This window comes from Onychostoma macrolepis, chromosome 19 (assembly GCF_012432095.1).
Source record: "Onychostoma macrolepis isolate SWU-2019 chromosome 19, ASM1243209v1, whole genome shotgun sequence".
Lineage (NCBI taxonomy): Eukaryota > Metazoa > Chordata > Actinopteri > Cypriniformes > Cyprinidae > Onychostoma > Onychostoma macrolepis.
This window is the reverse complement of record NC_081173.1, coordinates 914272-986360: the sequence shown is the minus strand read 5'-3', so window position 1 is coordinate 986360 and position 72089 is coordinate 914272. Positions and strand designations below refer to the sequence as shown.

Sequence of the window (72089 nt, the reverse complement as noted above, 5' to 3'; positions counted from 1 at the left end):
CCAAAGAACTTTTTTATTATCATCGTGTGTCTTTTTTTTAAATTTTGATTGACCCCTCTGTAGGTTGTTGTGTATGAAGTGACCTCAGAGTAGAGTTAAACAAGATGGCCTTGTAGGACATACAGGAATTAAATATTTGATATTTATTTGATATATTTTTTTTGAATATTTGATGAACCATCTGACTAGTAAGTAAAACCTCAAACATTCAAAAGTTTATGGCGCTTTGGAGATGTTCTTCGACAGGAGATCCGCTCCGCTCCAGCTCTGCATAGAAGAAGAATATTTCACATAGCCAACAAAATGTAGTATACAATGTCAGGATTAATAGAAATAAACTACAGCAGAGGTGAAATGCAATAATAATAATAATAATAATATACAAACAATCTTAAGATACAGGGATTAAAGCAAAAAAAATATCTTTTCACTGAAATTTTTTCCTTGGCCAAACCCCATTCCACAGCCATACCTGTCCAGAGACAATCCTTCCTATACGCAGAATACGCAAGCTGCGTAGGGCCCCCGAAACACCAGGGGGCCCTTGCTCTCAAAGATGTTTTAATTTTAGTTTCATTTTTGGCCAGCGGTTATGAAAACTTGAATGACCATTTCTTTTAATGCGGTGCGCTGTCACCCTCTCTACGTAAAAATCAGTCAAAGCTTGTAACGTGAATGTTGTACAGTCTCTTACTCGAGACAAAAAAAAAAAAAAAAAAGCGAGTTGAAAGCATATCGAGCCGCGGAAGAGATACTGTTTCTTTTTTTTTTTTTTGTTATCAACATTATTATTTTTTTTTTTTTTTTGGATATGTATAAAAAATAAATAAAAAATAAATAAAAATAAAAAACAACAACAGACACATACTCAATATCTCAAAGTCCAATCAAAGGGAGGGAAAGAGGGAAAGGCAAGAGAAACACAAAAGTCACTCCTTTATACAGTCACGTATATCAAAAAGAAAGCACTGCCAAGCATCGATGGTAGAAGGCTTGGCCCCATTGATTCGTGCTGTTGTACATTCACAAGCCACTATGTGCAGGAGACTACGGATCCAATATGTTTTTCCACACATGTGCGGTGTAAACCAGTTTTGTATTATTGTCCTCTTCGCAGCTGTAAAACCAGCAAACATCATTCTCTTTTGCATTGAGGTTATACAGAGATCAGAATCATCATTAAGAAGACACAAACTTGGATTAACAGACCAATCCATTTGCAATAAGGATGATAAAACCAGGTTTACATGTGTCCATAGACTGATGACGACAGGACATTCCCAAAACATATGCAGAAAAGTACCTGACGATGTAGTATTACATATATGGCAGTTGAGATTCGGTTGTAGTTTCATTTTAAATCTTTTGTAAGGAGTTATGTATGCTCTATGAATGACTTTGAAGTGAATAAGACGATGAGCCAGATTTTTAGATGTTAAACTGAGATTAGACCACACTCTCTCCCAGTCGACAGATAAATTAAGGTCAGATAATTCCCTATTCCAAATAGTTTGAATAGAAAGAGGTTTTGTAACGCAATCAATAATCTTAGTATATATTAAAGAAACAGACGGCCGACCAACAGATGGTGCAATCCAATCTTGCATGGGCATCTCCCATCTCCTCTCATCCTAAGGAACTCCATACGCTTTGAGAGCAGAACGTAACTGAAGAAAGACAAAATATGCGGATGCTGGTAGACAAAATTTGGTTCTTAATGTCTGAAATGAACATAGGCCCTGGTTATCATATATAATCACCGCATGTGTTTACACCTAAAGAGGACCAAGAGGGTTGGACAAATGGACGATTTCCGCATACAAAATTAAAATTGTGCCATAAAGGTGTACTATTACAAAATTTGAAGGTTCCTCCTATCCGACGTTCCACCGTTTTCCAGATTTTAATAGAGTTGGCCACAACCGGACCAAATTTATATTTATCCCTTTTTTTTCCTGTGCCAGTAAATAACATATCTTGGAGTCTATTTGGTTTAACCTTGTCAGCTTCAATCACTCTCCAAGAAACTGTAGATTGAGGATCAACCCAATTATGAAGAGCCTTAAGCTGGAACGACCAATAATACAGTTCAAAATTTGGTACAGCCAGTCCTCCTGCGCTATTAGGATGTTGTAATGTGGTAAGCTTAATTCTGGGGCATTTATCATTCCAGATAAATTTAGAAATTATGGAGTTAATCTCCTTAAAATAACCTGGAGGGGAGAAAGTGGTAGCATAGAGAAAAAAAAATTAAATCGAGGTAACAAATTCATCTTAACAGTGGAAATTCTTCCTTGAAGAGAGACTTTAAGATTCTTCCATCTTTGAATGTCATTTTTGACTTTATATATGGTAGAGACAATTTTAATAATATCTTAGTTAAAAACATTCATAAGATTGCCAATGCCCAAATAGATGAAAGATTCCTTAATAGGGATAAATGAGGGAATAGAAGAATTGACTTTAACATTGTTAATTGGCATTAAAGCAGATTTGCTCCAATTTATTTTATATCCTGATAAGCTACTAAAATTATCAAATTCCTTAATTACACTAGAGACTGAAACATCAAAGTGGTCTAAATATAGAATAATATCATCAGCGTATAACGAAATACTATGATTATGATCATGAATCTTAATCGATACTTCAGATTTCCTGATGGCTTGTGCTAAGGGTTCAAGAGATAGACAAAACAATAAGGGTGAAAGCGGACATCCCTGCCTTGTTCCCCGCTGCAAAGGGAACGGGGGGGGGAAATAATATTACCAGTTATGACTGATGCTGCAGGTGAGTGGTATAATGTCTTAATCATAGAAATGAAGTGTTCGCCGAAGCATTGCAGAACTGCCCACATATAATTCCACTCTAGCCTGTCAAAGGCTTTTTCTGCATCAAGTGAAAAGACCGCACAAGGGGTCGGGTGGGAGTCTGCAAAGTCCAGAATATGAAGGAGTCGACGATATTGCCAGATGCATTGCGCCTTGATGAAACCAGTTTGGTCCTCCTTGATCAGACTATGAATTACCTTCTCCATACGAAAAGCAAAAACTTTAGCATAGATTTTAAGATCACATGGGATAAGCGAAATCGGTCTGTAGCTGGAACAATCTAATGGGTCTTTCCCTTTTTTAAGAAGTAATGAAATCAGTGATGTTTTTTGATCTCTATGAAAACCCCATGTTCAATCGCAAAATTAAATGAATTAAGCATAAGTGTCCCTACCAAATCCCAAATTTCTAAATATAATTCCGGGGGGAGACCATCTAGACCTGGCGATTTGCCCTTTTGAAGGCTTTTTAGAGAGACGTGAAGCTCCTCCAAACTTAATGGGGCCTCCAAAGATTCTTTATCCATCTGTGAGATCCGAGGCAGTTCCAATTTATCTAAATACTGCTTACAAATTGGTTCATCAAAATCTGTTTCGGCTTTATACAGATTCATGTAAAAACCTTTAAATATGTCATTAATTGCCGCAGGATTCATGGTGACATGATCATCCGATGATTTTATTGCGCTAATATATGCCTTAGACTCGCATTCTTTCAACCTAAGGGCCAATAAATGACTAGGTCTCTCTGATTCAAAATAATATTTTTGCCTAGTCCTATGTAAAATAAATTCCGCCTTTGAGTGTGAAAGTAAATCATATTCTTCTTTTAAAGAGGACAACTGTGTAGCCTGTTGCTCAGTAAAATGTTGTTTTTGTAGGTTTTGCAATGATTGTATTTTATTTTCTAATTGTGTAAATTGGTAAGTTTTCGCTTTGGCAAGAGTAGAAGAAAAAGATATACAGAATCCTCGTATGGCACATTTAGTCAATTCCCACATTATTTGAGGATCCACATCAGAGGGCATATTGATTTCAAGAAATTCCTTAATATATTCTTTTAATGAAGTAATGAAAGTCTGATTACTTAATGATATGTTAAAGCGCCATCTAGGGGCTTTGGCTTTAACATCGGAAAGAGGAACACTGCACAACACAGCAGAATGATCAGATAATAAAATTGGTAATATAGAGATGGACGAATTCGACGAAATTAAAGATGGGCTGAGAAATATGTAGTCTATCCTAGAGAAAGTCTTATGTCTATTAGAAAAAAAAGTGAAGTCCTTAGCTTTAGTATTCTGAATTCTCCAAAGATCGATTAAGTTGAGCTCCGTGATAAATTTATTCAGTAATTTAGAAGATGGATTGGCTGTTGTATCAAATTGAGATTTATCTAAAGCAGGATTTGTGACAGCATTAAAATCCCCACCCACAACTAATGGGCAGTCAGTCTGCTCAAGTAATGTTTTGGAAATCTGTGTAAGGAACGCACTGTCTGTCTCATTCGGACCGTAAACAGAGACCAATGCTAACCTATTATTATATATTTTGCATCGGATAAACACAAATCTACCCTTCTCATCACTACCAAGGTGTTCAATTGTTAAATTTAACTTTCGATTAACAAGGATAAGCACCCCTTAGTTTTATTTTGAGCGCAGGAAAAAGCCACTAATTTATAATATTTATTCTGAAAACGTGCCACATCAGCTTGTTTTAAATCGTCTCTTGAATTAGGGCACAGGAAATAGACTTACGGTGTAAATATTCTAACACACGGGTTCGTTTAACAGCGGAATTTAAACCATTCACATTCAGTGATAAAATATTTAGAGTGTGCATTGAATATTCACAATCCCTAAATTGTATTCAATAAGTGAAAAACCAAAGCACTTCCATTCTGTAAATAGCATGTAAACGCTGACGTGCATTTTAGATACCAAACCTCCTAGATGAAAAATCCTTTAGAAATAAGGTAAAATAAATAACAGTATAAATGTCTGTTGTAAAAATACAAACAACATAAAAACCTGAACAACCAACAACTATAACGAGGAACAACTCAGACCGCACATTACCGAGAACATAGGTCTGACTGAGCAACAAAAATAGTGATGGTTCGTGACCGATCCACTCCAACGCAAGACATGTCTCCCGAAAGGCCCACACAGCCAAAAATATTTTTAATTAAACCTACTCTCAATTAGTCCTCCAAAAAGAGAGAGAGAGAGAGAGAAAAAAAAGGAGAGTCAGTCTTACCAGCAACGAGATCGTTGTACCGGATATATAGGGACAATATCTCGGTAGTAGAGAGGAGAGAAGAAAAAGCAAAAATAGACTTAGCAAGCGTCCATGTCCATCCTACCATCATCCCCTACTGGGCAGCTAGAACCATGTCCATCCCGCCATAAAGTTCCTCTCGCTGGACCGGAGAGACAGCGGCCGCTGTTCCCCGTCGCCGCCCGCAGAGCCGCGGCATACGTCTTCTGCTGAGACAGGGAGCTGATAAAATCCCCGCTTTCTGAGGGGAATCGCTTTTCTGTTCCCCTTTGTGCCGTGGTTTAACCACCGCCGGATAGATGAGGAAGGGCTGGAGGCCAAGCGCTGTCATCTTCTTCAAAACCGGACCAAATGCCTTTCTCCTGATCGCTGTAGCTGGACTAAAGTCGGGAAAAATAGTAGTGTAACATTGTTCTGTGCGCATTTCACCGGATAGGCCTGCCGAGCACCCTTCAGGATATCTGATCTGTCATGCCATCTCAGTACACGGAAGATAAGAGTGCGCGGCCGATCGGAGCCTCTCCCTCCGTCATACACGCAGTGCGCCCGGTCAATCTCAATGTCACGGCCCTCAAGAAAGGAATCCACTTGGGAAGATGAACTCTGAGGAAACCAGCCGCGTCGGATCCCTCAGCCCCTCTGGCAGCCCCACCAGTCGACGTTGTTCCTCCTGCACCTGTCCTCCATATCCGTCATCTTCTCGGTGAGTCGCTCCAGCTGATTTCTTACGTCCGTGACTGCCCTCCTATCCTCACGTGCATCTGCTTGCACAGAATCAACGCGTCACGTGTCTGCTTCGCCGCTGTAGTTATGGCCTCAAACTCCTCTCTTAGCTCTTTAACAGACTTGTTGGTCGCTTGTATGTCCTCACGCAGTTCACGCAATGCTGGAATCAGTACAGAGTCCATCGCATCTCTTACTGCCGAATTCACAACCGAATTCAAAGTGTTTTGCTGTTGTTTAAATGCTAGTTCAATACGGCTAGCGATAGCATCGTCGAGGTCTTCTCTGGAGATGGCGGAATCTCAGAATTTTTTCTTCATTGGCGATTGCTCAATCTCTCTTTTCCGATCCCCTTTGTCTGCCTTAGCACTCATGATGGGTCCAATGCAGAGTGGTTCAAATTTTACTGACAGGATCTTACAATATGTGGCAAAGTGAGCAGAGCGAAAGACTAAGCTTGCATCGCCGTCGAAGGGTCACGTGATCCCCGAGATACTGTTTCTTGAGAGCTTTCCGTGAGCGTGATTCGTGACAGAGTGAAACACGGACAAATGCATTTCATCCATTCTTTCACCCCAACAAACAACCCCCACCCCACCCCGTTTTGAGTAGGGACCCCAGAAGTCTAGGATCGGCACTGCCTGTCACACACCCAGTTTAAGAGCCGTGTTTTTCTTCTTGTAATTAGGAGCACCTTCTAATCAATAATAAAAAAACTAATTCTGATCAAAAATTTGCCTTCTTAATACGAGGTGACATTTGACTCAATGTGATTTACAGGGGCATTTTCTTTTTACCTTTGTAAATGCATTTTTCTAATTTTATTAAACATATGCAGTGTTTCCTCTAGGATATTTTCCAGCTGTGGTGGCAGGACTATTTCCCATGGAGCACACCCCCTCCCCACCCACGAAATACCTGCACTCAGAATTGAATTTATATTAACTAAAAAAAGTAAATAATAAAGTAAGAACAAATAAATTAATTACAATCAATAGCACAAACAAAAACAACAACAAGATACAAATTAAAATTATCAGTACTTAATATTTTTCAGTTAGGTCTAACTATAATCTATTCAACTGTAAAATAACACTGGATAGTCTTCACTGTAGACAGCAGCAGGATTATTTAGACTGCTGTCTCTTTAATACCTCATGCATGGATCTAATATGTTACACATGGCTCTATGCTTACTTTTCTTTTTAGGAGCGCTTGTCCTCCTAATTTAAAACAATTAGGAGCACCTTCTGATCAATAATCAAAAATTCTGATCAAAAATTTGCCTTCTTAATACGAGGTGACATTTGACTCAATGTGATTTACAGGGGTATTTTCTTTTTACCTTTCCAATGGTATCATTTTCATCTTTGTCAAATTCAAAAATTTATGGTTATAAGCTTTATAAAATTTCTATTTAAAACAATATAATAAGAAGTAGAATAAGACAAATAAGTTACCAATCATATGAGGCTCAGAGGTGGCATGAGTGCAATTAAATTCATAGATTCATGTGGACATTAATGTTTTAAATATAAAATTTTGAATACAGAAATATATCTTATCACGATCTGTGGGCGCACAGAAAATGAGAGCGCACGAGTGAGTGAGTTCTCAAGACTTAAAAGCACGTGCAAATGATACATTCCATCGGAACCTGCGGGAATGAGTAGAATTATTATTAATAGCCGAAATCAAATTCTGCTCTGTGTTCTCTGCTAATAACCCGACTGCGAATGATGCGAGTGGCGTTACTATGTTGTCAGTGAGAAGCTGCAGACGTGGCGGGGATGATTTTTGGTGTGCGGCAGAACAACAATGCGCTACATGTTTCTTTTCCCCTCATTTTTTCCAATTAACGGAAATCCGTCGTAGTGACAAAGAACTTTAATCCCTGAAGATAGCAGAATTCATATTTTTAGGTTTTACAGATGCATGATGATATAGTTGAAATATATTGTGAAAAATTCATATAAAGTTATTTAATAAATTTCTCAGATCACCTGTGTTTCCTGCATCTCTGTCAGTCAGTTTTATTTATATAGCGCTTTTAACAATACAGATTGTGTCAAAGCACTTAACAGCATCAAATTGGAGGATAGAGTGTCAGTAATGTATAATGATAAGATTAAACACTCAATTTTCAGTTAAAGGCATTTCATTATTGAATTCAGAGATGTCATTGTCTAGCTCAGTTTAGTTTAAATAATTTCTAGCGATTATCGCCGATTTGATTGCACAGATACTAAGTCAGCAGCTCCCATTACAAATTTACTTGTAACTTCCCCTGTTTTAGGTATTTTTTTCTGATGCTCCTGAAATCACAGTACAATTTAGCAATATTTGTTTGCAATGAAAGTTCAAAACCTGTTTGAAATAGTTTCAGCCCATTAGTTCATGTAAGTGACGTCACCGATTGACCCCACAGTGCAGACTTTTAGGTTAATTAGCTTATAATGACTTCCATTTATCTATTGACAAAGTATCAGCAAAACATTTACAAAACTATCAAAGCCGCTCATCTACACATAAAAGGTGCTTAAAAGCTCAAACGCTCAGAGCTCAAATCTATAAGTTAGACCCTTTTTGCGCCGACGTCATGATTACGTCACCGCGCTAGCTGGAGGCAAATCAAAAGGGGAAAACTGGAGGCGGCCCATTCAAACCAGCGCAGATTCGGCTACATAAGGAGCTTAAAATATCATCTTGTTGTGATGTTGGGTGCAAGAATCGATGTAGTACAGGCTCCAATTTTAAATTTTAACGCATACCTGCTGCCACTCCCAGACAAAAAACCGACGACAGCTGTGGTTAAACGAGATAAAATGAGCGGACTGGACAGAAACTATAGTCAGAAATGCTCGCGTTTGCAGCACACATTTCTTATCAGAAAAGGTTAAATAAAGTATTGTCTTTTGTTGTTATGGATTATGGTTTGTGTTACGTGTCTAAAGATTTCTTATGCATCTCACAACTATGAAATAATGTCTGTGTGCATGTGTGTAAAACAACAAACTGACGATGTATATGCTTAATCATCTGTAATATACATTGTTGTGATTGATGGCTGGACTTTCTAAGAACTTAGTAAGAAAGAATAATCAAATACCGAAAGTTCAAAATTAATTTCTGGAATTTTTATTTCTAAAAACTATTCACATCTTCCTTTAAATATACTGCATGTAAAGTATTGTAAATTTAACTCTTTACTACTCATTAGGTTTCTCTAACGAGTCACTCAATCGGAGGTAACGTTAATCCTGTCAGATCGTCTATCCATGAGCATAGGGTCGGCCAATCTGACTTTGTCCGTTAAAGTTAACTTATTTAAATAACAATAATGGTCCTGCACAGTGAGTGACCTTACATATGCAGGTAAAATCGGATTTTTCCAGCCATTGTTAAAAAAAAACAAGGTAAACAAACTTCATAGCTAGCGTTAGTGAAGCGGTCAGTGGAATCTTTCTGCCTCCAGCTAAGCCCCACCCACAGAAAAAAATGTCACAATGTTTACTAACAAAAAAAGGGTCTATAGAGAATGAGAATGTGACGTAACGCCGCGTAGAGTTCTGGGAAACTGCTTTGTTTATCCGCCATATTTGCAGGACAGCGCTGCGTTTCCGCTATTGAGTTTAGGGCAGTATTTGATTTTTTTTGTCGTGATTGTGAAAAATGTCACCATTGTATGTCATTCATGCTGCATCGAGAATTGCAATAGTAACTCAGATCATCATTCTGAGAGAAAACTGGATAAAACAGTATGTTTTTTCGCCTTTTTTCTATGTGTAAACACAAAGGAAGCAGGTCGCACAGAAGACGCCTAATAGTAAATCTGTTAATGTCACTGATAAACCCACTCAATAAAAGAACCACATTTCTGTGTGTTTTTGAAAGATTTGATTTTGTTGGTTTAATAATTAACGCTACCTTCTTTGCAAGTATGACTCGCTTGTGAATTAGCAGAACTTGAACAGGGGACTTTCTAAACTGCTTAAAGTGGCTTAATGTACCAAGACAGTGATAAAGACAAAATTGTAAAGCATATACTATATGCAGATACGCATATAAGCTCAGATGTGAATGCAACACGTTTATTTACGTTAAGCATGTTCCTCTCATAAGAACAAATGCACCGAGACGTGATAGTAAAAGAAAACATTCTGTACACACCTTACTAATAAATCATAATATGTGCAGAAAAACAGATGAGCCCCAAAATATGAACATTAAATATCACTGTCTTAATCCATAAGCGCTTTCTACATTACGGTTTTCTGAGGGAAACGCTTAACGTTTACATTTACATTTAGTCATTTTGCAGACGCTTTTATCCAAAGCGACTTACAATTGGGGAATACATAAAGCGATTCATCTTGAAGAGGCAATCAGACAGACGAAGTGCTTGCAACACCAAGTCTCAGGCATTGTTCAAATAAGTACAAACTACCAAAGGAAGGAATAAGTAAAGAGAAAGATTTGTTTTTTTTGTTGTTTTTTTTAAGTTTAGGATGAAGTCAAGTTGAATATTAGATCCCTTTCTACAAAAGCACTTTATGTAAATGATATGTTCACTGACCATAAACTAGATGTGCTTTGTTTGACAGAAACCTGGCTGAAACCAGATGATTACATTACTTTAAACGAGTCTACACCCCAAGATTACTGTTACAAACATGAACCGTGTTCAAAAGGTAAAGGGGGAGGTGTTGCTACAATTTATAGCAATATTTTCAGTATTACTTAGAGGTTGGGTTTCAAGTATAATTTGTTCAAAGTAATGGTGCTTCATATAACGTTATCTAAAGAAACAAGTGTTAATGATAAATCCCCTGTGATGTTTGTACTGGCTACTGTATACAGGCCACCAGGGCACCATAAAGACTTTATTAAATAATTTTCTGATCTTCTATCGGAGTTAGTGCTGGCTGCAGATAAAGTCCTAATCGTTGGTGATTTTAATGTCCATGTTGATAATGAAGAAGATTTGTTGGGATCAGCATTTATAGACATTCTAAACTCTATTGGTATTAAACAACACGTGTCAGAACCTACTCATTGTCGAAATCATACTCTAGATTTAATTCTGTCACATGGAATTGATGTCAGTGGCGTTTAAATTTTGCAGCAGAGCGATGATATCTCAGATCATTATCTAGTCTCCTGTATATTCCATATAGCTAAAGCTGTAAAGCTAACTCCTTGTTACAAATATGGTAGAACCATTACCTCTACCACAAAAGACTGCTTTATAAATAATCTTCCTGACTTATCTCAGTTCCTCAGCATATCCAATAGCTCAGAACAACTTGATGATGTAACAGGAACTATGGACTCTCTCTTTTCTAGCACTTTAGATGCGGTTGCTCCTTTACGCTTAAGGAAGATTAAGGATAAGACTCCAACACCGTGATATAATGAGCACACTCATGCCCTAAAGAGAGCAGCCCGGAAAATGGAGCGCAGCTGGAGGAAAACTAAACTAGAGGACACACGGTGTTAGCTTTCACTGTTATACTGATGATACTCAGCTCAATTGAGAAACTAACGGAATGCATAGTTGACATAAACTGGATGACGAGTAATTTCTTACTGCTAAATTCTGAAAAAACAGAGGTGTTAATTATCGGACCAAAAAACCCCACATGTAATAACTTAGAACATTATCTAACACTTGACGGCTGCTCTGTCAATTCTTCTTCATCAGTCAAGAACCTAGCTGTTTGATAGCAATCTTTCATTTGAAAGCCATGTTTCTAGCATCTGTACAACTGCGTTTTTCACTCTCAAAAACATATCTAAATTGCGACCTATGCTCTCAACATGAAATGTAGAAATGCTAATTCTTGCGTTTATGACCTCAAGGTTAGACTATTGTAATGCTTTATTGGGTGGTTGTTCTGCACGCTTGATCAACAAACTACAGTTGGTCCAAAATCCGGTGGCGCGGCTTTGCTGCTGACCCTGTGCTCACCTCCTGTATTTTGTTTGTGATTTAAAGTCTTATTTATTTAAACTTATTCATTGCCGTTATGAATTTTGCACTATTATGGATATTATTCTACTTCATGGCACTCGCACCTGGGTACATTGCTGGCCAAACCAAAAAGACGCTCTCATCTACACGCGTGAGGATTTGTTGTCTTTTCATTCTGCTGCCAGGTCCTCATCTATAAATCTTTCAGAGGGTTGTTATGCTATCAGGCGGCGTGACAGATGTCCGGAGAGACTAAAGAAAGAGCGGAAAAAGCGTGGTTCAAGAGGAGGTCTAAGACATCGACTCTGGAAACGTCGGAGCAGATTTCCCTTGCCCGTCATTACCCTGTCAAATGCAACCTGATCTCACAGAATTCCGTGTAATGACCACGGACTTAATTAACCCCCGAATCTGTGGTGGCATCACGGAATCGCCGAAAATTCCGTGATGGGCTCACAGAAGTGATACCAATGTAAATCAGTGACAGGCATCAGCCGTGCTCCACGCACGGATCCACTGGTTCAACACTTTAAATAGGAAACCCTTAGCATCAATATGCCGACGCGATAAAGGGAAATTTATCGTCATCATTATTGTTCAGAACTGGGTAGGTTTAGGGTAGGGGTGGGGTCAGGTACTCCAGTGAAAGTATAAATTTATATACAAAATATAACTGCATCGGAGTCACTCTTTGTACGTGGTCCGATGCAGCGCTGGTGTTGAACCAGTGGATCCGTGCATGGACCACGGCTGATGCCTTCCGTGAACATTACACGGAATTTTGTGAGATCAGGTTGGTCAAATGTGCGTTCGGTAAGCAATAAACTTGATGAACTTAAGATAAGAGCAAGAAATGACCGTGAATTCAGACAAAGCAACCTTGTTTGCCTCACGGAAACCTGGCTTAAAGATCGTCATATAACCCCGTGTTTAACAGGGTATACAACAATACGAGCGGACAGAGACGAGCGCAGCTCATTTAAATCCATAGGAGGAGGGCTGTGCGTGTTTGTCGATAACAGCTGGGCCACACAGTACTGTGTACGGGAAAAAGTATGCACGCCGGACTTTTTTCGATTTTAACGATCTCCTTTAGACCATTATTTATCTCCCGCGGGAGTTTGGCCAGATGTTATATTCACTTATGTACCCGGACCGAATGTTGGTGCTGCTGGGGAGAGAATAGCGGAAAGTTTTAACGATGCGCTTGCCCGATCTGCAGACCAACCTGTTTTAATTATTGGGGATTTTAATTCTTGTGACTTATCTGAATACCTGCCTACACTTCAACAGTATGTGGACTGCACTGCCCTACCCGCATAATTCGAACTATTGATCGCTGCTATGGAAATATCACCAATGCTTATAAAGCGGTTTGTAGACCTCCCCTCGGGAAATCTGACCACAATGTAATACATCTCTTGCCCAAGTATAGGGCTGCTGTGAAGAGAGCGAAGCCTGTTATCAAGCAGATACATGTGTGGTCTGACAGGTGTAAAGAGTGACTAAAGGATTGTTTTGAAGAGACTAATTGGGACATTGTTTTTCAGTCATGTCAGGACGCCGATGATCTCACAGACACTATTACGTCGTATATCAAATTTTGTGAAGATTCTGTATCTGAAACTAAAACTGTGACATTTTTTCCTAATAACAAGCCTTGGGTATCTAGACAGCTGAAAATGTGTCTTAATGAAAGGAAGGTTGCTTTTTGCTCAGGAAATACAGAATTACTGTGTGTGAAAAGGAGACAGTTGAGGGGGCAAATTCTCAAAGCAAAATTTGACTTTAAAACGAAAATTGAGAGTAATTTTTTAACAGGTAGTGTCAGACAGGCTTGGAAGGGACTAAACACACTACTGGGCAGGTCAGATTATAGTTTGGTCAGAAATTGTCAAACCTTTATTAATGATTTGAATAATTGTTATTGTAGATTCGATACAGTGGAAGGTCAGACAGAATGCGATGAGATATGTAAAAATCTTAGTGTAGAGGAATCTATAGTTATTAAGGAGACAGATGTTATTGCAAGTCTTAGAAAACTAAAGTCAAATAAGACCACTGGCCCGGATGGTCTTAAAGCTCGTCTTCTTAAAGACTGTGCTCCTCAATTAAAGGGAGTTTTTACAAGGCTATTTAAATTTCTCTTGGACAAAAGTGCAGTGCCAAAACTATGGAAATACTCAGTGATTCAACCTGTGGCTAAAAAACCAGGTGCAAGTATGCCAAATGATTATCGACCTATTGCAATAACTTCTATATTATGCAAAACTATGGAGCGAGTTTTAGCTAATCATTTAACTTCAAGTGTGGCCTCTAAGTAAGATCCATTTCAGTTTGCATATAAGAGAAATAGAGGCACAGATGATGCTGTACTGACTCTTCTTAATACAGTCACTAAACATCTTACAAATCCTAAAGGATACGCTACACTGTAAAAAAGCCAACTTTCAAAAAGTCCTCCTAATAAACATAAAACAGTAAAATGAACTATGATATTTTCATTGGAAGTGTTCATGCATTATACTAAGTTGATTCAACAAATTCGTTGCTTAAATGTTAAAAACATGCAATATTTTGTTGGTCTAACTAAGAAGTTTAAGTTTTCATTGATTCTAACATTTCTTGTTAGCGCGTGCGCAGTTTGAACCTTGAACGCATGCGCACTTTGATACTTCAGCTACTTCGGCTGTATGACGCAGATTTCAAAAAGTTGATGCTGACGAGGGGTGATATCGTGCCTGGTATGTAGTAATAATATTTTATAATCGATCAATTTTATTTGCCATGTATAATGAATGTGGTCTTCTCAAACTTACGGCCTAATCTATTTCGCAGCGTGTTTCTGATGTTGTGCACATTGAGTTCTTTTCAAAGCTGATGTGAAGGAGGAGTGGTGTCGTGCCAGATAAATCCAGCTTTTCTTTAAAATCACTGGTACGTAGTTATGTTTTATAATCGACTGTATTTTATTTACCATGTAAAAAATGCATTGACTGTGTAGACATCTTCCTATATTATATGGGTTTGGATTAACGTGGGTTAGAGTAAAAGATGACAGAATCATTTTTGGGTGTACTGTACCTTCACCTCCTAAAGCAGAAAGAACAAATGCAGACTTTATAAACAAAATATATGTTTGTTTGTTTTTTTAAGGTGAGTGACATTACCAAACATCGTAAAACAACGGCTCTTGAGGGATTGCTACTTTTCCTGCTTGAGAAGTCAGCAAGTTTGCTCAAGATATGCCTGGTAAATTACCATTTTCATACCCTATTTCCAAATCCATTTGTAAACTATATATATTTTACATGTATTCAGTTTATTTACACAACAAACAATAATAATAATAATAATAGGGGTGTAGATGCGTGTATTCGTACAGAACGGTTCACGGGCAAATTCAAATGGAAGGGCAGGCACGTGCCCTGCTCACCCAAAAGTCCCCACTCCAAGGACTCTACCTTTTGAAGGGAGCAGGACATAGGGATTATCACTTCCATTTGGAATTTTCCCAGTGAACCATTCTGTACGAATACACGTACCGTTGCACCTCTAAATAATAATAGTAATAATAATTCCTTGCCGCTGTCGCCTCTGGCTTGCTCAGTTGGGGACACTTCATTTCTAGCGATTATCGCCGAGTTGATTGCACAGATACTATTTAAACTAAACTGAGCTAGACAATGACATCTCTGAATTCAATAATGAAATGCCTTTAACTGAAAATTGAGTGTTTTATCTTATCATTATACATTACTGACTCTATCCTCCAATTTGATACTGTTAAGTGCTTTGACACAATCTGTATTGTTAAAAGCGCTATATAAATAAATTTGACTTTACTAGTAAATTTTCTGCCACAATTACTGTAGTGCAAAATATTCTGGTTCAAATGCTGTGTGACATACAGAACAGGAATAAATCAACACTTAACATTTGTACAACAAAATACATAAACTATAACAAATAAAACTTGAACAAGTTTAAGTTCTCAAACATAATTTTTAAACTCCTAATATTTAACATTGTTTCAAATACTGGAATGTGCAACTAACAAATCCAGTTCCTCCCAAAACTGTATGATGGAATATTAAAGAATATTTTATGCAGTAACAGCAATTTATAGGGTTAGGAACACTCCACTTAGCTGTAGTGATCTCTTCAGCAATGGCAAACACCCTGTCTGCTTCTATACATTGTAACCGCTCCCCTTCTCTTTAAAAGAATGAGCCACTACAATATATTTTGAGAGAGGGGCCCACCAACCTTTCTTCATAAGTGTACCTTAAAACACGAATATGTTGACACAATGACCAAATCAATACACAGAGTGAGATTAAACCAATTATTATTGTGTGCTAGAATTTGGCATAAACCAATCACAACAGTCTCGGTTGCTTTGTGAAATGTAAGTATGTGGGTTTGCAAGCATACAAACAGGAGTGGAAACTCTGGTTGAAAGTTAAACCTGTAGCATAGTCCAATGGGGAACATGAATGTCACTGAATGTCTGTAGTACTTATCATTGAAGACATGGTAGACGATGATATCGAAGAAGATGGCGATGATTCTGATGAAGACGACAAAGCTCAATGTGCATCTAACAAACTCCACCATATAGTCCCAGAACCACTCTAGTCCCCGAGTGAGGAAACTCAAACCATCCACGACAGCAACAGAAGAAATATCCTAGAAATATCTCCCAGGTACAGACAGCGTGGCCTTCAGTAGCAAGAATAACCACCGGTACAAAAGAGTCCCTCTAGAACGCAAACACATACTGAGAACCAGTGTGCTAACAAACATTCGTCAAAGAAAATAACCAAATAAGCAAAGAAACACAAATAAACTTACAAAGTTAAACACTTACATTGCTTGAGCTTTAAACATCGACGTTTCTCAACAGGGACTCTAAACATTGAAGGTAGCAAGAGAAGCCATGCTTCCTCCCAACCAAACAATGTAACTCACTCTACTACCACACCTGGGCTTAATATAGAGGAGGGGAGCGCCCTAGAGCCCCCAGAGGGCTGTAGTAAAACTGCACCCTAAATAAATCCATAGTATCAGCACTATGGGCTGTTACATACCCCCCTGCTCAATGGAAGATTTGTCAATCTGTGACAAATCTGAAGATTCTGTACATGGTAGGTATCAACGTTAGACGGATCAGACTCAAGGGAAACAGAGTAATTAACAGGACCTAAGCGTTTGACAACTTTTGCGGGACCTTTCCATTTTGCGGAAAGTTTGGCCATAAAGCCAGCATCTGCTCTGGATAAAGGATGAGTCCGTACCCAAACTACATCTCCAACATGAAACTGTACTGGTTTGTGGCGCTGGTCGTAGTACCGTTTCTGCTTGGCTTGGGCTCGCTCCACATTCTCCTTTACCAGACTGACGAGGTCCTTTTGTCGGTCAAGTAAGGAATAGAAAGGGCTGTCAGGGTCAGGTGGTTGCTGAAGAGCTCTTTCCATAGGTCCTTTGAGTTTGCGCCCAAGAGCGACTTCTGCCGGGGTAAATCCTGTGCTCTCATGCCAGGCAGAATTAATGGCGAATCTGAATTCTGCTAACCATTTGTCCCACTGCCGATGTTGTTCTCCTACATAGGATGCTATCATGGTTTTAAGATTACGATTTACCCGCTCAGTCAAATTTGTCTGAGGATGGTACGCAGTAGTCAACTTTTGAACAACTCCCCACTGTTTGCACATTAAGCTGATAAGGTGAGAGGTAAATTGAGTCCCTCGATATGACAATAGATAGTCCCCCATCTGGTAAAGATCTCTTCTACAAGAATTCTAGCTATCTGAGGTGTTTTAGCCTTTCTTAAAGGAATCAATTCCACCCATTTGGAGCAATAGTCAACGGTGACAAGGAGGTGTTCATTCTGTCTGGCACTTTTGGGGAAAGGACCCATGAGATCAACTCCTATCATGTACCCAGGTTCGACTACAGGAGTAGTCTGCAAATGACCAGACAGCTTTGTCACAGAAGGTTTGTATTTCTGACAAATGTGGCATTCCTTACAATATTTCCACACATCAGATCTTATACTAGGCCAGTACACTGTGTCTAGAAGTCTGAGAAAAGTTTTTAGTTTTCCCAGGTGCCCTCTGAGTGGATTGTCGTGGGCATAATTCAGAAAGGCCTCCCGATGAACAGATAGAATTATCAGTTGGTATTTCTGTCCTTTCTGACCATCAGGCACACTGCGAAACACAAAACCATTCTTCACAATGTACTGAATTCGTGAAGCATCTGGTACAGTCTGATTCTCAGCTTTGGCCATCAGCTCTTGAACTTCACTGTCATTACTTTGTGATATTGCAATTCGAGTGAGGTCTACTGGCATGCTGACTTGTGATGCAGTGGTCTTGGAAGCGTTAACAATGAAGATCGTATCAGGCAGAGCATTGTGATTTTGAGTTCTGGATAATACGTCCGGTACCATGTTACATTGTACCTTCCTGTATTTTACAGTGAAATGGAATCCATGTAACCGTATTGTCCAACGAATGAGGCGAGAAGGCGGCTTTGGGTGTTGGAAGGCCCATGTCAGGGCAGCATGGTCAGTGATGACTTCGAAGGGCCGACCTTCAAGGTATGGCCGCCATTTTTCAACAGCCCAGACTACGGCCAAACACTCCTTCTCAGATACTGAATATGCTTTCTCGGCTCCTCCGAGCAACCGGGATGCATAAACAATCACATGCTCCTCTCCTGAGGATTCCTGAGTAAGAACAGCTCCCAGGCCTAGGTCACTTGCTTCAGTTTGCACTCAAAAACTCTTGCTAAAATCGGGTGCTATTAAAACAGGAGCTTGTACCAGATCTTGCTTGATTGTGTCAAATGCACACTGACACTGCTCTGAAGCAGAAAAACTCGACGTGGATTTGGACAAAGCGTGCAGTGGTGCGGCTTTCTCTGAAAAGTGAGATATAAAATGGTGGTACCAACCCGCCAATCCTAAGAACCTTTGTACGTCCTTGATGGATTGAGGGACAGGGAATGATTTCACTGCATCGACTTTAGCTGGATCTGTCTTTACACCTTCATCTGAGACTATATGTCCAAGGAATGTAAGTGATCTCTGAATAAAATTGCATTTCTTCAGATTAAGCGTGAGTCCAGCCTTATGGACACATGTGAATACTCGGTAGAGGTGTTGAAGATGTTCTCCCATGGTCTTAGAGTAAATGACAATGTCATCAATATATACCATGGAACACTTGCCCCTCACTTCTCGGAGAGCATGTTCCATTAGCCTTTGAAAAGACGCAGAGGCATTTTTTAGGCCGAAGGGAAGACAAAGGAATTCATATAGCCCTGTGGATGTTACAAAGGCTGTCTTTTGAATGCTGTCGGACTCCATTTCCAGCTGCCAGTAACCACTTTTTAGGTCCAATGTACTAAAAATAGTGGCACCATGTAGTGACTCCAAGATATCCTGTATCTGGGGCATGGGGTAAACATCTAGGTGAGTCTTAGCATTCAATCCACGATAGTCAATACACAGCCTAGATCCGCCATCCTTCTTTTGTACCACCACTACCGGAGAAGCCCAAGGAGATGTAGATGTCGAATGATCCCTTTGTTTAGCAGATCCTGTATCTGCTCTTCAATGAACTGCTGCTTTTCAATAGAGACCTTATACACACGCTTCCTTACCGGTACTTCATCAGTGGTAATGATGCGGTGTTTAACAAGGTTAGTGCGACCAATTTCTTGAGTACACACAGTAGGCCAGCTCAACATTAAACTCTCCAACTTTTCTTTTGTTTGTTGATCTGTGTCTGCTGCCGAAGAAAGTTGGTGTATGCACTGAAGAGTTTCGTCGCTGCAGGCAGGTGAAGAAATGGCAAGGTAAAAATGCATGGTGGGATTGATATTATGATGAAGAAAGGGGAAGGTTTTTACTTTCATAGACCCTGCAATGGGCAGGCTATACTGGGCATTGTGAAAGTCTAGCACCATTCCGGTCTTCAACAGAAAATCCATTCCCAGTATGATGGGTACTGTCAGATCAGCATCCCTCATTATATAAAATGCCAGGTCTACAATCTGTCCTTGCACTTCTCACTTCCACGTCACCTTTCCAATGGCGGTCTGCTTTTGTCCATTGGCCAGTAGAAAGGATTGTTCTTCACTGGGTTGGTACTGCTCTTGGGGCCACAACTTGTTCCAAAAAGATTTCTGGATCAGCGAGTAAGTGCTACCTGTGTCAACCATGGCAATGGCATACCTGTCCTGTAGAATTATCGGCAGGATGATATTTCTATAGTCTTGTTGCACAGAATTTTGGAAAGATTGCACTACTCGATGGCTTGCTTGTGGTGGTTTTCGCTGAGGATCGTGAACTGAGGAGACTTTCCTCTTCTGTTCCTCCACATTGGCCTGACTCCAATATCTTTTGGACTCATCAAAATCTCTCTCTATTTGGGTTCCAACCCGTACTAATTCTCCCACATCTTTGATGGTCCCACGTAGTAAACTAGCAAGCCGGGGATTACAATTTCTAAGAATGGCTTGGACCATTTCCTTCTCAGTCATTCCTTTTCTCCACTGCAAACATAATGCTCGATAGTGAAATGCAAAATCTCTGATACTTTCTTTGGCACCTTGTTTCCTCTCTAACAGTTTTCTTGCTGCAACATCATCATAGTCCTCACTTAAAAATGAGTGCAGAAAACTCTTTAAACTGTCTCCAGTTGTACACCTTCCTTCGTTCTGCCATCCACCAATCCTTTGCGGTGCCCTTGAGGACAGCAGTGAGTGAGGCGAGGATTTCATCGTCGCTAAGGGGTCGGACAGCAAAATATTCTTCGCAATGTTCAATAAATACCACAGGATCATCCTCTTGGGTATTACCAAAGGTGGGGAAATCTAATTTCACTGGGGGATTATACTGTACTGCGGATTGGCTGCTTTGCATAGGTAAATAAAGAAATGCAACTTACAGTGTACAGTCCAGCTGTTTAGAGTGGGGAAAGGAAATTGTAGAATTAAGGACGGGGGCAATCGAGGTGGATGCAGATGGCAACAAGGATTGGAATCTGTGCTCCAATTGACGATCCCTTCGCTTCAAGCAATCTACAACAGATTGGCCCAGCTCCTGAACCAGTAGTTCCACTTGACTATTTACTTTCTCACACTCACGTTGTATCTGATATGACATTCTTTCCTCTACCTTTTTGCATCGTCTCTCAAATTCACCATAAGAAACGTTTGTACTCACTCTCTGGCCAAAGTTAGCTAGTTGATCTTCAATACCAGCAAACCGATCTGTCAGACGTTCAAGTCAAGTCACCTTTATTTATATAGCGCTTTTAACAATACAGATTGTGTCAAAGCACTTAACAGTATCAAATTAGAGGATAGAGTGTCAGTAATGTATAAAAAGATTAAACACTAAATTTTCAAGTTTCAGTTAAAGGCATTTCATTATTTAATTCAGAGATGTCATTGTCTAGCTCAGTTTAGTTTAAATATTATCTGTGCAATCAAATCGGCGATAATCGCTAGAAATTAAGTGTCCCCAACTGAGCAAGCCAGAGGCGACAGCGGCAAGGAACCAAAACTCCCTCTGTGACAGAATGGAGAAAAAAAACCTTGGGAGAAACCAGGCTCAGTCGGGGGGCCAGTTCTCCTCTGACCAGACGAAACCCGCAGTTCAAAAGTTTATATTTCTATTTTAATTTTGTTGCAATTTCTAACAATAGTAGTATTATGTAGTTAGGCATTTTATTATATTTTAGTTATTTTGTTATATATTTTTTTAGTTTTATTGTATTCAATCGAGGTTGTCACTGGGGAGATGTCTCTGGGGGTCATCTGGGTGTCCTGGTCTCCGCTGACGATCAGGGCTGTAGACATCATCTCTTGGTGCTGATCCACCATCTGACCGGATACAGACTGAGAAACAGAATAGGAAAGAAACAGACAAATATTAGCGTAGATGCCATTCTACTTACGATGTAACGAGTACATCGTGTGTTATGGGGAGTGTTCCCGGTTCCGGTTGATCTAATTAATGCAGCCTAACAATCCTTTAACGGATTTGAATAATAGAAGCGTATTGGTGTGTTATGTGTAAGCCAGGCTGAAGAGATGGGTCTTTAAATCTAGATTTAAACTGACAGAGTGTGTCTGCCTCCCAAACAGTGTTAGGTAGATTGTTCCAGAGTTTGGGTGCTAAATAGGAATAGGATCTGCCGCCCGCAGTCGATTTTGATATTCTAGGTATTATCAAACGGCCAGAGTTTTGAGAATGCATTGGACGTGGAGGACTATAATGTGATAAGAGCTCGCTCAAGTACTGAGGAGCTAAACCATTCAGGGCTTTATAAGTAATTAACAAGATTTTAAAATCTATCCGATATTTGATAGGGAGCCAGTGCAGTGTTGACAGAACTGGGCTAATATGGTCATATTTCCTGGTTCTAGTAAGGACTCTAGCTGCTGCATTTTGGACCAACTGCAGTTTGTTGATCAAGCGTGCAGAACAACCACCCAATAAAGCATTACAATAGTCTAACCTTGAGGTCATAAACGCATGAATTAACATTTCTGCATTTGACGTTGAGAGCATTGGTCGCAATTTAGATATGCTTTTGAGATGAAAAAATGCAGTTTTACAGATGCTAGAAACATGGCTTTCAAATGAAAGATCATCATGATCTCACAGAATTCCGTGTAATGTTCACGGACTTAATTAACCTCCGAATCTGTGGTGGCATCACGGAATCGCCGAAAAGTCCGTGATGGGCTCACAGAAAAAATTCCGTGATGGGCTCACAGAAGTGATACCAATGTAAGTCAGTGACAGGCATCAGCCGTGCTCAACGCACGGAAACCCTTAGCATCAATATGCCGACGCAATACTGGGAAATTTATCGTTATTATTGTTCAGAACTGGGTAGGTTTAGGGTAGGGGTGGGGTCAGGTACTCCAGTGAAAGTATAACTGCATTTGAACCATGCCAAGGCACTTCCACTAATGCCAACAAAGTTTTCTAGTCTATTCAAAAGAATGTTGTGGTCGATAGTGTCGAACGCAGCGCTAAGATCCAGTAGAACTAATAAAGAGATACAATCACGATCAGATGATAGAAGCAGGTCATTTGTAACTCTGATGAGTGCAGTCTCAGTACTATGATACGATCTAAATCCTGACTGGAATTCCTCACAGATATCATTTTTCTCTAGGAAGGAATATAATTGTGAGGATACTACCTTTTCTAGTATCTTTGACAGAAAAGGGAGATTTGAGATCGGTCTGTAATTAACTAGATCTTTGGGGTCAAGTTGTGGTTTTTTAATGAGAGGCTTAATAACAGCCAATTTGAAGGTTTTGGTGACATATCCTAATGACAATGATGAATTAATAATAGCCAAAAGAGGATCTATGACTTCTGGAAGCAGCTCTTTTAGTAGTTTAGATGGGATAGGGTCTAACATACATGTTGTTGGTTTAGATGATTTAACAAGTTTATACAATTCTTCCTCTCCTACAGTAGAGAATGAATGGAATTGTTCCTCAGGGGATCTATAGTGCGCTCTCTGATGCGATACTGTAGCTGACGGCTGCAAGGATACAATTTTATCTCTGATAGTATCGATCTTGGAAGTGAAGTAGTTCATAAAGTCATTACTGCTATGCTCTTGGGAAATGCCAACACCTGTTGATGCTTGATTTTTCGTTAATTTAGTTACTGTATTGAATAAATACCGAGGATTATGTTTGTTTTCTTCTAGAAGAGACGAAAAGTAATCAGATCTAGCAGTTTTTAATGCTTTTCTGTAGGATAGGGTACTTTCCCGCCAAGCTAAACGAAATGCCTCTAATTTAGTTTTCCTCCAGCTGCGCTCCATTTTCCGGGCTGCTCTCTTTAGGGCACGAGTGTACTCGTTATACTCGTGCTTTTGAAGAAAGGGATCTAATATTCAGTAAGCCAAGCTTTATCATGTGTTTATCTGTATTATATCTGTTTTTTATTTGTTGAACATCAATTAAATTGTTACTATTACTTTGGTTTGGATGTTTTCTGTATTTTCTAGTTTGGGGAACAGACACAGTCTCTATAGAGTGATATCTCGGTGAAAAAGTTTCTATGTGCTGAGAGTTAACTGACTTTGGTGACGTGAGGCGGCTAGCAGACGATCGGTTTAGCCAGTCTGTCTGCTTCCTAACCTGGGCTCCAGTTAGTCAAGTACGAACTCTAAGACTATGTGCCATATTTCTAGAGAGAAGAGCGGCACCACCCCAGGAGGGATGAACACCATCTCTTTTCAACAGGTCAGGTCTGCCCCAAAAATTCTTCCAATTGTCTATAAAGCCTATGTTATTTTGCAGGCACCACTTAGACATCCAGCCATTAAGTGACGACAGTCTGCTATGAATCTCATCACCCCGGTAAGCAGGGAAGGGACCAGAGCATATTACAGTGTCTGACATCGTACTTGCAAGTTCACACACCTCTTTAACATTATTTTTAGTGATCTCCGACTGGCGAAGTCGAAACATCATTAGCGCCGACGTGGATAACAATCTTACTGAATTTACGTTTAGCATTAGTCAGCACTTTTAAATTTGCCAAGATGTCAGGCGCTCTGGCTCCTGGTAAACAATGGACTATGGTGGCTGGTGTCTCTATTTTCACGTTCTGTACAATAGAATCACCAATAACTAGAGCACTTTCATCAGGTTTCTCAGTGGGTGCTTCACTGAGTGGGGAGAACCTGTTTGATGTTTTGATCGGAACGGAAGAGTGGTGTTTTGACCCGCAACTAGGCCGCCTCACTGTCACCCAGGTGCAGGCCCTGCTGCAGGGGCTCAACCGAAACCGAACAATGTACAGGACTCCCTGAGCTAGTCGCATCCAAAGCAGTATCTACAGCCCTCACATTCTTACTGTCCTCAACTAAAGTTTGGATGCATGTCTCTAGTTCTAAAACCTTCTCTGTCAGCCTAACTATTTCCCTGCATTTATCACATGTGAATCCCTCGCTGCTGACAGAGACACATAAGCTATACATGTGGCAAACAGTGCAAACAACAATAGCAGGAGAAGAAGCCATTACTCACCGTGATTGATGAATGATACCAACTTAACTTACCACTGTTGTTTGATGAGCTCGTGAAAAACGGAGCGAGAAAATAAATAAATAATAGAAATGCAAATGGAACCACGAGTGACAAGCTAACGGGCTAACAAGCTGCACTTGCGGTTTTTAAAGGCGAACGATCAAATTAGTTAGATTAGTTTGAAAGATAACACCAGAAATATGGTGGGAATTAAGTTATATATTATCACTTTAGACAAAAGGGAGTGAAAGTAAGGTAGAGATTCAATAAAACACGAAGGTACACAGAGCTACAAACACAAACCTCTCAGCAGCACAACAGACTGAAGCAATCGAATAGCAATGAGCAATCGATGTATGTAAGATCAATCAAAGATCCCACTGAAGTAGCCGGGTCATGGTTTGATTCAGGATCAGTCTCCGGTGGTGGTGGAGGTGGAAAATGGGAATCATCTGGAACCTCAGGTACATTGTCCTCAATTCCCACACTTTCGTCATCTGAATCAATATACAAGTCAATAAAAGTGTGGATTAAGTCTCTTAGGGGTTCCCTTCGTGTGGTGAACGGAGCAGAAGCAAACTCCCCATCAGGCATGGCCTCAACCCCAGCCAGAGCAATCTGGCTATCCCTATTGTAAGACATGGTCACTGTTAAAGGTAACAAATATAAAAGGCTTAATGGTCCCTGTTCGGGCGCCAATACGTAACCGCTCCCCTTCTCTTTAAAAGAATGAGCCACTACAATATATTTTGAGAGAGGGGCCCACCAACCTTTCTTCATAAGTGTACCTTAAAACACAAATATGTTGACACAATGACCAAATCAATACACAGAGTGAGATTAAACAAATTATTATTGTGTGGTAGTATTTGGCATAAACCAATCACAACATAAACAACAGTCTCGGTTGCTTTGTGAAATGCAAGTATGTGGGTTTGCAAGCATTCAACCAGAGTTTCCACTCCTGTTTGTAAGTTAAACCTGTAGCATAGTCCAATGGGGAACATGAATGTCACTGAATGTCTGTAGTACTTATCATTGAAGACATGGTAGACGATGATAATCGAAGATGGCGATGATTCTGATGAAGACGACAAAGCTCAATGTGCATCCAACAAACTCAACCATATAGTCCCAAAACCACTCTAGTCCCCGAGTGAGGAAACTCAAACTGTCCACGACAGCAACAGGAATCCCATCCTAGAAATATCTCCCAGGTACAGACAGCGTGGCCTTCAGTAGCAAGAATAACCCTCAAAAGAGTCCCTCTAGAACGCAAACACATACTGAGAACCAGAGTGCTAACAAACACATTCTTCAAAGAAAATAACCAAATAAACAAACACAAGCAAAGTAACACAAATAAACTTACAAAGATAAACACTTACATTGATTGAGCTTAAAACATCGGCGTTTCTCAACCGGGACTCTAAACATTGAAGGTAGCATGAGAAGCCATGCTCCCAACCAAACAATGTAACTCACTCTACTACCACACCTGGGCTTAATATAGAGGAGGGGAGCGCCCTAGAGCCCCCAGAGGGCTGTAGTAAAACTGCACCCTAAATAAATCCATAGTATCAGCAGTATGGGCTGTTACAACATGTACATGGGATGTAGAGGGTGCATCTTACCAAGCAAGCTCTTACACCTCAGACAGTTATAGAATTACATTGAAAATGACTTTACTTTTGTTTTCACAGCAAATATGAATTAACTGGTTTAAGCTGTGCTCTATACAAGAGTTTTAATTTATTTTTTACGTAAAACAGACTGTTTTGTGTGTGGTATTGTATTGTACAGTTAAGGTTGAATTCACAAAATGGCTGAACACAACTCATGTATATATCTCTGCAGAACACATATATGGATTTCAGAACACTAATGGGTGTTCCTCAATCAGTGTGCACAAAGATTTTCAAACTTGTGTTGGCTGTAAAAATAAACCTTGAGAGTTATCCTTTTGACATTTTATTAAAAAATGTCACCAAAAAATCAGAAACACTTTTGATTTGGGAACACTATTCACTATTAACTAGTTGCTTATTAGCATGCATATTACTAGCATATTAGCTGTTTATTAGTACTTAAAAACACATATTAATGCCTTATTCTGAATTGCCATATTCTAAATCCCTTAACCCTACCAAATACCTAAACATAACTAAACCTTATTTACTATCAATAAGCAGCAAATTAGGAGTTTATTGAGGAAAACCTCTTGGTTATTAGTGAATGTGTTCCTTAATCTGTTTCTGTCACAACGGATGACAAATATGAGGATTAATCTTCACTGATAAATCTGAACTTTGTTGGAGCAAAAATGGAAGAGATAAACAAACAGGAATTTAAGGCAGGAATATAACTCAAAACTAGCTCCAAAAATATAAAGTCTCTGTCTCTTCCACCACCACTGTGCCAAATTTTGAGGTCCTGTGACCTTTTCACAACTGTATATCCAACGCCCCACTTGCAACTTATTCAATGGAAACTTCACAGGTGATTTGTGGTCAAGTGGGTCTCTTTGTTCCAACTGACTGCTCGCAGAGAGCTTGATTGACAGGTGATCTGACCAATCAGAACGCGGATATTATGTGCCATCACTGCTATCCGCTATCTTGCCCAACAGCTACAGCTGGATTCCATAGAAATCCATGTTAAAACGGGATAAAAAAGATAGACAGAATTGAAACTTTTTCAATATAACAAAATATAAATATGTGTGGAGGGTTAAGCTGTGCTGTTGTTGGCTGCCACCGTAACGGCAATAAGCTAAGGAATTCTTTTAAAGTGCTTGTTTTGCATACCAGAAAACCTGTCATGTCCAGCACTTTATGCATGGCTTGCAGCACTTAAGTTAAAATACAGAGTGTTAAATAATAAAATAATATGTTAAAATGTGTGCTCTTATCATTCTGTGGACAAAATCTGTGAACTTTGTCCCAATCGGGAGCTATATATGCATATATCGTGTCGCTTCATGTCATCTTCCCACTCATTAAACTATGACAGGTCCTTTACTGCAAAAAGACAGTCACTGCGACACTCTAAAGTAATGAAACTATGGTGCTATGTACTTTTTTTAAACAATTTTCATAGGTTTCACGTTATATTGTTGGCTCAGAAAATCTGTAAATGCGCATGCCCAGTAGCCGCAGCTGTATCCCGTCTAGCCTTAACCACAAATCAGACAGAAGAGTAGAGAACTTCGGTGGAATTACACTTGAAAAATGGTGTGTTCCTTAGTTGAAATAAAATACTTTCTGATATTTATTCATGTTCATTTATTCATGTAAATATGAAAAGAGATCTGTTTAAGGTCGACCCTGCCTGTGTTATGACCATGTTAAATAATAAAAGCTTGCACTTGGATCTGCTCGACTCCCGTCTCGTTGACACTGTTACAATTACAGAGCCACAAAACGGTATTAATTGTTTGAATTTCTTTAAAAATGACAAAATTTGAAAGCTGAGAGTCATGAGACCTTGTTTCATAACAGAAGTAACCTGCTCTGTATTGTCTGTCTGCACTCTGGACACTGTCCCAGGGGACTGTGGCGAGGCCTATGTGTCAATTTCGGGGTGATCGGGCTCTGTCCATGAAGCACCTATAAAAAAAAAAATGAATGGAATAAGTTGCACGTGTCAACAGCCCCTGTTCGGCCCCTGAACTTCACAGAAAATGGTGTCACTTGTCCCCTTACAAAACATTGAGAGGGCAAATTCTAGCAATCCAAAACAACACTTATTCTCTGCTGTCCACAAAACACCTATGAAAATGAATGGGATAAATTGTACATGGGATGCTCTGCTTTCTGGCACCCAGGGGCCCTTTTGGTCCTAAACTTGACCTGCTCTTAGTCACTGGGGCCCAGAAAGACCCTCTTGGATGAAGAAAGCTGAACCATGTATGGATGTATCATGCCGAACTGCTGAAACACATACACAGGAACAACATAGAACTTTGAAACTATGGATTGCACCTTGGGGCCCCCTCGGCTACCCTTGTGTTGAAACTACCAATTTAGAGATATGTCTCATTGTCACAAGACAAAAAACACATGTTTAGGGGGCACCTCGTGGTTATGTCTGGACAGTTGACTGGACACGACAGGCAATTAGAGTCAGATAGGCACTTTGTGGACGATGAGGAAGACTGTGGTGATGTTTAGGTGGTTAGGTGTCACAATAGGCACTTGGTGGGCATAAGGAAAAATATAGAATAGAATGCATGGATCATCTTTCAGCACAATGCCTATAGTTATTCAAAAGACAAGTACTGACCAAATGACGCTTGCATTGATAGACATCTTTAAGGATTCATGTTATGTGATAAAAAAATTTAATAAAAAAATGAAGATGCGTGCAGTGTACCCTTTGTTCACTTTCCTTCTGACTTGACTAACTGATGACACATTTTCCCCAATCTGATTTGTTGTTGTTGTTGTGTGTGTATTTCTGTCCTGCATTATAATTTGGCAGATGTCTCTCCAAGTGTTTAAACAGGATTTTCTATTTCTCTCATGGCAACATCTGTCAGATTCAAATCTTTTCCCAAGAAACCACCATAAAGCCTGAGGCAGGGGGAAGGACATTCTCCTGACATTCCCCTTCACTCTTCTCCTCTCGTCTTCTCCTTCTCTCTAAAAGTGTGCTTTGGGAATTACATGCTCATAGCATGCTAATAAGCTTATTTAAGCTTAGTAGCTAATTAGCATGGTCTAAGGGAGGAGAATGTGTCTTTCTTAAGGTCAGAATGGGAGTGTGTGTGTGTGTGTGTGTAAGTGTGTGTGACTGAATGTGAGAGAGAGCTACAGAGAGAGATACATTCTGGTAACAACTTTATTCTGATAGTTTAGACATTCTACTAACTATAAGTAAGTTTCTAACTATACGTCAATTACCAGTCATTTAGAGTATTAGTAGACTATCTGTTACTAATTAGTATTATTATTATTATTATAACATATTTTTGCAACAAACATATAACAGACCAGCATTATTTCTGGCATCTCATCTGTAGCCCCAATATCAATGCATGCCATTTGCTTTGTATATTAGACAATATCAAAAAGTAAACCTTCAGAGTTTTACGGTCGAATACATCTTAAGGGAGCCACTGACATGGAGAAGAAAGAGTGAAAATGTGCTTGTGCTCATGACATGAGCAAGTGCACATTGATGGATACTTTTATCATAATGATCAGTTTGTTTGTAAATTGTATCATCTGAATTAAATCAAATTTAATGTATATCTGTGGAATCATTCACAGACATCACAAGGAAGTGTTCAACTAATAAAAATCTTCAAGTCAAGTCACCTTTATTTATATAGTACTTTATACAATACAGATTGGGGTGTGTTGATAATGCAAGAGGACAATGGAAAACAGTCAGTTTTTCATTTAAAGTCAGTTAATTGTTGATTCAGTGATGTTATTGTCCAGCTCAGTTTAGTTCTCTTCCAATGGTGTTCGTGCAATGTCTCTTGTGTCTTGTGGCGATGACCAACGAGGTCTTCACTGGGGATCTGTCTCTGGGGCTCATCTAGTTTTTCTGATCTCCACTGACATTCACGGCTGTAGAGGTCATCTCTAGGTGCTGATCCACCATCTGATCTGGATGGCTACGGAGACCTCGGAATAAGAAAGAAACAGACTAATATTATCGTAGATGCCATTATTTGTATGATGTAACAAGTACATCGGTCTTATGGGAAGTATTCCTGGTTCTGGTTGACCTAATTAATGCAGCCTAACAATCCTTTAACGGATTTGAATTTTAGAAATGTGATAGTGTATTATGTGTAAGCCAGGTTAAAGAGATGGTTCTTTCATCTAGATTTAAACTGACAGAATGTGTCTGCCTCCCGAACAGTGTTAGGTAGATTGTTCCAGATTTTGGGCGCTAAAAAGGAAAAAGATCGCCCGCCCGCAGATGAGTTTGATATTCTAGGTATTATCAAATGGCCAGAGTTTTGAGAACGCAGCGGACATGGAGGACTATAATGCAATAAGAGCTTGGTCAAGTACTGAGGAGCTAAACCATTCAGGGCTTTATAAGTAATTAACAAGATTTTAAAATCTATACGATGGAGCCAGTGCAGTGTTGAAAGAACAGGGTTAATATGGTCTACTAGTTTTGTAAGCATGCAGAAAAACCACCCAATAAAGCATTACAGTAACCTTGAGGTCATGAAAGCATGAATTAACGTTTCTGCATTTGACGTTGAGAGCATAGGTCGTAATTTAGATATATGTGACCCTGGACCACAAAACCAGTCATAAGGGTTTTTTTTTTTTTTAAATGTTAAAATATTTATACATCATCTGAAATCTGAATAAATAAGCTTTCCATTGATGTATGATTTGTTAGGATAGGACAATATTTGGCCAAGATACAATTTGAAAATCGGGAATCTGAGGGTGCAAAAAAAAATCTAAATATTGAGAACATCGCCTTTAAAGTTGTCCAAATTAAGTTCTTAGCAATGCATATTACTAATCAAAAATTAAGTTATATATTTATGAATTATATTTAATTATCTACATGAATATTAAAATCAGTAGCGTAGCTACGGGTGGGCACGTCTTATTTCACTGTAACTTTATTTATTAAAAATATTAAACAAATATTAAAGTTTTCATGGTCAATTACAGGTAGTTTCTTAGTTTTCTATGGAAGCAGAATAATGACAATAGTTTTTGAAAAATAAAGCATGCTGAATTCCACAAATCGAAAAAAAAAGATGCATTGCAATTAACAGCGCTTGCATTTTAATGCCTTGTATTTCCAGGGCTTGCATTTTTAGGTCCTGAAATTTAACATAGTTGTTTATTTAAGCTGTGAATATTTCAATTCAAAATATTTCACACACATTTTCATAATTAAAAATTCAATAATTCATATTCATCTTCCAGAATTCACTTCCAAAATATTCAATCTGTTTAAAAATACGATGTATAATATTCGACAGGCAAATTTCGGCCATTTTATTTCACTTTCCAAATTCACTGCCACAAATTCACTTTCCAAATTCACTGCCACAAATTCAGTAGTTAAAATTCGGCAGAAAATTCAGCAGTGCACATCCGGGAAGCGCAGGAATAGCAGTAGAGCATCGATGCATGATCTCCAGCTGCTGTCAGCCGCTCACCAGCAGGTGGTGCAAGCGGCTGTTGATGAAGGCCATATGTGGATCAAGTCATTAATTTACAAAAACTGATTTACAGAAATGGAGAAAGCGCTAAGTAGAAGTTTTGATTATCAGAGGTCAGAACTGTCCATCTTGACTGCGTTTATTTCACTCCTCCCCTCACTGCAGCTGCCTACATTTCAGGCGAGGTGCATCTCAAACAAGTCTAATAGCTGTTATTGTGTTAGTGCACTACTGAGCCGTGCAATGTGTTTTCTTTAACTGATTTCTGAGGGAAACAGCGTGAAACCTTGCACATTCGTTCATATTCTACATCTGCCTAACTGTCGATATAGTTCGCATCATCATCAATAAAGTGTATTCTGATATCAGTCTTATATCACTGTATTAGGACACTTAATTTCTAGCGATTATCGCCGATTTGATTGCACAGATATTATTTAAACTAAACTGAGCTAGACAATGACATCTCTGAATTCAATAATGAAATGCCTTTAACTGAAAATTGAAAATTGAGTGTTTAATCTTATCATTATACATTACTGACACTCTATCCTCTAATTTGATACTGTTAAGTGCTTTGGCACAATCTGTATTGTTAAAAGCGCTATATAAATAAAGGTGACTTGACTGAGGCGCATTATGCGTTGCTGGGGAATCCTGGAGTGTGACGTATGAGGGGAACCCCAGTATTACAGCACAGTGCCACACAAGCCATGATACAGAGTTACAGAAACTAAACAACCGAAAGCAATATATGTCTTCCTCAGATGTAATGTTAGTTCTGTACTTCACCGTTGCGTAAAAGAGCATTATAATCTCCTTTGTGGTAGAGACAGCTGTTTGCATGTAGGCTACGGGAAACAGCAAAGATGTTGAATTAAACATACACACAATCAGCGTTTCCACGTGTTTATACTGGCCCCGATAATCAAAACTTCTACTTAGTGCTTGCTCCATTTCTGTAAATCAGTTTTTGTAAATGAATGACTTGATCCACATATGACCTTCATCAACAGCCGCTTGCACCACCTGCTGGTGAGCGGCTGACAGCAGCTGGAGATCATGCATTGGTGCTCTACTGCTATTCCTGCAGTTCCCGGTGCCGAATTTTAACCACTGAATTTGTGGCAGCGAATTTGGAAAGTGAAATAAAGTCACCGAAATTTGCCTGTCAAATATTATACATCGTATTTTTAAACAGATTGAATATTTTGGAAGTGGATTCTGGAAGGTGAATATGAATTGTTGAATTTTTAATTATGAAAATCTGTGAGAAATATTTTGAATTGAAATATTCACAGCTTAAATAAACAACTGTGTTAAATTTCAGGACCTAAAAATGCAAGCCCTGGAAATACAAGGCATTAAAATACCAAAGGATGTGGCTGATGTAGCAGCAGATGCCGAGACAGTTCATGATGCAGCAAATGTGTTTGTGTTCGGCACGGAGAGATCCGCAGCTTTTGTGTTTATCTGTTAATCGCTTAACTATTTCAAATTCAAATGATGACTAATATAGTTCAGTGTGGAAAATATCAGTGTTATTAAGTTAAGAGTGTATTGATTCGCTTATCTTTGATAGTGTTTGATCGCTGGTAGAGCGACGATAGAACATTGTTTATTTCTGAAGTTCATGTGCGAATAAGCCGTTCGTTAAAATAAAATAATTAACCTGAGTTCATAAATATGCCATGAAACTTAAATGTTCAGGTTAATTGTCAGTAGTATGCTGCAAATTACACTTTGACAAGAGTACTAAATAATAAATAATAATAAAATTGAACAATGCTGTGACACCGCGGAGCAGCCTCTCTTAGCTGGGCCGATCAATGCGATCTCATTTTGAGGATATTTTGCCAACGATCCCCATTTCATTGACGGGCCGCCCGGCTCCGGGGACGCGGACAGCAAAGGCCTTCTCTACACCTCGAAGGAGGAGGAGGCCATCCCGTCATCCGTAGCCCCCTCAGGCTAAGGGTGAATCCCATTTCTCTGTCTTACCCCTTCCCCTTAGTTTTGCGCGTTCACGTGAGAGTAAGGGCTATCCCAATTCTCGTTTTGATCGAGGGGTAGGGCTAAGGGGATACCCCTTAAAACCAAGCATTTTCGCGAGCTTACTTGAAACCAAGGGGTACCCAGAACACACTGCGCAACCGGCAACAATGGCGGCCAGATCATCAAGTATTCAAGTATTTTCGGCTTAAATAATTTATTTAAAAATTACGACAGTCCTGTACATATATATTTGCAACCATGTTCTTAATTGAAATGTTTAAAAAAAAAAAATAAAAAAAAAAAGCTAGTTTGCTACACTAACGTTACATTGCTGAGTTGCACAACAGTCCCGCAGACTAGCCTTGAATGAACTCCATGCATGTCTACAGTTTTAACAAGTTTGTAAAACGATCCAAAGTTTGTGGTCAACACTTGTCGGCTCTGGTGACGTAGCAGCCAGCTAGCGACGGTGTATGATGACGTAACCGTAACCAAGTGATGTCTCATTTCATAGGGGTATGTGTTCACCCCTAGCGCTTACCACTCGGTTTCGAGGGACAAGGGCTAGGGGTAAGACGAAGGGGTAGGGGAAGGGGTAAGACAGAGAAATGGGATTCACCCTAAAGCTCTGCTGAGACCTGCCAAGAAATTTTCCAGTTAAGAGGAAATTAACAAAAAATCTATTAGGATGAGAGGATAAATTCTTAGAAAGTTTGTGGATGTTGATATGCATAGAAGGATGTTTATTAATCTTTACGAAGAATCAGAATGACAACAGTGGTTGTTTAACGAGTTTATTTGCAATTCATTTACATATGTTGTACCTTTTGTTTCTCTTTAAAGGTTTTTCACCTTTCTGCTACAAATTATGTCAGTTTTTTTTTTCAAAATTGGACCAATAAAAAGAGTGGAATCCAGTTAAGGCCTCCGTTGATGATGTGTCTCTCCCTTTCAAGCGGAGAAAATTGTGCATGAAAAGAAAGAGCTTGACAGTGGGTTTTTGTTAAATGTGAGCCAAAATCACCACAATTAAAAGAACCAAAGACTTAAACTACTTCAGTCTGTGTGCATTGTATTTATTTAATACACGAGTTTCACAATTTGAGTTGAATTACTGAAATAAATGAACTTTTCCAAGACATTATAATTTATTGAGATGCACCTGTATATAGGAATGCCATGATAGGTGTTGTATAGGTAGATGTGATCAGCCGAGAATCAGCTGATGCAAGCTTGACTCACGTGACCTGCCAGAACTAACGCTAACACTTAATTTACATTTAAATGGTGTATATCTTATCTAAAATGTATAAGAAAATTACACACTCACACACACAAAACATACAACTCTGAAATGTCCTGTAAAATCCTTGCTTGCAAAGATTCTGCACAATCCTCTTGTTCATAAACATTCTCTACAACAGTCTTTGAAAGGATGGACCCAAAAGCAGAAGAATGCTTATTGTGAAGCACAATAATAAGCACAGTATGAGCCAAACAGCTCCAGACCAGCTCTGAACCTGGAGGAGACAGGAAAATGGTCACACAGACCAGCGTCAGAATTCAAACTCCAGTATCAGTAAGAGTCAGTAACTGATTGCCAGATTAGTTTGGGCGAATGCAAACAATTAATTGATCATGAGCCCAACATCCAGCAAGGCAGGAAAACATTCAATCTACATGGATAAGACGTCTTTCACTATTGTAAGTTAATGCTGTTAAATAAAAACATTTATAAAAATTTTACTTCCAGAGTATTCTTAAACTTGGAATTTATTATTGAAGTACAAATTCAACAATTTAATTGAAACATATGCATTTTCATTCATTCATAGGCTATAATGGTTGCAGTAAAATTTTTGTTCAAATTAGTGCCATTGTTTAAAAAGCTTTATTGACTGACGTTTCATAGACATTCAGTTATGGATGCCATGGGTTTGTAGGCTACAGTATGTATGTAATTTCACAGTATTTAAAATTATTACACTACTTGTGCAGTCACTATTCCATAATGGTACAATTTACTCAGGCCGATTAATTTTTATTTTTTATTTTTTTTTGTATGACATTCAAATTATGTTTAGAATAATTGTACATAAATAGGTTAAGCAAAACAAATGTGATTATTTCTGAGAACTTTTTAACTGCAGGCAGACATACATTACAGTAAAAATATTTTGAGCGTCCCTTATTTCCTTTAAAAAAAAAAAAAAATTACAATTGTCCCTTATTTTCCAAATAAAATAAATTCAAATTGGGAAAAAAAAAAAAAAAAGTGTCTTAGAGCCTTCTTTAGATCCTGTTGGTCTACCTAATCATGTACTAAACAGTTGCTGTCCTGCTTGTCCAGCGTTACATGGTGGAAATATTGAGAAAAAATATGTACAGTTAAAGTCAAAAGTTTAAATACACCTTGCAGAATCTGTAAAATGTTAATTTTACCAAAATTAAGAGGGATCATACAAAATGTGTGTTACTGGTTATTTAGTACTGGCCTGAATAAGATTTAACAAAAGATGTTTACATATAGTCCACAAGAGAAAATAACAGTTAATTTTATAAAAATGACCCCCTTCAAAAGTTTGCATCCTCTTGATTCTTAATACTGTGTTGTTTTGTTTTTGTTTTTGTTTGTTTGTTTAGTGATAGTTGTTCATGAGTCAGTTAAACTGCCTGCTGTTCCTCAGAAACATCCTTCAGCTCCCACAAATTCTTTGGTTTTCACCCCCGGCTCTTAATGCATGGTTTTTCCTTCTGGAGCATCAGTGAGCATTTGAACCTTCTGTAGTAGTTGCGTATGAGTCCCTCAGTTTGAAAAGATGAATCTCAAAATCATACAATCATTGTTGGAAAGAGTTCAAATACACAAAAAATGCCGGAAAACCAAATAATTTGTGGGACCTGAAGAATTTTTCTGAAGAATAGCAGGCAGTTTAATTGTTCAGGACATAGGAATCATGAACAACTATCACCAAACAAAAAATAAACAGCTGTGGATCATTCAGGTAACAACACAATCATCCAGGACCTTCTTTTTGAGGTGACAGTGCTACCCATTGAGCTGCCATAATGAATCACATTTACAGTGTCTTACAGAAGTCAAGTCAAGTCAAGTCACCTTTATTTATATAGCGCTTTTACAATACAGATTGTGTCAAAGCACTTAACAGTATCAAATTGGAGGATAGAGTGTCAGTAATGTATAATGATAAGATTAAACACTCAATTTTCAATTTTCAGTTAAAGGCATTTCATTATTGAATTCAGAGATGTCATTGTCTAGCTCAGTTTAGTTTAAATAGTATCTGTGCAATCAAATCGGCGATAATCGCTAGAAATTAAGTGTCCCCAACTGAGCAAGCCAGAGGCGACAGCGGCAAGGAACCAAAACTCCCTCTGTGACAGAATAGAGAAAAAAAAACCTTGGGAGAAACCAGGCTCAGTCGGGGGGGCCAGTTCTCCTCTGACCAGACGAAACCCGCAGTTCAAAAGTTTATATTTCTATTTTAATTTGTTGCAATTTCTAACAATAGTAGTATTATGTAGTTAGGTATTTTATTATATTTTAGTTATTTTGTTATTTTTGGTTGATATATCTGGGGATATATCTCTGGGGGTCATCTGGGTGTCCTGGTCTCCGCTGACGATCAGGGCTGTAGACATCATCTCTTGGTGCTGATCCACCATCTGATCGGATACGGACTGAGAAACAGACTAGGAAAGAAACAGACAAATATTAGCATAGATGCCATTCTACTTACAATGTAACGAGTACATCGTGTGTTATGGGGAGTGTTCCTGGTTTCGGTTGATCTAATTAATGCAGCCTAACAATCCTTTAACGGATTTGAATAATAGAAGCGTATTAATGTGTTATGTGTAAGCCAGGATAAAGAGATGGGTCTTTAATCTAGATTTAAACTGACAGAGTGTGTCTGCCTCCCGAACAGTGTTAGGTAGACTGTTCCAGAGTTTGGGTGCTAAATAGGAATAGGATCTGCCGCCCACAGTCGATTTTGATATTCTAGGTATTATCAAACGGCCGGAGTTTTGAGAACGCAGCAGACGTGGAGGACTGTAATGCGATAAGAGCTCGCTCAAGTACTGAGGAGCTAAACCATTCAGGGCTTTATAAGTAATTAACAAGATTTTAAAATCTATCCGATGCTTGATAGGGAGCCAGTGCAGTGTTGACAGAACCGGGCTAATATGATCATATTTCCTGGTTCTAGTAAGGACTCTAGCTGCTGCATTTTGGACTAACTGTAGTTTGTTGATCAAGCGTGCAGAACAACCACCCAATAAAGCATTACAATAGTCTAACCTTGAGGTCATAAACGCATGAATTAACATTTCTGCATTTGACGTTGAGCGCATAGGTCGCAATTTAGATATGCTTTGGAGATGAAAAAATGCAGTTTTACAGATGCTAGAAACATGGCTTTCAAATGACAGATTGCTATCGAACAGCACACCTAGGTTCCTGACTGACAGAAGTGAGTACACCCCTCACATTTTTGTAAATATTTTATTATATCTTTTCATGTGACAACACTGAAGAAATGACACTTTGCTACAATGTAAAGTAGTGAGTGTACAGCTTGTAACAGTGTAAATTTGCGGTCCCCTCAAAATAACTCAACACAAAGCCATTAATGTCTAAACCGCTGACCACAAAAGTGAGTACACCCCAAGTGAAAATGTCCAAATTGGGCCCCAATTAGCCATTTTCTCTCCCCGGTGTCATGTGACTCGTTAGTGTTACAAGGTCTCAGGTGTGAATGGGGAGCAGGTGTGTTAAATTTGGCGTTATCGCTCTCACTCTCTCATACTGGTCACTGGAAGTTCAACATGGCACCTCATGGCAAAGAACTCTGAGGAACTGAAAAAAAAAAAAAATTGTTGCTCTACATAAAGATGGCACAGGCTATAAGAAGATTGCCAAGACCCTGAAACTGAGCTGCAGCACGGTGGCCAAGACCATACAGCGGTTTAACAGGACAGGTTCCACTCAGAACAGGCCTCACCATGGTCGACCAAAGAAGCGGAGTGCACATGCTCAGCGTCAAATCTAGAGGTTGTGTTTGGGAAATAGACGTATGAGTGCTGCCAGCCTTGCTGCAGAGGTTGAAGGGGTAGGAGGTCAGCCTTTCAGTGCTCAGACCATACGCCGCACACTGCATCAAATTGGTCTGCATGGCTGTCATCCCAGAAGGAAGCCTCTTCTAAAGATGATGCACAAGAAAGCCCTGAAACAGTTTGCCGCAGACAAGCAGACTAAGGACATGGATTACTGGAACCATGTCCTGTGGTCTGATGAGACCAAGATAAACTTATTTGATTCAGATGGTGTCAAGCATGTGTGGCAGCAACCAGGTGAGGAGTACAAAGACAAGTGTGTCTTGCCTACAGTCAAGCATGATGGTGGGAGTGTCATGGTCTGGGGCTGCATGAGTGCTGCCGGCACTGGGGAGCTACAGTTCATTCAGGGAACCATGAATGCCAACATGTACCGTGACATACTGAAGCAGAGCATGATCAACAGAGCAGTATTCCAACATGATAACGACCCCAAACATACCTCCAAGACGACCACTGCCTTGCTAAAGAAGCTGAGGGTAAAGGTGATGGACTGGCCGAGCAGGTCTCCAGACCTAAACCTTATTGAGCATCTGTGGGGCATCCTCAAACGGAAGGTGGAGGAGTGCAAGGTCTCTAACATCCACCAGCTCCGTGATGTCGTCATGGAGGAATGGAAGAGGACTCCAATGGCAACCTGTGAAGCTCTGGTGAACTCCATGCCCAAGATGGTTAAGGCAGTGGTGGAAAACAATGGTGGCCACACAAAATATTGACACTTTGGGCTCAATTTGGACATTTTCACTCAGGGGTGTACTCACTTTTGTGGTCAGCGGTTTAGACATTAATGGCTGTGTTTTGAGTTATTTTGAGGAGACAGCAAATTTACACTGTTATACATGTTGTACACTCACTATTTTACATTGTAGCAGTGTCATTTATTCAGTGTTGTCACATGAAAAGATAAAATATTTACGAAAATGTGAGGGGGTGTACCCACTTCTGTGAGATACTGTAGCTAGTGTATCATTAGCAGGTTCAGTAGCTATAGTTGAGAAAGCTTTGTGAAAGTAGGTGAAATAAAAACAAATATTTCTAAGCAGCTGTAAAATGTTCTTTGCAGTCAGAATCGGTCCAGATAGAATTCAGCCTAATAATGATACTCCATTGAATGGCCAATTATACATGTATTTCTGTCAGGACCACTATCGTCAAAGATGATTGACAATTAGCATACAGTTTGGATTGGCGGTATGGTTCTGTTCTGGGCAAGAACTCCCTGTGCATCCATGCAGCCTAGCATGGATGAGAGCAGGGAGAGCAGCAATAACCCCCAGGGTAAACAGAACAGAACCAACAAAAGTATTGCAGATATGTTAAGTTCAGTAATTTTATGTACACATTTTAAAATTAGTGTGATTCAAAAGAGAATCAGAAGGCTGGATCCTGACTGACAGAGGAGCATTTGGGGATGGAGGAGGGTAATTAGCTATAGAGCAATGTGAAAACTGCTGATGATACTGAAGGACCTTATATATGGATGCTTAGACAGGTGTTGTATCCCTATAGGTAGATGGGGATCAGCAGAGAGTCAGCTGATGTGAGCTTGACTAACGTGACCTGCCAGAACTAACGCTACGCTTGATTTTGTGTATTTTTAAAATATATAAAACCTTATTTATATTTTGATCAGTTTTTTTTTATTTTGATATATCTGTAGTGCCTTCAAGTCGGTATGCCACCAATCTGAGCTGACTGTAAAACAAATATATAGTGAATAACACTGCTGGGCCACACACACACAACACTATATTATTTATATAAAATGACACTTACTCCACAGACAGTGTACCACCAGGTCCTTCAGGCCTTGGTTGACGCCTCCAGTTTATACGAGGTAAGGAGAATACCACCTCGAGTACAGGTCGGCTCAACAAAGGCATAAATCCTTCATGTTGTGTTAAACAGCGCTCAGTCCTCTCGTCGACAGCATCAAGAAGATTCAAAGGTGGCATTTCAATTGTCCATTCATTGCAGCAAACACTCTCTACCTCCGTTGGCATTGCTTGGCATCTTCCGCAAGAGCACCACCACGTCTCCTGAACTCTTTCTACCAACATCTATAGTTTGTGCCGCCACTGCTGCAGCCTCCTCCATCTCGCGGAGTTCCTGGTTCGATTCGAACAAATATGGCTGTGCAAAAAATTCAGTCTTCTCTTGCCTTATATCGAAATCCTCCGACATTTTTCACTAAGAATCTTCGTTTTGTAGTAATAGTTAGTGACAGGTGTTTAGTTTTCCTTTCTCCTCTGTGCTTCCATATTCGTCAATCTCTCCCAGGAGCTTACTCTCGCGAGACTATGCACTTCTCCCCGGAGCTTACGTTGCGCCTTTCGCGACACCTATGTCACACGCTCAACCGCCTTATCGGGAACGTGCCTGCTTGAGAGACCGGAAGCTGGACTAAACGGTTTATAAAGTCTTAAGAATCGACATTTTTCTTAAACTAACGCATCATTTCGCTTCAGAAGTCCTTTATTAACACCCCGGAGCCATGTGAAGTAGTTTTGCGATGGATGGATACTTTTTTTTCAGATTCAGAAACAGGCACCATTCACTGCAATTACACAGATTGGAACAGACAGGACAATGTTGAATATAACTCCGAATGTGTTCATCTGAAAGAGGAATGTCAGACACGCCTAGGATGCCCTGAGCGCGAGTAAATCTTTTCTAATTTAATCTAATTTTCATTTTTGGGTGAACTATCCCTTTAAGCAACGTTCTCAATAACACCATATAGGCTTAAGAAAAACATGTTTCCAATTCAACTACAGCTTTAAGAACAAGCATGCTCTAAATAATGACTGGATTGCTCTGGAACAAGAATGTTCCCAATAACGACCATGTAGCTTAAGAACAAGCATGTTCCAATAACAACCAGATAGCTCTGGGACAAGCGTGTTCCCAACAATACAACTATAACTAAGATATAAGAACAAGCATGTTCCCAATACAACCAAGAGCTTAAGAACAAGCATGTTTCCAGTACGACTAGACAGAACAAGCATGTCTGAGACCGGAGCAGAATCAACACTGAAATGACGGCTGCATCCAGAACTGGAAAATGCTGCCTTTGTAAGACACATCTGAGGAAGGAAGGCATCAAGACATGTCAAATCCAAGTTAGCCTTACTTCCTGCCTCCTGAGATACCTTCATTTGGTCAATAATTAATTAAAGGCAGAATAGATGTATCCTTCGCTGCCTTGATATCCTGAAGTTATTTCTAGCGAGAAGTTAGTATTAAGTAATTAAATATCCGCTTAGTTATCAAAGCTTGTTCTATTTTGTTCTATATCATTGAACCGTTAAGCTTCCACAGAAGCATGTCCGATATCAGTTTCGTGACCTCCATGAACAAACGCTGCCTGCGAAGTCATTGGCTGAAATTATTCCATTTGCACCATGGTCGTTATTTTCTGCTGCTTAAATCTGTGCTGCAAGTACTATAAAATAAAGGCGACTTGACTAGGTTAAAAAGGACATAAAACACAGTTTCGGCCAATCACATGTTAATCTTGAGAACCTATAGTGTAGTATTGCATCAGTCACACCTCTAAAGAGTCTTCAGTTTGATCGGGTTTGTAAAAGAAATACAGCTTACGATTCTCTCCGAAAACAGCCGAGCTCCTGGAGGCGGGCCATGGGCAGAGCTGAAGAGTCGCGAGCACTTACGGGCCGATTGGCAACAATCACAGATATTTGATGCAGTTTTACAGCAGCTCCTAATCATGATGACTGGGATCTTTATCACTGGGACTGCTCCGTCTTTTAGTATCAAACGATGTGCAAATCCAGTGTCAGAATGTTCCTTGTTAAAAAAAACATTAGTCACCGAAATGACGGGAACAAATAAACATGTTTGTGAAACTCCGTTGCTGCTCTGGAAATGCACTAATTCACTGTTCACAACACTGAATAAGGTTATCTTTGCTCACATTAAAAAAAAAAAAAAAAAAAAAAAAGGACATCCTTCTCGAGCAAGTACTGCTGCGCTGCCGATGACTTCCGTACCATGAACGAAACGCTTTGAGCGGCGCACTCTTGCTCTCATTCAGGTCGCTGAGTGCGCGCGCGCGAGCATAACAATCCAACTCTTAAAAGTGTAACGCATGCATTTCATGCATTCAGAATGCATGAAATGCCATTGTATCCCCCTTTAAACGCAGCATATTGCAACGACAAGCGTATGCAACACAGTACAGCACATTGCCAACTAAACAACTAAATGAGCCTAAGCCATAGCAACACGCATGTTGCCAATAACCTGAGAGCATTAAAAGGAACTTAGCTTGTGAAGACGTTCGAGAGAGTGAAACAGAAGCTGTGGCGAGGATGCTTCTGTTGATATCCTTCTTGGGGATGAAGTTCCCATCTGAACTTGTTCTTGAGTCGGTCACATAACTCGTGGAGTTCATTTCAATAATGTAGCGATGCTTGAAATAATGCTAACTCAGTCACTTCCGAATCAGGCAGCTTATGATCAATGCAGTGAATTCACGTGTTCAAGTTAACAAACTTGAATGAATCGGAGGTGAGTCCATTGGGGAAACGAATTCCACTCGCTAAATTCCCGATTCCTAGTGATGATGCTGTTTTGCCTGCCGAATTCACCATTTAATTAGCTACAGAGCAATGCGAAAGCTGCTGAGAAACTGAGGGACCTTATATATGGATGCTTAGACAGGTGTCGTATCCCTATAGGTAGATGGGGATCAGCGGAGAGTCAGCTGATGCAACCTTGACTAACGTGACCTGCCAGGACTAACGCTACGCTTGATTTTGTGTATTAAAATACATAGTAAATACATGCATAATATCTGTAGCCAAGTGGAAAAACATCTCAGGTTACGCATCCGCTTCCCTGAAAGGGCTGCTCCTTAATCTTTCCCTGTTTTTGATCTTTATGTGTGACAGAGTTAATTAGGATGGTGTGTGGAGCGCATGTATCTATTTTGCCCTATAAATAGCGCAAAGAGTAGTGGCTTTTTTTGACTTCCGCTATCGTGATTCTGGAAACGCCATAGTGAGGTATGAGCGTGGCTTTTGCGTTGATGTAAGAATTTGTATAAAGATGTTTTTTTATGTTGTTTATTTTGGTGTTAAGCGCAGGGAGATAACCCTCGATACGGGAGTGTGGGCTGTTAATGCATTCGGAGCTGTGGACTCCGGGTTTAGCCTGTAGCAGCGAGCTGTGTTGGGGACACTTAATTTCTAGCGATTATCGCCGATTTGATTGCACAGATACTATTTAAACTAAACTGAGCTAGACAATGACATCTCTGAATTCAATAATGAAATGCCTTTAACTGAAAATTGAGTGTTTAATCTTATCATTATACATTACTGACACTCTATCCTCCAATTTGATACTGTTAAGTGCTTTGACACAATCTGTATTGTAAAAGCGCTATATAAATAAAGGTGACTTGACTTGACTTGCAGTGTTTTTATCCCACTTTATTGTATAGTCACGCTCCACTCTTGGATTACAGTGGAGGTATGTGTGCAGTGGATTATGATTGTCACATGGATGTGGATTGTGTATTTGTAAAGGTTATAATGCTGTTGCGTTTGCTTTAGGGCAAGTGTTTTATTTGTTAATGTGTTTTTATAAGTATTTGATATTAAGCTAGTGTTTAGAGGCATTTGTATTTTGCGTTTGTTTTGTTTTCTTCTACTTGACAGATCTTTCGCTGTGGTGCTTTATACACATGGAACTCTGATGTCTAGGCCCTGCTGTTTTGTTTATGATTTATTTTTGTCATTTAAATTGTTTATATTTGTTTATGATTTTTGTATTGTTGTCATTGTTTAAATGTTTCTTTTTGTCTTTTTTGTTAGCTGAGTCTAGTTTCTGCCAACCATTTAGGTTTGTGTAACCAAGTTTTCTGTGTTGTAGGAACCAGACAGAATGGAGTGCTTTCTTCTGGGGTCGTCTGGGTTCCTTTTCCTTCACTGCATGGTGGTGTGAGATTTACTGCACTGCATGAGTATCGAGTTGAGAGTGTAACGTTATTTGTATGATTCACTACAGGCTTTTTCCAAAAGTTTTTGATTAATGATTTGTTTATTAGTGCACGTGTGACGTGTGTTTCTACGTCTGGGGATCTGTGGCCTTGTGATTCTCCCCTTTTCCTCCAGCAGGCTTGGTAACCATATATTTTTAAGGTAGTGGGTTATGATTTTAATATTTGGCCTAAAGCCCAGACCTTTTAAAGTTGTGATTCCCCTCTCTTTTACACTTCATTAAAGTCGATTATTCATCTAAACAATAGTTACTGCGCGTTAATAAAAGTGTTAAACTTAAAGGTCACGTCTCTGTTCTTCATTTATCATGGGCTATTGAACTTCTTGCTGTGTTCAATTATTTCTGTGGGTATAAACCCCGGTGGCGTAGTCAAACCATCGAACTGCTCCTGTTGCTGCAATAACCGTCCATTTGTGTTATCTATTGCAGATGAGAGAAATGGGTCTCTCACACCCAGTCAAAGATGACGTTGAGGGAAAATAAAATGAGAATTTTTATTCGAGAGTTTCTAGGTTCTTAGAAATGTCCTCATACAATGGCACAGGGCTATTTGAAAATCAAGTTTGGGTAAGGGAGAAGATTTGTGCCTGTTTACACATGTTGTCATCAAAGAGCAAGCTTTCGTCTGAATCCGTGGCGTTTGTCTGGCCTAGTTAGCAAATTCTAATTGTTTCCCTTGCATTTGGACTGCCATCAGGCCTCTGTATGAAGCAAAAAAGTCTGATGGCCTGCCCCCATTTACTCACATGGCGAATAGGCAGCTTTTCATAGGGCTTGTTTTTACAAAGTTGACAATCTGCACTGCACTGTCTATCACATCTGAAGCCGACGGTCGGCCGTCGGGCTAGTTTGTTTGGTGTGTCGCTACTCTGTCCATGAGACTGTCAGCACTGGATGCTGCTTAATTGGTACACACTTTCCTCATTTTAGCCCTCCTTGCTCAGTGTAATTGAATGTCATTGTTTAAAAAAATATTTACTGACTTTTCATAGACGTTCAGTTGTTATGCTTTCAAATTTCTTGCCACTTGTATGATTGTAATTTCACGGTATTTTCACCTCCTAAACTACTACACTAGTGGGGGTTTGTTTGTTCATAAAAAGTGATACTTTTCCATGGCACACTTGAAGCATTTGGAAAACACTGACTTACAGAAATCTATTAATCAGATACACTCTTTTGTAGTTGCTAATGCAGCATTTATTAATGAATGGTTTAGTTCTTTATGAGTCATACTGTCACAAATCCGGTCTATGAACTTCCGTTCACTCACCACCAGAGGTCACCCACTCTCCATATTGACTCTCCATCACACACTCTACATGGACTTCTGCTCTCTCACTGCTGAGTATTGTTTGCGCTTATTGCTGCGCATTGATAGCAACGTTACAGAGCCCTTCTCCTAGTCCTTTATTAGTTCCCTAGTCCAGTCTTGTGTTGTCTGATTTTCTGCCTGCCTAGTTTGCTCTTGAATTCTTCGTTTGGAATAGTCCTTGCCTGTACTATTGCTCACGTTGTCAGATTGCCCTTCTTGTCAAACCCTCTGGATATTGTTTGCCGATCGAAGACCTTCACCTGGACTAGGAATATTCTTTGCCTTGCCTGTGTTGTACCTGTCGTGTTAGCCTTGCACATGGATCCGCGCGTCTCATGCTCTGATCATTCAACACATACATTACCTCAAGATCATCTGTGCATTAGTGAAGCATAAATGAATGTTAGTTCACTCGTATTGTAAAGTGGTACTGAAATTTGATTGGGTGTTAAAGTAAAAACTTTCAAGTTTCTCATAATACTAATATCTAAAAGACAAAATTGCAAAATGTAATGCAAACGCACATTCAGAGATGATGCCATGACTTACCAAAATTGTTTGGTGAATAAAACCAACCGGTACATGACCAACCTTCAACGTTGAAATATGGTTGAAATGATGACAGTTGTTGTTTCAATGTTGAAACTACGTTGAAATAATGTGTAATGCTAATGGTTGAAAAGGGGTAATAAAAACACTTATAAATCAACTTAGTTTTTTTTGTTTTTGTTTTTTTACAAGATCTGTATGTTAAATCACTTAATGTATGAACAGAATAAATAATTTCTGCCTTTTAAATTATTATTAATGTGGCCCTGGATATGAATTTGTCACACCGGACACAGGATGAAGAATTTAAATCGGGCCTTTTATTCCAGACTGCACTTGGAACAGCGCAGCATTAAGTATGCAAATTTTGGGGTTTTGGACAGAAAAATGAGAACTTAAATACAGCCATTGAGAGCAATAAAGGTTGATCATCACATCAAATTGAGTGCATTTCTTTTTCCACATTCACAATAACCAGCTAACATAGACAACGGTAGTAGCCTTTCATGCTGGAAAACAAATAGACACATAGGTGTAAGCTGTCAACAAATCAAAGTTGTCAAACCAAATAAGGCTACTCAAATTACATGAAAAGTACACGGAAAGGAAATTAGAAGTTGCATTTTTGATATCCTTAATACATTACAAACGCTACTGCACAATTTAACACTCAGTCAACCTTACATTAGTAAAGGAGTGCTCATAGGAATTTGATGATTCAGACTTACAGCTCATCACCACTCTAGCACATGTACATGTTAACACTGCCATATGCTGACTCGATTTCCCTCTGCGGACGATAAAGGGACAAAATACAAAACTTTTCCTTAACATTTGGAACACATGGACGTTAAAACAATAATACCATTATACTTGTTCCAATGAAACATGAATGCACATGACTAGTAAACACTTTTACAATCAATAAAAGTGAACAACACTCACTTGAATGCTTCACACTCACACCGGAAACACTCAGAGGGTCTACAGAGCACTTTTCTCCCCTCTAAACAAAATAACTGTTTCAATAACACTGGTTTGCATTAGATTATGCACAAATAAAGTTTTTAACAGTACACTGATAAAGACTATCATCAACACTTACGCTTTGGTGAGGAACGGTTAGCTTCCCTACACGATCTGTTCGTCAGCAATCACTGTTGATATGCAAAATTACACAGCCATCCGAATTCCCATCACACTGAGAACGAGTATATAACTCACTGTATGTACATATTTCTCTATATTTTGGGTTTTAATGGATTTTAACGACCTCAATCCTCCACTTCACGAGGAACATCCACCCTGCACCAATAACTCGTGCTGCTCATTCGCGGCTCTCGCCTTCTTTTAGTCAATTTAACATTATTTTTTAAAACTGATAACCGCTAAATCGGTGAGTGAAAGGCATTGCCTAGAAATGTACGATGTTAAAACACAAGCGTCAAGAAAATGACAGCGTGAAAATACATGCATTATATAGCGGGTAAATTTGATCCGTGCGGCGCGTCTAGGTCTAAAAGCTCTGTTTTTTTATCTGGTTTTATCTAAATAATTTTGAACAACACTGGATTGTAAATTACATAATTTTAGTAAAAGCCAATGACTGGGAGACTTGAATGTTTTGCTGAAAATCTGTTATGTACATTTGAAAAACAGCCACAGGTCAAATTTACCCCGTGGCGGTTCTAGTGTTAAAACTTAAAATCTTATTTGCACTCTTGAAAACTGTTCACCAAAGACTAAATTTCAGTCCAGCCAAATTTTCTGCACACTTCACCACCAAGATCAAAATGAGCGTTGTCAATGTTAAAGCTTCACATTACATTTATAACAATCATTGTTAATGTCTGAATTGTATTTCAGGGCTGTTTGTGAAGACAGAAAATCAAAGAGATGTTGTGACAACCTGGACAGAATTCAGCTCCAGATCCACCCTCCACACCAGACTTCTCACTCACAAGAACTGCTGTCTACTAGCATATTATGTGTTCTCTTCAGAGTTAGGTGCATGGAGATATTACCTGATTTTTAGATATAATGAAAACTATATCATATATATATGAAGAGTTCAGATGCAAAAGCCTCTAAATGCCATCTGAAATTTTCTTCTAAAATGAGTATTTTTCTCAAGCTCCTATATTTATGTTCAGTTATTTCATTTTAATTGCATAGAAAATGACCTATATATTGCCATTAGAGTAAAATGACTGAACCTAAACATAGCAGCCTGATAAAAAATGCTAATTTTAGATGAAAATTTTAGATGGCACTTAGAGGCTTTTGCATCTGAACTCTTCATATATATGTATATACACTACAGGTGCTGGTCATATAATTAGAATATCATCAAAAAGTTGATTTATTTCACTAATTCCATTCTAAAAGTGAAACTTGTATATTATATTCATTCATTACACACAGACTGATATATTTCAAATGTTTATTTCTTTTCATTTTGATGATTAGAGCTTACAGCTCATGAAAGTCAAAAATCAGTATCTCAAAATATTAGAATATTTACATTTGAGTTTGAATAAATGACCATCCCTACAGTATAAACTCTGGGTATCTCTTGTTCTTTGAAACCACAATAATGGGGAAGACTGCTGACATGGCAATGATCCAGAAGACGAACATTGACACCCTCCACAAAGAGGGTAAGTCACAGAGGGTCATTACTGAAAGGTGTGGCTGTTTACAGAGTGCTGTATCAAAGCATATTAAATGCAAAGTTGACTGGAAGGAAGAATTTGGGTAGGAAAAGGTGCACAAGCAACAGGGATGACCGCAAGCTTAAGAATACAGTCAAGCAAAGCCGATTCAAACACTTGGGAGAGCTTCACAAGGAGTGAACTGAAGCTGGAGTCAGTGCATCAAGAGTCACCACGCTCAGACGTCTTCAGGAAAAGGGCTACCAAGCCACTTCTGAACCAGAGACAACGTCAGAAGCATCTTAACTGGGCTGTGGAGAAAAAGAACTGGACTGTTGCTCAGTGGTCCAAAGTCCTCTTTTCAGATGAAAGTAAATTTTACATTTAATTTGGAAATCAAGGTCCCAGAGTCTGAAGGAAGAGTGGAGAGGCACAGAATCCATGTTGCTTGAAGTCCAGTGTGAAGTTTCCACAGTCAGTGATGATTTGGGCTGCCATTTCATCTGCTGGTGTTGGTCCACTGTGTTTTCTGATGTCCACAGTCAACGCAGCCATCTACCAGGAAATTTTAGAGCACTTCATGCTTCCTTCTGTTGACAAGCTTTATGGAGATGCTAATTTCATTTTCCAGCAGGACTTGGCACCTGCCCACACTGCCAAAGGTACCAAAAGCTGGTTCAATGACCATAGTGTTACTGTGCTTGATTGGCCAGCAAACTCGCCTGACCTGAACCCCATAGAGAATCTGTGGGGTATTGTCAAGAGGAAGATGAGAGACACCAGACCCAACAATGCAGATGAGCTGAAGGCCACTATCAGAGCAACCTGGGCTTCCATACCACCTCAGCAGTGCCACAAACTGATCGACTCCATGCCACGCCGCATTGCTGCAGTAATTCAGGCAAAAGGAGCCTCAACTAAGTATTGAGTGCTGTACATGCTCATACTTTTCATTTTCATACTTTTCAGTTGGCCAAGATTTCTAAAAATCCTTTCTTTGTATTGGTCTTAAGTAATATTCTAATATTTTGAGATACTGATTTTTGACTTTCATGAACTGTAAGCTCTAATCATCAAAATGAAAAGAAATAAACATTTGAAATATATCAGTCTGTGTGTAATGAATGAATATAATATACAAGTTTCACTTTTTGAATGGAATTAGTGAAATAAATCAACTTTTTGATGATATTCTAATTATATGACCAGCACCTGTATAATGCCAAAAGTATTGGCACCCCCTTCTAATGAACAGGTTTGACTACTTTAGCAATTTCCATGAGTACAAATCTTAATGTTTAAGCATATAATGATATTCTAGGGAATTGTGTGCTTCTAATTTTAAAGCAACAGTTTGGACAGGACCCTTTTCTATTCTAACATGACAATGCCTCTGTGTATAAGGCACGGTTCAAAAAGAAATGATTGATTTAGTCAGTGTGGAAGAACTTGACTGGTCTGCAGAAAGCCAAGTCCTTATCCAAGCTGAACACCTCTGGTGTGACTTTAAATGCAGACCTTGAGCCAAAAACTCTTCACCAAACATCAATGTGATTGGTTGAATAGAGGAGAATGTGATTAGTTGAGAAATTGTATATAGTTAATGATGGATCTTAAATATTTAAATACAGTGTGTTGTATGCCTACTAAGACGCATATTTGTGCATAATATTTTTACCCTGGATGCTTACAGAAGGATAATCTTTCATTTATGTGCCAGAAACATCATAAGCATTCATAATTTTGTTGGTTCATGCTGAACTGGTGTTGATAAATGTACTCTTTATATTAATAAGTCCGTTTATATTGTCGCTGTTTTTAAGTTACATTGTCTGGAGAGTTTTCCAGTTTTTCAGTGTCCAAATGTTGTTTGTATTCTATTTATTATGAAGGGGCAAATTATAATTTCGATAATGAAAACATTTACATGTGTGGAGATTTAATTTATTTACATAAAGTTTGAGTAAATGGGAATAAATTCTACGAAACATGTTTAAGTTTATGTAATTGAATATTTTAATGCTTTAAAATGTATTTGCATTCATAGAAATCTAATATATTTACATGTACAGAAATGTAATATGTTAACAAATATTAGAAATTAATATATGGACGGCCAAAATCAAATATTTAAATATATTTTTAATATATATTTCAAAATATATTTACATATATTGTATAAAATATATTTTCTTCTATTTGAATTTAAGATATTTAAATATCAAAATATATTTATTAAAAATATATTTAGATTTATGTGACTTCTGTATGGGATGGTTTATGTATTTTTGGTCAAACAGACTTGAGCAAGTTTCCAAACTATATAATTATTTATTTATATATATTGTGTGAATCTTTGCAGTGTGTATGAAATTAGAATGAAAAGCTTTTCCCCTCTGCATTCTGATATATCATTAAACCCTTAATAAAGTGCTTTGATGTTGAATGATAATTTTCTCAAGAAATTCTGTGAAAGTGTAAGTACAATATAGATATACTGTATATTTAAATTCTAAGATAATTATTTTTCCATTTGGCATAATTGTTCAAAAGTTTTTCTTTAGAAAATGAAGCATCTCATCCCTGCACTGCAGATTTATGGACATCTAATTGTTAGAATGTTTTTTTTCCCATTTTCTTATTTATTTATTTTATAATAGTTTACATCTCAGTGTTGACGTGTAATCTAAATTGCAATATTAACAATTTCCAAAGTGAATGCTTGCTTGGAGATTTAACGACGACCGACCATTGAAAGGTACGCCGGTGAAACAGGGTCACAATATCAAAGTTGATCCGTTTTGCAAAATCGAAAGGTAATTCAACGTTGATTCAACCATGGTACCTGACGTTGTTTCAACAGTGAATCAACGTTGAAATGCCGGCTGGGAAGTGTTTGTGTTTCCTAAGTAGCAGGGCTTGAGAGATCGCTGAAATAAACATGAAATTCAAATAACGGGAAAAGATAAATCCTTGAAGAATGAATCACCAAGCAGAAAATAAATCAAATGCACTCTTTTCCCAAACAATCGTTTCCCAATTACCTTCTATAATGATCGAATTAAAAAAAATAAATAACATTTATGTGTTGTAAAATTGCATATAAACGAGACTGAATCCTGCATTTATACAGTACACTTCAGATCATCACAGCCATGGAGACAAGTGACAAGTAATGGAAGATCAGGTGGAAATTGGAGGCTCTGGTATGATGTGGAGGGTATTTTGCTGGCTTGGTTTTGGTCCCCTTGTCCCCTGTCACTGCAAATTGTTACTATTCAGAGTGGTTGAGAGTGATCACCGTTATCCATCCATTCATTCATCTGGTCCCATTAGAGCTCACCATTATCCACACATCTGTGGTTTTATGCCAGATGCTCTTCCTGTCAAAACTTGTGCAACCCAAGTGCTGGGACACAATTTTTATTTGTATATCTTTGAGGGAATTCAGAGAACCCCTGTGACCATCCCACGCTGAGGGGAGAATGTGTAAAAGCTTCCTGACTCAGCCAAGACCCAAACCACTGATCTTTTTGCTGTGAGGCAACAGTGCTACCCACTGAGCCACTATGCTGTCCTTTATCGTGAATGAAATATAATGAAACATTCAGAATCAGAATCATTGGGTGGGCATAGAGTACATGCATGAGGAATTTGTCTTGGTGTACTGGTGCTTATCAATGATAGTAAAATACAATTAATAAATAATAAGATAAACAATCTGCAATTTTCCAAGATGGTGATGCCCCATCCACAGGACTCGATGCTTTAACTGAATGGCTTGATGAGTATGAAAATGATGTGAATCGTGTGTTATGGCCTTTGCAGTCAACAGCTCTCAACCCAGTTGAACACCTGCTCTATGGGTGATCTTGAACCGATCTGTTGAGCGCTCTGTGCCACCATCATCAAAACACCAAATGAGGAAATTTATTTTGGAAGAATGGTGCATCCCTTCAAACTGCTCGACACAGAAGTGATTAAAAATAATCATTCAAGGTACATAAACATAATATAGAGAAATAAATCAGAATTTAAAAAAAAATATATAGGACTAAAGTGATGTAGTGTAATCACTAGAATGCAGCACAGTGCTCAGTCAGAAAATGCACAGCTAAACAGATGTGGCTTTAGTCTGGATTTGAATGTGAGTACTGTTGGAGCACAACTGATCTATTCTGGAAGCTGGTGAAGTATAATAGCTAAACGTGGACTCAGTTGGTAGTGAGTGAATTCTTTGTAGTGCTAACTGACTTGGATTTTTGGTGTATCCAGCTGTTAATTTCATTAATTGTAATAAGATGCTTTGGATTTGTTTGTGTTTTGGTTTGTTTGTGTTTTTGTTTGTGTTTTTGTGTGTGTGTGTGTGTGTCATTTTTATGTTTGTAGAGCAGTACACTGAAAAAATTTAATTTACAAAAATTTTTAAGGTAAGTGGTTGCAAACAATTTATCTTAGCTACATAAAAAAATAAAAATAAAAAATGTTGAAAGTTAGTCAACTAAATTTGTTTATTTAAATGTAGCTAAAATAAATTGATTGCAACCACTTACCTTAAAAAAATGTAGTATCATTTTTTTTCAGTGTATGCTCCCCAAAGACAGAAACAGCTAAAAAGTACTCCATAAGACTAGATGTAAGCTAGACATGATCTTCAGCGTGGTACAAGTTTATCAGTAAAAAACAAAACAATGTGTTTGTTCCTTACAAAAATCAATTGAATGGCTTGATAAAGAATGATTCATAAAATTTCTGAAGACTATAGAATATAGCATATAAGTCATGGACTGCTTTTATAATACTCATGTTGCGCATTTTAGTGTTTTTGTCCTATTGCAGCTTAACATGCATGGCCACTACGAGCTGTCATCATATGGAAAACAGCTACCTAAAGATTATTCAAATATATGTATGGATTTTGAACAACAAGAGGGTGAGGGGGGAAATCATTTGGGGTGATACTCGTTTCATAAAGCTGGGTGTGTCTCAAAGCAAGTCAAATCCATGTAAATCCAGTGAGCTGTGAGCATATGATGTTCTGCTTTGACTCACAGTGGTGTGCAGCAGTTCTTAAACCACAAAGGAAATCTGGTATTTAAAATCTAAACCTGGAAATAGCAAACTGTTAGGATTGTTGAAAACTATATATCTTTCAAATTTGTAATACGAAATGTTATAGGAAGTATTATTTTAATAAGATATTGTGCTATGTCTGAGTTACTGAGCAGATATATCTTTGCCATATGGGCCTGCTTGGTAACTTATTTGTGACACTGACCAGATCTTCATAAAAAGGATTGGTCATTTCTTTTGCTCCCTTTGTAGCAATCAAATGAAAATTTTGGTCTTTCCCATATTGAAATGTAAAATATATTAAATTTCCATATGTGAAATATGTTAACATATAAAGTAGAAATGTGTGAATGTATGAAAAATCTTAGAATCTGGAATATATAATATGTACAGTATATTCATAGAGAGAATTTATGTGTGTGATAATAATATATCACCTTATAGGTAACACATGGCAATATCACTCTTAATTTTGGGCAATTCACAAGTTCGCACTTGCATATAATAGGATTTAGCAAATAGCAAGCATATTTGGCGTGCTGTCTTGAAGGAGGGCTCCGAGTTCAGAATATAGCCAGAACCCAGAGAACTCCCCCATCCCTAATTTGGGATGAGAATAGTTTAAGAGTGAGGCGTTGGGGTGGAGGAGGGATGCCGGAAAACTGTTATGGGACAGAGGTGAGTTGGCTGTGTGTTTACATATCACGCTAATTAAATTGATCAACTAGACGAGTTCCATCTGTGCTGAGCTGGCAGATTATCCGATCGTGTTCCTCCCATACCTTGTTAATAAAACATCATTAAATTACGTTAAATTTACGTTTCCAAAACTAGCAATTCCTTTACTGCCATTCTTTGAATGTGCATTCACAATTAAGGCATCCAAAAGACCTTTATGTAGTAGTTAAGCTCTGTTTGAGCGTTTTAAACTTTACATTGAAATCCAAAGTCAGTGTTTAACTTTAAAGGTCAAAGACTGGATGTCCTGTTGAAAAGAGAGAAACATGCAGGAATTCGGCCAGGCTTATTTGTAGTTATTCAAATATTTCCATTGCTATGTAAAGGCAGACACACACTCCCACACTCACACACATGTTCAACCATTAACTACCTGAACGTCAGGACTCACTGATGAGCTATAATCTATGCTATTGAAAGTAAGATTAATGATGAAACACTTGAGATGCGCATCTGTCCTTCTGCTCTGCACATCTGCACAGGTGGGTTGAAATGTCAAGCAAACCAAAGGATGATGATACACAGGACAACTTTTTGAGCAATTTTGCTTGGGTAGTTTCCCATTGAGAATGGGTAACACATTTCTATCTGGATATTTTAGATCGGTCGTGGGACCTGTGTCTCACCTGGTTGAACGTTGATGGCAACATTGCTCAAAAAGTTGCTCAGTGTATCATCAGCCAAAGAGTTGGGATTCTGATAAAAGCGGTTCAACCTCTTTAAAAGATGGTTACTATTGGTAAAAGTTATTTTGAATGACTACAGTTTTTAGTTGCTGGAATACTTAACATTTGGTTTGTTTTTAATGTGGCTGTTGTTATTTATTACTATATGTGACCCTAGACCACAAAACCAGTCATAAGTGTAAATTTTTCAAAATTGAGATTTATACATAATCTGAAAGCTGAATACATAATCTTTCCATTGATGTATACAACTATTTGAAAATCTGGAATCTGAGGGTGCAAAAAAATCTAAATATTGATAAAATCGTTTTTAAAGTTGTCCAAATTAAGTTCTTAGCAATGCATATTACTAATCAAAAATGAAGTTTTGATACATTTACGGTAAGAAATTTACAAAATATCTTCATGAAACATGATCTTTCCTTAATATCCTAATGATTTTTGGCATAAAAGAAAAATCAATAATTTGACCCATACAATGTATTGTTGGCTATTGCTACAAATATACCCCAGTGACTTATGACTGGTTTTGTGCTGCAGGGTCACATAGTTTGATCAGCTCAGGTGAAGTGCAATTCTGGGGGGAAAATTTACAAATGTAACCTGAACTGATAACTTTCAAAGTTCAAACTATATAGCTTACTATTTTAGCATGCCTGAGGCAGGGCTATTCGTGTAATTGAAGTACTGTGATAAACATAAAGAATATTATACAGTATATACATACTTATAGTAATTACTAAAATATTTCTCTTGTTGAAGGGCTCAAGAGATGAGTAAAAGATGCCGTGCTCTGGGGCCAAAAGAACCCGATACATCATCTTAAGTGTGAGTGTGGTCATCTGTGTATTTATATTCTCTCGACCTTCTGTACAAAGACTTCTCTTTGGAGCATGTGCATGTGGTCAGTGCGTGTCAGACATCGCTCATGACACCTGGTTCCAAAAGTGCTACGACCCCTATGCCCAACCCTTACTGACTAAGAAAAACTGCATACTCAGCAACGCCCTCTATTGGTGGTGGCAAGTAAGTGCCTCGGCCGATATAGCCACAATGTTCAAGGTTCTTTATTATTGTCACATACACAATCATGCAGGGTATAATCAGTAGTGAAATGTAGGTAATGTTAGGATTATTTTATCATTACTGACATCAGTTATTACTGCCAAATTCAGTGTGTGATAACCTATTTGCTTGTACCACTGGAAACCATTAGTTTAAACTTGTAATTTAGCAGAGAAGACAGTTCTGTTACTCATGATTGTTCTTCCGTAATATTTGAACAGAAGCTACAATATAAGAGTAGAGTGAACTACAAAGCAGTAGCGGAGATGTTATTTGGCATCTTCCCGAATGAAGAAGATTACTCAGATGCTGGCCCAGGTCGCTGCAGAACCTGTGCTGTAGTGGGGAATTCTGGGAACCTCAAAGGCTCCCACTACGGTGCGCTCATTGATGCCCATGATCTTGTCATCAGGTGAGTGAGAGAGCTGTTAACTGCATGTGGTCTATAACTAGAATAACCTTTCCATACATTTTCTTACCTGTCTTCTCTCTACATAGTGATTGTCCTATAATATTAAATCCATCTAAGGTTTGTTTTGTATATTATGTGTTATTAGCATTGCAAGAGGTGATGCATTGTAAGTCACATACTAAAATAAAAGCTAAATCAACCACAATATAATTGTAATGATAACTTGGTCTTGGTGTAGTATGCACAATGTAGCAAGTGTTTATGTTTTACTGGCAGTTCTAACTTTGCATAGAGATATTTGCATTAAAAAGAAAATTTAAATAGGAGCCATGGGGTGTATGCTTCTAACATACAACGTGTTTTCACAACACCTGAAATATCTCACAGGAATGCCTCAGGAAACAGAAACAGGGCACGGTTTGGTTTTGTTAACACAGAGAAATCGCTGCTGATATCTGAGAGAGGAATCTAGCCACTGGAAGATGCTGCCTGTATAGACAGAGCGTGTCAGAGCCTGCACTAAGACTGTGAAGTGGTCAGAAGAACTGGACTTATTAACCAAATCAGATACAGGAAATGAATTTGTTAGTGTGAAGACAGTCAGGATTAAATTCTAGGACTATAAAAGTCCTGACAAATCGTATGTTCTCACCAAATGTAGACGTGTGGCATACACACACAAATTGCCAGAATGAATTAGACAGTGTTACAGGTGTACTGCATCAAAGGGCACATAAAACATCTGCCTAAATCATTTTGTCAGGATAAATAAGGGCCCAACCGAAGGCTTTGAGCGGGACGTGGGGTCTAAGACCACTCACCGTTTAATCTACCCCGAGAGTGCCGTGGACATGGACAACTCCACTCACCTGGTGCTGATCCCTTTCAAGACCGTGGATCTGCAGTGGCTCATCAGCATCTTTACGACCAAACACATCGATCGGTGAGGCCGCTTTAACAAATGAGCACACATGACGAATTCAGCTGTGTAAAATTTGTCATTGCTTTTACTTTAAAACATGCTTCAACTCTTACCATAAAGACATCACTTTATTTCATCAGTGCCTACTCTCCTGCTTCAGCCTGTAGGTTTATTCTTATTTTTTATGTTGACCACCTTTTTATATTTACATACAGTAAAATAAAGTTTGCCCTAGAAGCACTGCAGTTGTTCAAAATATGTCATAATAGCATCATTTCTTTTCTCTTTAGAACTTATGTTCCAGTAAAACCCAGTATAAAAGCAAACAGGGACAAGGTGAGTAGCCATCAGTCAGTCAGTGCTTCAATAATAACCAACCAATGAAACAGCCTATCAGGCATTCACTCAGTTTGAGTATTTTATGTGAATAATACTTATAAATGTGATTTTGGTGTAATTTCTTTTTGTGGCATCAGGTGATGATCCTCCATCCTGGTTTTTTGAAATATATTCAAGAGCGCTGGCTGCAGAAACATGGCAGATACCCATCCACTGGTTTTATTACACTCATATTTGCCTTGCACATCTGTGACCAGGTAAAACTGATAGAATATTAACTCATAGATTATTAAAAGAATACAATACAGCACTCATACACTGAAGAGTCTGTAAAAGCAGGGCCCAATATACAGTTATTATATGCATTATGGGATTGAATGATAATGTGCACTATGGTTTCGAACACCACAAATAGTGTACTATACAAGGGTTTAGGGTGTAATTTCGGACACACCTAAGAAGTCAGGGCAGGATATATTGAAGAGTTCATCCTTTAAAAAAATGCCAAAATAGCATTTTGCTTGTCATAGGCCTGCAAAGCCGTATTTGAGAGCTTGGTTGATAGTGCTTGCAATTTAGGTTTTGCATGATTATTATGCATGATCACTTTTACATGTCAGAGCTATAATCATTTTGCAATATTTGATCTCCTCCATATTGAAATACAACATTCTGTGTAGAAATAAAATGGGTCAGATGCACGTTGTGGTCTACACAGCATCACACATATGAATCGTGCCAACTCAAATAGTAAATATGTAAACATTACTGGCACAGCATTATCATTTATTTATTTATTTTTTGTGGGGGTGCTTCATATTCTAAAAGATATTATTAGTACCTTTTGAAAGGATACTGCCCCAGTGACAGCTTTTGTACCTTTTTTTGGAGAGTGTAAATAACTAAGGCTAACATATTCATACTAATAGCGACAAATTTGATTCAGTTTCATGGAGACTGTATTTAACACTTTAATATTGGCTGTCAAAATTGTAAAAATATTAGCTGTTTAAAATTCTACCATACTAAATATTTTTTAATCTAATCTGGATTTCTCAAGTTATCTCAAGCTACTGTATATGGCAATACGTGTATAAGGTATGGTAATGGTATAACATACCAACAACATACTAATATCCTTTATCAATATCCTAACAAAAAAAAAAAGTTTTAAATAATATATCTTATCAGCGCCCAGAATATGTTATGTTATGCAAACAGGTCAAGTCAAGTCAAGTCACCTTTATTTATATAGCGCTTTTAACGATACAGATTGTGTCAAAGCACTTAACAGTATCAAATTAGAGGATAGAGTGTCAGTAATGTATAATGATAAGATTAAACACTCAATTTTCAATTTTCAGTTAAAGGCATTTCATTATTGAATTCAGAGATGTCATTGTCTAGCTCAGTTTAGTTTAAATAGTATCTGTGCAATCAAATCGGCGATAATCGCTAGAAATTAAGTGTCCCCAACTGAGCAAGCCAGAGGCGACAGCGGCAAGGAACCAAAACTCCCTCTGAGACAGAATAGAGAAAAAAAAACCTTGGGAGAAACCAGACTCAGTCGGGGGTCAGTTCTCCTCTGACCAGACGAAACCCGCAGTTCAAAAGTTTATATTTCTATTCTTTATTTTGTTGCAATTTCTAACAATAATAGTATTATGTAGTTAGGTATTTTATAATATTTTTAGTTTTTTTGTTATATTTTTAGTTTCATTGTATTTAATCGAGGTCTTCGCTGGGGAGATGTCTCTGGGGATCATCTGGGTGTCCTGGTCTCCGCTGACGATCAGGGCTGTAGACATCATCTCTTGGTGCTGATCCACCATCTGACCGGATACGGACTGAGAAACAGAATAGGAAAGAAACAGACAAATATTAGCGTAAATGCCATTCTACTTACGATGTAACGAGCACATCGTGTGTTATGGGAAGTGTTCCCGGTTCTGGTTGATCTAATTAATGCAGCCTAACAACCCTTTAACGGATTTGAATAATAGAAGCGTATTAATGTGTTATGTGTAAGCCAGGCTAAAGAGATGGGTCTTTAATCTAGATTTAAACTGACAGAGTGTGTCTGTCTCCCGAACAGTGTTAGGTAGATTGTTCCACAGTTTGGGTGCTAAATAGGAAAAGGATCTGCCGCCCGCAGTCGATTTTGATATTCTAGGTATTATCAAACGGCCAGAGTTTTGAGAACGCAATGGACGTGGAGGACTATAATGTGATAAGAGCTCGCTCAAGTACTGAGGAGCTAAACCATTCAGGGCTTTATAAGGTCCATCTAGTGCACATCCATCTTGCGATTCCATTGGCTGAAATGCCTTTTAACGTGAAAAAAATAAATAAATCGACTTTGCCCTATAAAGTCATGAATGGCTTTGCATTATGTTAATAATAATGGTAAATAACCTGCAGTATAGGGGGGTTGATTCCCAGGGAATACATTAAAATCAAAAAAATGAATAAATTGAAATAAAAATGTCTACGTAAATGCATAAAGGTATACTGAAAATAAAATGAGGGAAATCAGCAAGAGCTTGTATTATATTTTTCTATGTAATGTTTTAATTATGCATAGCCTACTGGTTTCTCTGAAAGACCCATGTACAGTTCCTCGATCTTTTCACACAGGTGCTCTACTCTGACGCCCCACTGCACACATGTCCTTCATTCTTGGTTGAACTAATCCTTTAAGTTTGTAAATGAATAATTTATTTTCCATTAAATCAAATACAAATGCAACTGAAGGTTTAGAACTGCTTTGTGTTGCTGTCTAGGCAACTGCACAGAAAACATTACTCCAAAGCACCACCTAGCGTCCAATCAGTGCTAATACTGGTAGAATCGATTTGCATACCCTGTAAAAATTATGATAGGCAAGGCAAGGCAAGGCAAGGCAAGTTTATTTATATAGCACATTTCATACACCGTGGTAATTCAAAGTGCTTTACATAAAAGGAAGTGAAATAGTCATTAAAAATAATCATAATAACAAGAAATTAAAAATAATAATAATCACAACAATAAAAACAAAGTGATTTAAAAATTGATTTAAAAAGAATTTAAAACATTTAAGAATAGAAAGTGATTATATATAGTGTAATCAGTTCGGACGTAGCACAGTGCTCATTCAACAAATGCACAGCTAAACAGATTTTTTGAGTTTGGATTTAAATGTGGCTAATGTTTTAGCACATCTGATCTCTTCTGGAAGCTGGTTCCAACTGCGGGCGGCATAATAGCTAAAAGCGGACTCCCCTTGTTTTGTGTAAACCCTTGGTATTTCTAACCGACTAATGATCTGAGTGGTATGTTAGGTTTATGTTCAGTGAGCATGTCTCCAATGTATTTAGGTCCTTGGCCATTGAGAGATTTATAAACAAGTAAAAGTACTTTAAAATCAATCCTAAATGTAACTGGAAGCCAAGTGTAAGGACCTGAGGACTGGTGTGATATGCTCAGATGTTCTGGTTCTGGTCAGAATCCTGGCAGCAGCGTTCTGGATGAGCTGCAGCTGTCTAATGGTCTTCTTTGGAAGGAGACCATTACAATAATCCACCCTGCTGGTGATAAAGGCATGAACAAGATTCTCCAAGTCTTGACTGGAAACAAAATATCTAATTCTTGCAATGTTTTTGAGATGATAGTATGCTGATTTAGTTACTGCTTTGACATGACTACTAAAACTAAGGTCTGTCTCCAGAATCACCCCAAGATTTTTGACTTGGTTTTTAGTTGATTGACCCCTAGAGTCAAGGTATGCATTCACCTTGAGAACTTCATCTTTGTTTCCAAATGCAATGACTTCAGTTTTCTCCTTGTTTAACTGAAGAAAGTTCTGGCACATCCAACAGTTTATTTCATCAATGCATTGGCAGAGGAGTCAATGGGGCTGTAGTCATTTGGAGATAAGGCTAGGTAAATCTGCGTATCATCAGCATAGCTGTGATAGGCAATTTGGTTCTTTCTCATTATTTGACTTAGTGGGAGCATATACAGGCTAAACAAGACCAGTGAAAAAATTGAGCCCTGTGGGACTCCGCATGTCATGGACGTCCACTTAGACCTATGCTCTCCTATACTCACATAATAACCTCTCCCTTCTAAGTATGACCTGAACCATTTGAGTTCCATCCCAGAAAGCCCGACCCAGTTTTCCAGTCTCTCTAGAAGTATGTTTTGATCAACAGTGTCAAACGCGGCACTAAGATCCAGCACTGATATTTTGCCTGAATCAGAATTGAAGCGAATATCATTTATTATCTTAATAAGCGCGGTCTCTGTGCTATGATGTGCTCGGAAACCAGATTGAAAATTTTCCAGGTATCCATTTGAGTTTAAGTAGTTGTTCTGCTGATTAAAAACTACCTTTTCAATAATCTTACCTATGAAAGGAAGATTTGATATTGGTCTATAGTTGTTCAACATGGTGTTATCAAGATTAACAGCTGCAGTTTTCAGGGAGTTTGGAAAAGTCCCAGAAAGAAGTGAAGCGTTCACCACTTCTAAGAGATCTGCTTCTAAACAGTTAAGCACACTTTTGAAAAAAGATGTGGGAAGAATGTCAAGATAGCATGTTGACGATGTAAGGTGCTGTATTATTTCTTTCAAAATTTTGCTATGAATTGCTTCAAAAACAGACATAGTCACTTCTTTTTGAAATTGCGGTCGAATCTGTGTGACCTCTGCATAACTTGAGGATGTGCCAATCTCCTTTCTGATATTATTGATCTTCTCAGAAAAGAAGGAAGCAAACTCATTGCATTTGCTGTCGGAGAGCATTTCACTGGGAATCTGACTTGGGGGGTTTGTTAGTCTCTCAACAGTAGCAAAAAGAGTGCGAGAGTTGTTTAAGTTACTGTTTATAAGGTTTGAGAAGAAGGTCTGTCTAGCTGTGGCTAGTTCCACATTGAAAGCATGAAGGCTGTCTTTATAGATGCTATAGTGAATTTCACGTTTTGTCTTCCGCCACATCCGCTCAGCTTTTCTGCATTGTCTTTTCATACTCTGAACTGCTGTTGATTTTCTCCATGGTGATTTTTGTCTGCCATTCTTCTTGCAGACCCTTGCTGGAGCAATATCATCAATAACATTCTTAACTTTTGAGTTAAAAGAATCCAGGAGAAGATCAACAGAGTCTGCAGAAATGCTTGGTGTTAAAGATATAGCCTTCATAAATAGCGTACTAGCTTCATAAATAGCGTACATAAATAGCGTTCTTATTAATGCATCTCTTTCTGACAGAGACAGATCTAGATTCAGTGGTAACAGAGATCAATATATCAAAGAAAATACAGAAGTGATCAGATAGTGCTACATCCTTAATAACAATGGATGAAATGTTTAGACCTCTACTGATTAGTAAATCTAGAGTGTGTCCACGATTGTGTGTGGGTCCATGCACATGCTGGGTCAGATCAAAAGTGTTTAAAACAGTTATAATTTCTTTTGCAGTTTTGATTTCTGCATTATCTATGTGAATATTAAAATCCCCTGCAATAGTAAAACAGTTAAACTCTGAGGAAATCATTGATAACAGTTCTGTGAACTCTTCAACAAAGGCTGGAGAGTATTTTGGAGGCCTGTAAATAATGATAAACAGAATGCGTGGAGCACCTTTCAGCACAATACCTAGATATTCAAAGGACAAATACTGACCAAATGACACTTGCTTGTATTGATAAACATCTTTAAATAGAACAGCTACACCTCCACCTCTCCTAACAGTCCTGCAGACACTTGTAAAATTAAAGTTAGGAGGGGCTGTTTCATTTAGGACTGTTGCACTGTAGCTGTCTTCAAGCCATGTTTCATTTCATTCACTGATATTGTGGCAAGTAAAGATGAGCCTCTAGCACTTTCACAAAGGTTCCATGACCAATTTACAGACAAATGTCTATGAAGACTAACCAGTTCACGCTGATATTTAAGACACAAGTTATTTGGTTGTTATTTATTTGTTTGTTTGTTTGTTTTTCTTTCTTTCTTTCTTTTCCAGGTGAGTGTATTTGGGTTTGGAGCAGATGAAAATGGAAACTGGCATCATTACTTTGAACAAAATAAGCATAACCATAATGCTGGCAATCATGGAGGAAGCTATGAATATAGAATTGCACTTAAGCTTCATGAGAAAAAAATCATTCATTTGTATAAAGGATGGTGACCATTGCAGTGAATTTCTCATTTATTAAGTATTTATAACATTATGTATGTCCCATTATGTCATGAACAAAACAATGGCTGTGTACATTACGCTCAGTACCTCCTAAAAACAATAAATTTTTCTCAAATGCATTTACAGACACACTGATCCAAAGTCATGTTCTTGCGTGAAACTGCTGTCATTAACAGATTCTGAAAATGCATCTACAAGGAGCAGATATGCACTTTTAATATACAATTTAGCTGTTATCGGTTTCTTTCAATTTCCTTTGGGATTAATTAAACTACCGAAGTGTTTCATAAGAAGGAGCAGCAGTTGTTTGAAGGAACTGATGGAGTCGAAACATATGAGGATTTCGGAGTGTCCCCTGCACAACTGCTGATGGAAGGGTGAGAACAAGGTTACCAACCTCAGCTGAACTTTTAAAACCTCAGATCGTTACCAGCTCAGTGAAGCAGTTATTGGAATCATGTCAAAGGAAACAGAAAGAAAAGTTTGGCCACGGAACCAAACTGCATCAGAAACTAAAGGTTGGGGATAGTGTCAGATTTCGGAAGGATGGGACTTGGGACCCTACTTGAGTTATTACTGTAGCTGAGCAACCAAGGTCTTATATTGTGGAAACATATGAGTGGACAGTTGTACAAAAGGAACCGTAGGTAAGGCAACAGCAAGACAACCCCCAAAAAAGGAATGGTTTTGCAGGTCATGGCCACAGACAATTGCTCTCTCCTTGTTCTTCCTGATTTGTCTCTAGTTTTGGGTTTTGTTAGGGTCCTTGTCATTCCTTATCATTAGCATGTGACCGCTCTCCTTTCTTTAAAGAAGATGCCTGCTACAAAATGTATCGAGGGAGGGGCCCACCAACCATTCTTAATATATGTACCTTAAATCAAAAATACAGGTGCATTTCAATAAATTAGAATGTTGTGGAAAAGTTCATTTATTTCAGTAATTCAACTCAAATTGTGAAACTCGTGTATTAAATAAATTCAGTGCACACAGACTGAAGTAGTTTAAGTCTTTGTTTCTTTTAATTGTGATGATTTAGGCTCACATTTAACAAAAACCCACCAATTCACTATCTCAACAAATTAGAATACTTCATAAGATCAATAAAAAAACATTTTTAGTGAATTGTTGGCCTTCTGGAAAGTATGTTCATTTACTGTATATGTACTCAATACTTGGTAGGGGCTCCTTTTGCTTTAATAACTGCCTCAATTCGGCGTGGCATGGAGGTGATCAGTTTGTGGCACTGCTGAGGTGGTATGGAAGCCCAAGTTTCTTTGACAGTGGCCTTCAGCTCATCTGCATTTTTTTGGTCTCGTTTCTCATTTTCCTCTTGACAATACCCCATAGATTCTCTCTGGGCTTCAGGTCTGGTGAGTTTGCTGGCCAGTCAAGCACACCAACACCATGGTCATTTTACCAACTTTTGGTGCTTTTGGCAGTGTGGGCAGGTGCCAAATCCTGCTGGAAAATGAAATCAGCATCTTTAAAAAGCTGGTCAGCAGAAGGAAGCATGAAGTGCTCCAAAATTTCTTGGTAAACGGGTGCAGTGACTTTGGTTTTCAAAAAACACAATGGACCAACACCAGCAGATGACATTGCGAAACTTAACACTAGACTTCAAGCAACTTGGGCTATGAGCTTCTCCACCCTTCCTCCAGACTCTAGGACCTTGGTTTCCAAATGAAATACAAAACTTGCTCTCATCTGAAAAGAGGACTTTGGACCACTGGGCAACAGTCCAGTTCTTCTTCTCCTTAGCCCAGGTAAGACGCCTCTGACGTTGTCTGTGGTTCAGCAGAGGACAACTGTCTTTTTCTTCCACACTTTTTCCTTCCACTCAACTTTCTTGTTAACATGCTTGGATACAGCACTCTGTGAACAGCCAGCTTCTTTGGCAATGAATGTTTGTGGCTTACCCTCCTTGTGAAGGGTGTCAAATCAGCATGGACTATTAAAGCAGATGAGTATGAGATGAAAAGGATCAACGACTTGTAAGCTTTTGACATAGCAGTGAATGTTACTCATGAATGGAAGATAAATTTGCACATTGTCCAATAAAAATCATGAATGTCTTTTTGTGAATGTCTCTTGTACTTATCGTTGATGAAGATGATATTGGTGATAATGTTGATGATGATGATGATGCTTGAGAATGATAGAAAGTTCAAGGAGTGTCCACTGCTTGTCCAAACATTCACCAGTTCCCATGTGCTCCCAAAACGCTTCTGACATGGAGTGAATATCCCAACAGAGTTCAAATCAGGTGGTGAAGTAGAAGTCCTAGCACAGGAATACTTGCCATGTGCACTCAGTGAGCATTCTAGTATAAAAGTACCAATATTAAAGAGTCCTTCTAAATCACAATAGACAAACTGAGCGTTATCATGCTAACCAGGACATTCAGCGATGGGCAAACATGACAAACAAATTACAATTCATACCCCTGGTCAATTGAAAAAAAGGATACAAAACACCAAACATAGAAAACACTTACATTGGTTGATTCTCAATCTGAACTCTTCAGCATGGAGGGAAGCATGATACAGTATCTGCAACCCAATAAGTTTGCACAGGTGATCCATCTCCTTGAGGATGGCGCATCCATACATGGCATTGCAAGGAGGTTCAAGTGCATGGTGGAGACACCGAGAGACAAGGACTGTAGAAGGGTAACAAGCAGCAGGACCGGTATCGGCTCCTTTGTACCATGAGGAACAGGAGGAGCACCACCAGAGCCCTACAAAATGAGCTTCAGCAGGCTAATAGTGTACATGTTTCTGACTAAACTGTCAGAAACAGACTCTATGAGGATGGCATGAGGGTCTGACTTCCTGTAGTGGGACCTGGGCTCACAGCCCAGCACCAGGCAACTCCACTGGCATTTGCAGAGAACACCAGTATTGGCAGGTCCGTCCTTGGTGCCCCGTTCTCTTCACGGATGAGAGCAGGTTCACACTGAGCACGTGACAGATGTATAAGTGTCAGGAGATACCATGGGGGGCGTTATGCTGTTTGCAACATCATCCAGCATGAGCGGTTTGGCGGTGGGTCAGTGACGGTCTGGGGAGGAATATCTTGAACGGATGCACAGACCTCATTGTGCGAGCCAACGATACCCTTACTGCTGTTAGGTACCGGGATGAAATCCTCAGAGCTACTGTCAGAGCTTACACTGGTGCACGACAAAGCCCAGCCTTCGTGTGGTCAGAGTGTGCAGGTAGTTTCTGTATGACAAAGGCATTGATGCTATTAACTGGCGCTCATGTTCCCCAGATCTGAATCCAATTGAGAACTTCTGGGACACTATGTAGCGGAGCATATGAAGCCACCAAGAAGCACCACAGACTGTCCAGGAGCTCACTGATGCTCTGATTCCAGGTCTGGCAGGAGATCCCACAGAACACCATCTGCCATCATATCAGGAGCGTGTCTAGATGTTGTTGGAGTGTGTACAGGCATGCGGAGTTGGATCAGTTTATAAAGTATATAATTGTTTTGTAAGCTGTAATTATGAGAATTCCTTTAAATGTATCATGACATTTCTGTGTTTGAATGTGATTTTAATTGTATTGTAATAGCTATGATAATATATTGCTAAAGGGGTCATCAGATGCCCATTTTCCACAAGTTGATATGATTATTTAAGGTCTTAATGAAAAGTCCATAACATACTTTGGTTAAAATTTCTCAATGGTAGTGTAAAAAACTTTTTTTTTACCATGTCAAAATCAGCTCTGTTTTTGGCAAGCCATTTTAGTCCATGTTGCTTTAAACGCTAATGAGCTCTGCTGACCCCGCCCCTCTCTTCTGTGGGGTGATGAGCAGCACTGTTTACTTTAGCCGCAAAACTGGCTAACTAGCACATTATTAGGAAAGGTGATTTGCAAAGATACATAAAACAAAACCATTATACTCACTTCTGTAGATGAAGCTGGATCACAAATGATTTGCGCGAACATAAACGCATTTAGGCAGATCGGGGATCGGCACATTCCCTTCAAAATGAAAGTACCGTTAATGCGTCTTCAGCGGCTCAGATGTCGGGAGTAAATGATGACTGCTATATTCATTATTACATCCAACAACAAAACACCTCAATCTCTTAATCGGAGACATTCTTGTCTTCCCCTGCACTGAAGTCCACATAATGGCAGACGGATGACAGTTCACTCAGGGCGGGTCTAAGGTAAGACGGTCTTGTCAATCAACTATCATGGGTGCAGAACTACATCATTCTGACAGGACTCTCAGATCAGCCTGATTTGAGAAAGGGGATTTTAAAATAGAGATTAAAAAAAAAAAAAACACTGGGTGGATTTTTATCATTATGGGATGGATGTGTAATGTTTACAAATGTTTAAAATGTTTAAAAATGTTTTCTGCTACTTGAACATACAGTAAGTAACAAATGTAAGTGACATATATAAGCTATGAATCGGATGCCACAGAGCCACTCACATAGTTTCCATTAAATTCAACAGTATTTGTCCTATATCATTGTTAATGTACATACTGAATTCACCCATGGCGAATTGCTGGAGTATTGTTTGGAGGAGTATGGATTCCTCAACCTGAGCCTGAGGTCTTTCATGCTTAAAGGAATTTCTTAGTTTCTTGTGCAATGTGAAATGTTTTCTTTGTGTAGTTAGGATATTGTGCAATGTTTCTGCAGGTCCACACTCAAATCAATACAACTATTTTGATTCATTGTTTTTGATGTCCATGCATTTGTTGAACTACCCAAGGCCCTATGAAATACTATAAGGATTCTTATTAGTTCTTCAAAGTGTTTCTGAAGTGAATGGCTATAATGGTTGATGGATATTTTTAAACATAAGCACAAATGTTTGTATTCAATTTGTATTGCAAAGAAGCACATTTGATGGATGTGGTTCCCCAGTGCCTCTGAAACAGAGTTTGGGCATTTCCAACCTGTCACGAAGGATCATCAGATCTGCCGGGCTCGTCTATGCAATCCAGTTCTTCAGGCACCCACTCAGGTACAGTGGTGTTCTTTTCATCTCAATTTGAGGCAAGAATGCTGCTGTGCTTTGGGTGGAGAGATCACAGTTTTCCTAACAAAGGACGTGATAGAGCCTGTCCCTCCATCCAAGATGAATAAAGGGTTCTACAGCACTTACTTCATCATACCCAAGAAAGGCAATGGTATAAGAAGGGTACTCCGAATCTTAGACCTGCAAGTACTGAATTAGGCCTTGTACAAACTGATGATTGGTTTGCGAAGATAGACCTGAAGGACGTGTACTTCATTGTCTCAATTCTTTCTTGGCACAGGCTGTTCCTATGGTTTGCTTTCAAGGGACAGGCATATCAGTACAAGGTTCTCCCTTTCGTGTTGTCCCTGTCTCCTCGCATCTTTAGAAAAGTCGCAGAGGCTGCCATTGCTTCATTAAGGGAAGTGGGCATTTGCATCATCAGCTATCTATCGTCAACTGACTGAAGTCACTGTGAGCCACTCGCATGCCAGGTTACAGAGGTTACCGGTGAGAGAGGAGACTCCATTTCTAAGTGGTCCAGCTGATTTGGAGATTATTCAGCTATAGGCACAGATAGATTTATTATCTTCCCATTGTTCTCTGTGATATTTGCTGACCAGTGCCCCCCTCGGCATGGATACACTAGCACACAACTGGCCCCAGGGTCTGCACAAGTACTCATTTCCCCCAGTGAGCCTTTTTGGACAGACACTATGCAAGATCAGAGAGGAAGAAGTACAAGAGCTGTTGATTGCTCCATACTTGGTTCTCTGAGCTCATGCTGATGACATCAGCCCCTCCCTGGTGAAAACCCCTAAGGAAGGACCAAGGTTATTTTCGTAAACGAAAACTAAAACTAAGATGAAAACGATTGATGAAAAAACAATTTCGTAAACTGAAATAAAATAAAAATGTCAAAATGTTTGAAAAACGAAACGAAACTAACAACTGTTACTGAAAAACTAACTGAAATAAAATACATTTAATCATTTTGCAGACGCTCTTATCCAAAGCGACTTACAATTGGAGAATACATGAAGCGATTCATCTTGAAGAGGCAATCCGACAAACGAAGTGCTCGTAACACCGTCTCAGGCATTGTTTAAATAAGTACAAGCTAGCAAGGGAAGGAATAAATAAGGAAAAAAAAATATATATATATATATATATATATTTTTTATGAGTAAGGTGTAGTCAAGTAGTGTTGAAAGAAATGAGTTTTCAGCTGTTGCTTGAAGATTGCCAGGGATCCCGCACTCCGAATATGGGTGGGAAGATCATTCCACCAGCCAGGAATGGTGGTATAATTAACCAGGAATGGCTATAATTAGCCAGGAATGGTAAATAATAATTAACAAAAATAAATAATCGTTTTTGTAATCATTATGTTCTCACCCCTTGGCTGAAAAATATATGAGCTGTGAGACAGTTTAGGGAAATAGGCTACCTGTAAATGGCACATCACGAACATGGGGTTATCTGATGGAGAGATGCAAAGCAGTTTGGTAAAAATGCACCAGCAGTAGGCTACTTAACAGAACAACTGATCCGTTATCCAACAGCAGCACTAATTTATTTATGTACCAGGCCAGCCACGAATCTTGACCCGAACCCGCTTTAAATCTATTACATCAGGTAGGCAAAATGATTTATTTTCTCATGTAACACAAGCAATCAAACCAACATTAGGTAAGTTGGTGCTTTGAAGAAAAACACACGCAGAGCAACATGATAGGCCTAATTAACAGAAGAAGAAAAAGAGATGAGAACGTGCCTTTCTGTAAACAATACAAAACCTGGCCTAGCATCTTGTGATCACTCTGCCAAACTTTAGAACAAATATGTAAGGAATAGTTGACGACGGGAATTATTAGAAAAATAATGCACACCCGAGGTGGTGATGTGGCCACGACGCGAAGCCGATTTTTTA

The 72089-nt window shown here is 38.8% G+C and overlaps 1 protein-coding gene across 1 annotated transcript; it reads left to right on the top strand.

Moving 5' to 3' along the window:
• The first annotated feature begins 55920 nt into the window (after window positions 1-55920).
• LOC131526039 (CMP-N-acetylneuraminate-beta-galactosamide-alpha-2,3-sialyltransferase 1-like) lies at window positions 55921-65267 on the top strand. The gene is made up of 7 exons (XM_058754105.1): window positions 55921-56036; window positions 57003-57266; window positions 57527-57717; window positions 58481-58660; window positions 58930-58975; window positions 59116-59235; window positions 64983-65267. The coding sequence occupies exons 2-7, from the start codon at window positions 57024-57026 to the stop codon at window positions 65145-65147; spliced, it is 945 nt and encodes a 314-aa protein (XP_058610088.1). The 5' UTR covers window positions 55921-56036; window positions 57003-57023; the 3' UTR covers window positions 65148-65267.
• Window positions 65268-72089: the final 6822 nt, after the last annotated feature.

What these genes read in the sequence shown, in the direction of transcription:
- LOC131526039 (XM_058754105.1), top strand. Translation starts at nt 57,024, where the DNA reads ATGCCGTGCTCTGGGGCCAAAAGAACCCGATACATCATCTTAAGTGTG. An exon ending in CCCTCTATTGGTGGTGGCAA is followed by an intron (nt 57,267 to 57,526) that starts GTAAGTGCCTCG and finishes ATATTTGAACAG; the next exon opens with AAGCTACAATATAAGAGTAG. An exon ending in CCTTGCACATCTGTGACCAG is followed by an intron (nt 59,236 to 64,982) that starts GTAAAACTGATA and finishes TTTCTTTTCCAG; the next exon opens with GTGAGTGTATTTGGGTTTGG.